At 38.1% G+C, this 72,089-nt stretch overlaps 1 pseudogene; it reads right to left on the bottom strand.

Moving 5' to 3' along the window:
• Positions 1-21,861: 21,861 nt before the first annotated feature.
• LOC133771041 (zinc finger protein 280A-like) lies at positions 21,862-57,380 on the bottom strand (annotated as a pseudogene).
• Between the last annotated feature and the right edge of the window lie 14,709 nt (positions 57,381-72,089).

The following is a 72,089-nucleotide window of genomic DNA, read 5'->3' as shown; positions in this document are numbered from 1 at the left end:
ACCTGTAGTACGCGGGATGTCTGTTTTCAGTATTTTTGGAGCTCCATCATGTTCTTCCTGATTGTAATAATTTCCTCCACATCCTCATCAACACTTGCTAGTATTTGTCTTTCTCATTGGAATAAGATGCTATCTAATTGTGGTTTTCATTTACAGCTCTTTCATAGCTAATGATACTGGACACTTTTTTCATTTAATTGTTGGCCATTTTAATTTCTTCTTTCTAGAAATATGTATTTTCCTTTGCCCAATTTAAGCTGGATTTTTATTATTATTGAGGTTTTTGAGTTCCTTATATATTCTGAATATTAATAATTCATCAGATTGGGCCATCTTCTACTGCTATCCCAGGCCATAGCAGAGAGCTGGATTGGAAGAGGAGCAGTCAGGACTCGAACCGGTGCTCATACGGGATGCTGGCATTTCAGGACAGGGCTTTAACCTGCTGCGCCACAGTGCTGGCCCCACATTTTTAAAAGGAGCTATAACTCTTTTCTCAAATTATTCCAAGATCACCAAATCCAGACCAAGATAGCTTTTATTTCTTTATTTGTTGTTTCAGAGTACCATAGTCACTCATGCTTGTCTTTGTCAAGTTTTTCAGTCCTAGACAAACGTGGACAGTTTGTCATCTTGCCAGAAAACAACACAGTGTAGATGCAAACACAATAAAATTTTCAAAAAATAGTAATTTAAACTAATTTCCTTCCAATACTTCCATGGCTCTCTACAACAAATACAACCATAACTACAGCAAAATATGAGTGTATTTTCTAATTTTTTTTTTCTGAAATACAATCATGCTGCCCACATTTCTATGCAAGTTGCTTCTTTTTTCTTGATAAAAGGGGAAAACATTTCCTTTACAGGCTACTCAAGAGAGCAAAACTGAATGTTGTGTTTCAACATGAGAAGGTACAACCAGCTGAAGCTGATAAATAATAATGAACTTTGAGTGATCCTGGGACACCAGACCCTTAATGGACTCCCTTGAAGACTCTTCACTGACTAGGGAAAAACATGAATTGTTTAACCAACTGTAGTGTTCTATCAACTCAGAGTTTGGTTTTCAGTCTGAAAACTACCAACTACATATTTCTTTTTTTAATAGAATTGTTAAAAATTTTACTTAAGTTATACAACTTTCATGTATTTCATAAATACAGATTTAGGAGCATAGTGATACTTCCCCTCCTACCCTCTCTCTTACCCAAGCTCCAACACTTCCTCCTCCTCCCTCTGTCATTCCCACTCTTATTTTTTATAAATTATATTTACAGTTTTATTAATGATTGTACAGTTAACCCTACACATAGTCAAAGAACTCAACAATTAGTATAAAAAAACACTGTTTTTTCAGCAGAGGAGACAAGGGCCATAAACAATCATTGAATCTCAAATGTCTATTTCATTACAATGCATTACATTTCAGGTACTCTGTTAGTTATTCAGATAAGGGAAAACATATGATATCTGTTTTTTCAGGACTGGCTTATTTCACTAAGTACAATGGTTTCCAGTGTGTCCATCTTGTTGCAAAACACAGGAATTCATTTTTTAAAAATAACAGTTGAGTAGTACTCCATAGTGTGTATATATACCATATTTTCTTTATCCAGTCAACAGTTGATGGACATCTGGGTTGATTCCATATCTTAGCTATTGTGAATTGTGCTGCAATGAACATGGGGGTACAGATAACTCTTTCATATGCTGATTTCTTTTTTTTCCTCCCAGAAACCATTTATTTAAAGTCTAAAAACTTCATGCATTTCGTAAATACAACTTTAGGAATACAGTAATCATATGCTGATTTTTTTTTTTTTTGGTTTGGATAAATTCCCAAGAGTGGGATGGTTGGGTGATATGGTAGGTCTGTATTAAGATTTCTGATTTCTCCATTCTGTTTTCTACCGTGGCTGCACCAGTTTATATTCATAACAAGAGCTGACCAGGGTACCTTCCCCACCCCTATCCTCACCAGTATTTGTCATTTGTTGATTTCTGTATGTGAGCCATTGTAATGGAGTGAGGTGAAACATCACTGTGGTTTTGATTTGCCTTTCCCTGATGGCTAGTCTCTGTTGGCCATTTGAATTTCCTGTCTTGAAAAATGCCTGTTAAACTCTCACCCATTTTTTACTTGGGTTGTTTGTTTTATTATTGTTCAACTCCTTGAGCTCTTTATAGATTCTTTTATCAGTTGTGTAGATCATAAATATTTTCTGCCATTCTATTGCTGCTTCTTCACTTCGTAAAGTGTTTCTTTTGCAGTGCACAAGCTTCTCAGCTTGATGTAATCCCGTTTTTCAATTTTGGATTTGATTGCCTGTGCTTATGGGGTCTTTTCCAAGAAGTCTTTGCTTATGCCAATGTGTTGCAGAGTTTCTCCAATGTTCTGTAGAAATTTGACGGTATCAGGTCACAGATTTAGGTCTTTGATCCATTATGAGTGGATTTTTGTGTAAGGTGTAAGGTATAGGTCTGTTTTATACTTCTGCACATGGAAATCAGGTTTCCCTAGCACCATTTGTTAAAGAGATTGTCCTTGCTCCAGGGATTGATTTTAGCTCATTTGTCAAAGATAAGTTGGTTGTAGATATGTGAATTGATTTCTAGAATTTCCTTCTGTTTTTGTGCCAGTACCAGGCTGTTTGATTATAACTGCCCTATAGTAAGTCTTTTTTTTTAACTTTTATTTAATGAATATAAATTTCCAAAGTACAGCTTATGGATTACAATGGCTCCCCCCACCATAATTTCCCTCCCACCCACAACCCTCCTCTTTCCCGCTCCCTCTCCCATCTCATTCACATCAAGATTCATTTTCAATTATCTTTATATACAGAAGATCAATTTAGTATATATTAAGTAAAGATTTCAACAGTTTGCACCCACACAGAAACACAAAGTGAAACATACTGTTTGAGTACTAGTTATAGCATTAAATCACAATGTATAGCACATTAAGAACAGAGATCCCACATGAGGAGCAAGTGCACAGTGACTCCTGTTGTTGACCCAACAAATTGACACTCTAGTTTATGGCACCAGTAACCACCCTAGGCTCCCGTCCTGAGTTGCCAAGGCTATGGAAGCCTTCCAAGTTCGCCGACTCTGATCATATTTAGACAAGGTCATAGTCGAAGTGGAAGTTCTCTCCTCCCTTCAGAGAAAGGCACTTCCATCTTTTTTTTTTTTTTTTTTTTTTTTTAAGGGAAAGGGTTTATTGGGGAACACCCAACAGACCAGAAAGCTGATTCCAGCCAAGACTGGGAGAAAAGTCACTCATCTTTTGTAGGTAGAGGGGTTTGTTTGTAGAGAAATTTTGAACAAATATACAGCATTAAGTGGGGAAGAGGACCATCAGTACACACAGGTTGGGAGTAGAGCCATTGATGGTAGAGTAGAGGTTATGATTACAAAGAAATGAGGCCCAAGTGCACTAGACAGGGTCTAGAACAAAGGACAGAGTCATTATTAGAGGAGCTAAGAAAGGTGCTGTCTAAGCTACAATTAAGTTTTCTGATAGAGAGGCAAATAGAACCTGACAGAAGGGGCTTGATAATAATCTGTTGGGCTTCAGGCTTTTTTTTTTTAACTTTTATTTAATGAATGTAAATTTCCAAAGTACAGCTTATGGATTTTGCTTTAGGCTTTGTAAATTAAGATGCCCAGACCTATCTATCTCTTCACATGGGGTACATCCTAAGGGAGGTGTGAACCTCCTGGGGGAAGGCACTCTGTTGACTTTCATCAGTTAGCTGGCCTGGGAGGAGAGCTGGCCAGGTAAAGGCAGGTGGCATCTCTAACAAGAAATTTACAGTTCTGCCTGCAATGTTGCTGACCCTACTTGACCATCCCCTCAGCTGCAGTGGTCACTTTGGAAGCTGGGCTGAGTGAAGGGCTTTTCAGCTTAGAGCCAATAAGATCTGTGGCTCTGACCTGGGCATCCTTCGACTCCAGGGCAGGTCCATATCCAGTGATTCAACTCTTGGCAGAGCTGCCAGGGCTCTTCACAAGCTGACTTCTGCTGAAGCCCAGGCTTACCACATTGAAAGCCACTGCAGTGGACTGGCCTGTTGGGTCTCCTTGAGGGCAGATCACTGTACAGAACAGCCATTAATAGGCCTGCCACCCATTGCTTCTGATGCCTAGCTTTCTTTCCCTCCTGGTTTGTGTTAAAGCAGACCAGAGGATGCAAGTCAAGGGAGTGCTCAAGTCCCATCTCTAATCTTCGGTAGCTTAAACTACAAGTCTATAGTCACAGGCATGTTCTGTAGTAGTTTTTCTAAGGTAGACAATGCCCATGAGGAAAATTATATTCTCACTTTCAAACTTTCTTTCCCTTTGGTCTGAAAGGGAGGTTTTTTTCTACTTACTGTTTACTTCACTGATGGTGAAGTAAATCTAGCTATATTATAATTTAAGCTCTTATTTTGGCTATGCTATTACAGAAAAATGTTAGCCATCTCTTTTATAAGGTCTAAAGATTAAATTGTGCATCTAACAGATTCCTTCATAATAGAATTAGTTTCCTACCTTGAAGAGAATAGCGAAATGAAAGAACAAGTTGGGCTTAGAATAGAGAAATGAGGGAGCAAGTCCTAGATCGCTTGCTGACAATAGCAATATCACATGAAAACTTAGCAAACAGTTTCAACCATTAGATAACAACTTAAGAAAACATTTACCAGAAGGTCCAATGCCTTCTATAAATTTTAAGAATCATGTATTTGGAAACACTTCTTAAATATCTAACATGGTGTAGTTTGTTTAGCCAGTAAACTTAAGCACAACCATCTAAAATGTTTTTAGTTTCTTTCTACCAACAAGTTTAAAACATATGATACAGAGATTCAGGTCACACGAATTAAAACATATCTTTGATTAATATTAGCAGCTTAAATTTATGGAAAATCTTATCTATAAGCCTATTAAAATAAAACTCTTAATAAAATTTCCCCATGTGGACATACAATATGTACACACGTATAACATAACGTAATAGACCAATATAGCAATTTTAATAATAGCTTTTAAAGTCTTTAAACTCTTTGTAAATTGACAGTTGATTTGAATTGCTTTTCGTTTTTAGTAACCTCAGTTACCCATACTTTTTCGGCCATTAACGTTCAATGTGACTATTGATAAGTAGTAACTTTGCCCTGCCATTTGCCAACGATATTTTGTAATATATGCTTTGAATTCCCTGTGATCTTTAACTGAGAGATTTTCTTCCTTTAACTTCTTTCGTATTGATGACCATGTTTCTGTGTTTCTGTGTGTAACACATATTTAAGCATCGTTTGCAGGGCTGGACGAGTGGCGACAATTCTTTCAATTTCTGTTTGCTATGAAAGGTCTTTATTTCACCTTCATTCACAAATGAAAGCTTTGTGTGATATAATATTATGGGCTGGCAGTTTTTCTCTTAGTACCTGGGCTATGTCTTGGCATTCCCTTCTAGCTTGTAGGGTTTCTGATGAGAAGTCTGCTGAGAGTCTAATTGGGGATCCTCTGAGAGTAATCTGACGTTTCTCTCTTGCACATTTTAGAATCTTTTCTTTATGTTTCACTGTGGTGAGTTTGATTACAACATGTCGTGGTGAGGATCTCTTTTGGTCATGTTTATTAGGGGTTCTCTGAGCTTCCTGTACTAGGATGTCTCTGTCCTTCTCCAGACCCGGGAAGTTTTCTGCTAGTATCTCACTAAAAAGGCCTTCTAATCCTTTCTCTCTCTCTCCATGCCTTCAGGAACTCCTAGAACCCGAATGTTGGGTTTTTTAATAGTATCCTGTAGATTCCCAACAATATTTTTTAGATTTCTAATTTCCTCTTCTTGTCTTTGGTTTGACTGTATACTTTCCTGTGCCCTGTCTTCTAAGTCCGATATTCTCTCTTCTGCTTCGCCCATTCTGTTTTTAAGGCTCTCTAATGTGTTTGTCATTTGATCTGTTGGACCTCTCAGTTGCAGAGATGCCCACTTGCTTGGGAGGACGCCCAAAGATCCAGCCTCCAGACCAGTTGATGCAAAAAGCATGAGGTTTTTATTGAACGTTTGCGCAAACGGGCCCCCACCTCAGGCAGTGAGGAGCCCTGAGCGGCAGTTTCACACAGGTTATATAGGCAACGAATTAGCATATTCCTAATGCGCATACATAGGATTGGTCAGCTCAGAGGGACCATTAGCATATGGGAGAATGCTGGCGAAGAATGCTGGTGGAGAGTGCTGGTGTAAAATGCAGAGGTGGCACGGGATTGGCTGGTTCGGAGGGACAATTAGCATACCGGAGAATGCTGAGGGAGAGTGCTGAGGGAGAGTGCTGAGGTGTTACAGGATTGGCCGGTCGCAGTGACATCATAAGTGCGCGCCTAGAGACTCTCCAAAGGGGAGGGACAGCTCTGCTCTGGGTGCACCCAGAGGTTTCCCGGAGGGGAGGGGCAGTTCTGCTCTGGGCGTGCCTAGAGATTCTCTGAAGGGGATTGACTTTTCTTTCCCAGAGAACGTCCTGCCCGCTAGACTCTGGGGAACATCTAACCTCTTAAGAAGCCCCTGATATTTGCCCAGGCCTAGTTTCTTGTCCCTCCCCCCATCAGGGTCCTTCAGATCTATTGAATTCTTCATTTCATTATGATTTCTCTTCACTATCACACTTTCCTGTTCTACTAGTTTCTGCATTTCATTTTGATTCCTCCTTAATATTTCATTTTCGTGTGAGAGATTTTCTATCTTGTCCATTAAGGATTTTTGTAGTTCAAGAATTTGTTTTTGAAAACTTCTAATTGTTCTTATCATAAATTTTTTGAAATCCATATCTTGCATTTCTTCCATCTCTTCATTTTCATAATCTTGGCTTGGGGTGTCTTTTTCATTTGGGGGTGTCATAATGTCTTCCTTGTTCTTGTTTCCTCAATTTTTGCATTTGTTGCTTGGCATTGTGGAGATATCTTTGGATTTTTCTGCCCTCGCTGTGGTGTTTTTTCTTATTATACTATGACTGTATTAAGTGGACTGTCTGCTTTTGATGGAGCCTTAGAGGCTTGAGATGGGTGTGTCCTGAGAGTTCTGTTTGGTTCCTCAGGGTTAAGGGTGTGCCAAAGGTGACACTCCCCGGTTAGGCGTGGCATGGTAAATCTCTTTCTTTCTTTCTTTCTTTCTGTCTTTCTGTCTTTCTGTCTTTCTGTCTTTCTTTCCCTCCCTCCCTCCCTTCCTTCCTTCCTTCCTTCCTTCCTTCCTTCCTTCCTGTCTCTCTCTTTCTTTCTTTGATTCAAAAGGGAAGTAATTCCTCACAGCTGAATGGAATTGGAGGTAGTTAGCAGGCGAATGATATACCCAGAGGAGCCAGAGGAGGGAAGCTCTTTCCCAAGGACCACACAGGGAATCTGTGCTGCCCTCAGTGTGGGCTCCAATTCTCCTGCAGTCTCCCACTGGGTTGCCAAGGTTATGGAATTGTAGCGTCTCTGGAGAGTACTCACGTGAATTCCATTAGTTCTCTCCCCCACCATCTCTTTTTTCACAGTCTCAGTTCATTAGCACCCACCACACATTCACTAGGTCCTAATCTGTTATTTCACCCCCACCAGAGTCAGGTTTTTCTGCTAGGCTAAGGGCTGGTGCAGACCTGAGGTCACCCTGCTTATGACGTATGACCAAAATGTTGCCTGGTCTTTGTCTTGCTCGCCTTTGAGAGGTGAGCAGAGAGAAACTTGTGTCTGTATCAGTCACTTTTTTTTCCCCCCACCAGGTTTCAAGCCTTGTTCCCTCTAGTCTCCTCTTTCTGCTTGCCCGCTGGTGTCTCGGGCTATTGAGGTTTGGCTCACCTCGCGTTCCAGCGCTGGTGTGTTGATTCTGCCGCTGGTTCCCGAATTGTGGGCCCCCAGGCTCTCCACGCAGGTCCACTGTGAATCACTAGTTCCTGAAGAGTTTCCTCTGCTGTTTTTTCTCCTACTCTTCCTTGAACCTGCAGTATCTCCACTTTTATTAAACTGTCTCTTCCCGGACTATCAGTGTGCTCCCTTCCTATTCCGCCATCTTGTCCCCCCATAGTAAGTCTTGAAATCAGATATCATGCCTCCGGCTTTGTGCTTGTTGAATCATATGGCTTTAGCTATTTGGGGTCTTGTGTTTCCATATGAATTTTAACATCATTTTTTCATCTGTGAACAATGTCATTGATATTTGGACTGGGATCACATTGACTCTGTACATTGCTTTTGGTAGTATGGTCATTTTGATGATGTTGATTATTCCAATCCATGAACATGGAAGAATTTTCCATTTTTTAATGTCTTCTTCTATTTCTTTCTTTAGAGTTTTTTAATTTTCATCATAGAGATCTTTGATATACTTAGTTAAATTATTCCGAGGTATTTATTTCTCTTTTGAGCTATTGTGAATGAACTGATCTTGAAAGTTCTCTCTCAGCCATGACTTTCTCTGTATAGAAAGGTTATTGATTTTTCTTTATTGATTTTATATTCTGCCACTTTACCAAACTCTTTTATGAGTTCCAATAGTGTCTCAGTGTAGTCTTTTAGAACTCCTATATATATATAAAATCATGTCATCTGCTAATAGGGACAGTTTGATTTCCTTTTCTGTCTCCCAGAGGGATCTGTGATTATTGGTTTGTATATTGGTATGTGACGTTGTGTATCTTTTGCATATTTTCAAGTCCTTTATTTCATATAAGTATGTCCTTATACCTGTGTTTAGCAATTATTGTATATCTTATTATATATATTATTCTACATGTTGCTTTATCAAGCAACATTTGAGAGTCTAATTTTAATACCACCTCCCTAGCATCTTATGATTGATAATTAAACTTCAAGACTAGAGAAGAAAATTCTTTTTTGTTGTTTTCATTTTTAGATTTAGCTAATTTTAGTGCTTTGTTCTGTTATGTAGAGTCAATATTATTTTTACTTTCTAACAATGCACTGGATTCTTTGTCAAAGGAATGATATTGGTAGCTAAACTGGCAAACAAAATCCCTTCCATTTACAGTGTGTCTAAGTACATTTCAACCAAAGAAACATTTTGAAAGCATGTGAAGCTGAAACCTTGTCTGTAAGCATTTCTACTGACAATCTCTTTTCTAGTTTAAGTAAGGGCAAGATATGTTTTTAACATTCTGTGTCCTAATACCTTTAAAAAAAGTTTTTTTCAGCCTCAACAGCACAAACACATTTTAGAAATTCCTGTCAGTAAAGCAAACATTTCAGCTCAAAACATATTTGAATTGTTCAATTCCCTTGCTGAACCGAATGTTTTGCTTCACTAATGGCTTTTAGATTTGCTTTGGTTCAACTATATTCCTTCTTAAGCATTACTGTGAAGATTTCATAAATTAAGAGCCCTAACTTCTTGGAATATCTGTGTAATTTAGATTTGGTTTGGCAGATATTTACAGAGTATTTTCTTTGTGCAGACTGCTATGACAGAAACTAATTCAATGATGGTATTACATAGTCCCTGTCTTTAAGGAACATGTTATCTAATGGGAGAAACAGAAAAAAGTAAGGCTATAAATCCAGTGTAATGTAGCAAGTGATAGTCATTCATTAATCAATTAATGTTTTCTTATTTTTAGAAATTCTCTCATGGGCATGCATAATGCTAAGCAAAAGTTGTCCCTTCCTATCAAGGGGAATTTGTTCCTGGACTCTCAAGGATATCACAATTCAATTTTCAAGTCCCTTGCATAAAATGGCATAGTATTTGCATGCAACCAATACACATTTTCTATACTTTTAGTTATCTCTAGATTGCTTAATACCTAATATAATGTAAATGTTATATACACAGCTGTATTGTTTAGGGAATTATGACAAAAATCTGTATATGTTCAGTACAGATACAGTTTTGTTTCCCCAGTATTTTTTTAAAAAATATTTATTTATTTTACTTGAAAGTCAGAGTTACAGAGAGAGAGAAGGAGAGGCAGAGAGAGAGAGAGAGTGGTCTTCCATCCGCTGGTTCACTCCCCAATTGGCCGCAATGGTCAGAACTACGCCAATTTGAAGCCAGGAGCCAGGAGCTTCTTCTGGGTCTTCCATGCGGGTGCAGGGGCACAAGGACTTGGGCCATCTTCCACTGCATTCTAAGGCCATAGCAGAGAGCTGTATCAGAGCAGCTGGGTCTGGAACTGGCACCCATATGGGACAATGGCACTGCAGGTGGAGGCTTTACCTGCTATGGTAGAATTCAACAGTGAAGTCACTGAATCCTGGGTTTTACTTTGTTGGGAGAGTCTTTACTAATGATTCGATCTTTGTGTTGATTATTGGTCTATTTAGGTTTTCTAGGTCTTTGTGCCTCAATTTTGGTAAATTGTTAGTGTTCAGAAATATATCCATTTCTTCTAGATTTTCTAATTTGTTGGTATATAACTATCTGCAGTAATTCCTGGTGATTCTTTATATTTCTGTGGCATCATTTGTAGAATTTCCTTTTTAACCTCTGATTTTATTATTATGGGGCTTCTTCCTTTTTTTTTGGTTAATTAGACCAATGGTTTATGAATTTTGTTTATTCCTTCAAAAAGCTAGCTTTTTATTTCACTGTTCTTTTGAATGTTTTTAAATTTCCATTTTGTTTATTTAATCTCTAATTTTTTTATTATTTTCTCCTCCTAATCTTGGGTTTAGTTGGCTCTTGTTTTTCTAGGTCCTTGGGATGCATTGTTAGATAATTTATTTGGTATCTTTAACATTTCTTGATGTAGGTGTTAATTGCAATAAACTTTCCGCTTAATACAACTTTTGCTGTATCCCATAAATTTTGATATGTTATACTGTTATCTTCATTTGTTACAAGAGATTTTATATTTCCCTTTTGATTTCTTCAGGAGCATGTTGTTCAGTCTCCATGTGTTTGTATATTTTCTAGAGTCTCTTTTCAATTTTTAAAATTAATATAGAGAGAATGAATTTCATGTGTTCTGTAGGTATAGCTCCAAGAAGGCCAGCACACTTCTCTTGCTCTCCTGATCCCCTCCATTTCCCTGCCTCCATCTGCTCTCATCATCAGTTTTTACAAAGACATAATTTTAATCTGCTCTATATTCAAAGGCTTAATTCACTATTAATAATATTCAACAAGTAAAAGTAGAAAAACCAATCTCATTCATTGGTGGTCAGAGAAGACACATTGTATGATTTCAATTTCTTTTTAAATTGTGGGGACATTTTATGTTCTAGCATGTGGTCTGTCCTAGAGAATGTTCCATGCACTAATGAAAAGCATATGTATTCTGTGGATGTGGGGTAAAATGTTCTGTAGATACCACTTAGATTGATTTGGTCAATAGTATAGATTAGCTCTGTTGTCTCTGTTGATTTTTTTGCCTCGTTAAACTGTTCATTGATGAAAGTGGGGAGTTGAAGTCTCCCATTATTATTGTATTGGAGCATATGTATCCTTTTTTTAAAAACTTTTATTTAATGAATATAAATTTCCAAAGTACAGCTTATGGATTACAATGGCTTCCCCCCTCCCCTAACTTCCCTCCCACCCGCAACCCTCCCCTTTCCCACTCCCTCTCCCCTTCCGTTCACATCAAGATTCATTTTCAATTCTCTTTATATACAGAAGGTCAGTTTAGTATTTATTAAGTAAAGATTTCAACAGTTTGCCCCCACATAGCAACACAAAGTGAAAAATACTGTTGAAGTACTAGTTATAGCATTAAATAAGAGTGTACAGCACATTAAAGACAGAGATCCTACATGATATTTTTAAAAAATTAATTAATTTTCTATGCCATTTCCAATTTAACACCAGGTTTTTTTTTATTTCTAATAATCTTTATATACAGAAGATCGATTCTGTATATACTTAGTAAAGATTTCATCAGTTTGCACCCACACAGAAACACAAAGTATAAAAATACTGTTTCAGTACTAGTTATAGCATCACTTCACATTGGACAACACATTAAGGACAGATCCCACATGGGATGTAAGTACACAGTGACTCCTGTTGCTGACTTAATAATTTGACACTCTTGTTTACGGCGTCAGTAATCTCCCTAGGCTCTAGTCTTGAGTTGCTAAGGCTATGGAAGCCTTTAGAGTTCGCCGACTTTGATCTTATTTAGACAAGGTCATAGTCAAAGTGGAAGTTCTCTCCTCCCTTCGGAGAAAGGTACCTCCATCTTTGATGGCCCCGTTCTTTCCACTGGGATCTCACTCGCTGAGATCTTTCATTTAGGTCTTCTTTTTTTTCTTTTCCATGGTGTCTTGGCTTTCCACGCCTACAATACTCTCATGAGCTCTTCAGCCAGATCCGAATGCCTTAAGGGCTGATTCTGAGGCCAGAGTGCTGTTTAGGACATCTGCCATTCTATGAGTCTGCTGTGTGTCCCGCTTCCCATGTTGGATCATTCTCTCCCTTTTTGATTCTATCAGTTAGTATTAGCAGACACTAGTCTTGTTTGTGTGATCCCTTTGACTCTTAGACCTATCAGAGTCATCAATTGTGAACTGAAATTGATCACTTGGACTAGTGAGATGGCATTGGTACATGCCACCTTAATGGGATTGTATTGGAATCCCCTGGCACATTTCTAACTCCACCATTTGGGGCAAGTCTGATTGAGCATGTCCCCAATTGTACATCTCCTCCCTCTCTTATTCCCACTCTTATATTTAACAGGGATCACTTTTCAGTTAAAATTTAAACACCTAAGTATAATTGTGTGTTAATTACAGAGTTCAACCACTAGTACTGGAACAACAACAACAGCAACAACAACAACAACAAAATACTAAAAAGGATAAAGTATTACATTGTACATCAAGAGTCAGGACAAGAGCTGATCAGGTCATTGTTTCTTATAGTGCCCATTTCACTTCAACAGGTTTCCCCTTTGGTGCTCAGTTGTCACCGATCAGGGAAAACGATATTTGTCTCTTTGGAACTGGCTTAATTCACTCAGCATGATGTTTTCCAGATTCCTCCATCTTGTTGCAAATGACTGGGTTTCATTGTTTCTTACTGCTGTATAGTATTCTATGGAGTACATGTCCCATAATTTCTTTATCCAGTCTACCTTTGATGGGCATTTGGGTTGGTTCCAGGTCTTAGCTATTGTGAATTGAGCTGCAATAAACATTAATGTGCAGATGGCTTTTTTATTTGCCAAATTAATTTCCTTTGGGTAAATTCCAAGGAGTGGGATGGCTGGGTTGTATGGTAGGGTTATGTTCAGGTTTCTGAGGAATCTCCAGACAGACTTCCATAGTGGCTTAACCAGTTTGCATTTCCACCAACAGTGGGTTAGTATCCATTTTCCCCACATCCTCTCCAGCATCTATTGTTGGTAGATTTCTGAATGTGAGCCATTCTCACTGGGGTGAGGTGAAACCTTATTGTGGTTTGGATTTGCATTTCCCTGATTGCTAGTGATCTTGAACATTTTTTCATGTGTCTGTTGGTCATTTGGATTTCCTCTTTCGAAAAATGTCTATTGAGGTCCTTGGCCCATCTCTTAAGTGGGTTGTTTGTTTTGTTGTTGTGGAGTTTCTTGATTTCTTTTTAGATCTGGTTATCAACTCTTTATCTGTAGCATAGTTTGCAAATATTTTTCCCATTCTGTCGGTTGCCTCTTCACTTTCCTGACTGTTTCTTTTGAAGTACAGAAACTTCTCAATTTGATGCAATCCCAGATGTTAATTTTGGTTTTGACTGCCTGTGCTTCTGGGATCTTTTCCAAGAAGTCTTTGCCTATACCTATATCTTGCAGGGTTTCTCCAATGCTCTCTAATAATTTGATGGTTTCAGGTTGTAGATTCAAGTCTTTAATCCATGTTGAGTGAATTTTTGTGTAAGGTGAAAGGTAGGGGTCTTGCTTCATGCTTCTGCATGTGGAAATCCAGTTTTCCCAGCACCATTTATTGAATAGACTATCCTTATTCCAGGGATTGGTTTTGGATCTTTGATCAAATATAAGTTGGCTGTAGATGTTTGGATTGATTTCTGGTGTTTCTATTCTGTTCCATTGGTCTATGCATCTGTTTCTTTACCAGTACCATGCTGTTTTGATAACAACTGCCGTGTATTATGTCCTGAAATCTGGTATTGTGATGCCTCCAGCTTTGTTTTTGTTGTACAAGATTGCTTTGGCTATTTGAGGTCTCCTGTGCCTCCATACGAATTTCAGCATCATTTTTTCCAGATCTGAGAAGAAGGTCTTCGGGATCTTGATGGGTATTGCATTGAATGTATAAATTGCTTTTGGGAGAATAGACATTTTGATGATATTGATTCTTCCAATCCATGAGCATGGAAGATTTCTTCATTTTTTGGTATCCTCTTCTATTGTTTTCTTTAAGGTTTTGTATTTTTCATTGTAGAGATCTTTAATGTCCTTGGTTAAGTTTATTCCAAGGTATTTGATTGTTTTTGTAGCTATTGTGAATGGGATTGATCTTAGAAGTTCTTCCTCAGCCATGGCATTGCCTGTGTATGCAAAGGCTGTTGATTTTTGTGCATTGATTTTATATCCTGCTACTTTGCCAAACTCTTCGATGAGTTCCAGCAGTCTCTTAGTAGAGTTCTTTGGGTCCCCTAAATAAAGAATCATATCATCTGCAAAGAGGGATAGTTTGAGTTCTTCCTTCTCCATTTGTATCCCTTTAATTTCTTTTTCTTGCCTAATAGCTCTGGCTAAGACTTCCAGAACTATATTGAATAGCAGTGTTGAGAGTGGGCATCCCTGTCTGGCACCAGATCTCAGTGGAAATGCTTCTAACTTTTCCCCATTCAATAGGATGCTGGCCGTGGGTTTTTCATAAATTGCCTTGATTGTGTTGAGGAATCTTCCTTCCATACCCAGTTTGCTTAGAGTTTTCATCATGAAAGGGTGTTGTATTTTATCAAACGCTTTCTTTGCATCTATTGAGACAATCATATGGTTTTTCTTCTGCAGTTTATTAATGTGGTGTATCACATTGATTGATTTGTGAACGTTGAACCATCTCTGCATACCAGGGATAAATTCCACTTTGTCCTGGTGGATGATATTTCTGATGTGTTGTTGCATTCTATTGGCCAGAATTTTATTGAGGATTAATGTGTCAATGTTCATCAGGGAAACTGGTCTGTAATTCTCTTTCTCTGCTGCATCTTTTTTAGGTTTAGGAATTAAGGTGATGCTAGCTTCATAGAAAGAACTTGGGAGGAGTCCCTCTCTTTCAATTGTTTTGAATAGTTTGAGAAGAATTGGAGTTAGTTCTTCTTTAAATGTGTGGTAGAATTCAGCAGTGACTCCATCTGGTCCTGTGCTTTTCTTTGTTGGGAGTACCTTTATTACTGATTCAATTTCTGTGTCAGTTACAGGTCTGTTTAGGTTACATATGTATCATGGTTCAATTTAAGTTGTGTGTGTTCAGGAATTTATCCAATTATGATATATTTCCATATTTGTTGGCATACAACTCTTTGTAGTAATTTCTGATTACTCTTTTAATTTCTGTGGTGTCTGTTGTTACATTTCCTTTTTCATCTCTGATTTTATTGATTTGGGTCTTTTCTCTCTATTTCTTAGTTGGACCAATGGGGTGTCAATTTTGCTTATTTTTTTCAAAAAACTAGCTCTTCATTTTGCTGATCTTTTGTAATGTTTTTTTTTAATTCAATTCTGTTAATTTCTTCTATAATTTTAATTATTTCTCTTCTCCTACTAGTTTGAGTTTGGTTTGATGTATTTTTTCTAGATCCTTGAGATGCATTGATAGCTAATTTATTTGGTGCCTTTCCAATTTCTTGATGTAGGCACCTATTGTTATAAACTTTCCTCTTAACACTGCTTTTGCTGTATCCCATAAGTTTTGATATGGTGTGGCATCTTCATTTGCTTCCAGAAAGTTTTTGAATTCTCCTTTTATTTCTTTTATGACCCACTGTTCATTCAGGAGCATGTTGTTCAATCTCCGTGTGTTTGCATATGCTCTAGGGATTCCTGAGTTGTTAATTTCCAGCTTCATTCCATTGTGGTCCGAGAAGATGCATGGTATGATTTTCATTCTTTTGAATTTGCTGAGACTTGCTTTATGGCCTAGAATGTGGTCAATACTAGTGTAGCTTCCATGCACTGCTGAGGAGAATGTGTATTCTTCAAGTGTAGGATGCAAAGTTCTGTAGATATCTGTTAGGTCCATTTGGGTTATAGTGTCATTTAAATCTACTGTTTCCTTGTTGATTTTCTGTCTGGTTGATCTGTCCATTGCTGAAAGTGGAGTATTGAAGTCCCCCAATACTATTGTATTGGAGTCTAGGTCTCCCTTTAAGTTTCTTAACATATCTTTTAAATAACCCAGTGCCCTGTATTTGGGTGCATATATGTTTATAATAGTTACATCTTCCTGTTGAATTGATCCCTTAATCATTAAATAGTGCCCCTCTTTGTATCTCTTAACAGTTTTTGTGTTAAAGTTTATTATGTATGATATTAAATGGCTATGCCGGATATTTTTTGGTTTCTGTTGGCACAGAATATATTTTTCCAAACTTTTACTTTCAGGCTGCATACATCTTTGTTGGAGAGATATGTTTCTTGTAAGCAGCAAATAGATGGGTTTTGTTCCTTAATCCATTCAGCCAATCTGTGTCTTAAACTGGAGAGTTGAGGCCATTTAAATTCAATGTGACTATTGATAAGTAGTGACTTTGCAATGCGATTTTTCCAAATATATTTTCTAATATATGCTTTGCACTTCCTGTGATCTTTAACTGAGAGATTTTCTTTCTTTAACTACTTTCGTATTGATGACCATGTTTCTGTGTTTCTGTGTATAACACATATTTAAGCATCTTTTGCAGGGCTTGACAAGTGGTGACAAATTCTTTCAATTTCTCTTTTCTATGAAAGGTCTTAATTTCACCTTCATTCACAAATGAGAGCTTTGCATGATATAATATTCTGGGCTGGCAGTTTTTTTCTCTTAGTACCTGGGCTATGTCTCACCATTCCCTCCTACCCTGTAGGGTTTCTGCTGAAAAGTCTGCTGTGAGTCTAATTGGAGATCCTCTGAGAGCAATCTGGCATTTCTCTCTGCACATTTCAGATTCTTTTCTTTATGTTTCACTGTGGTGAGTTTGATTACAATGTGTTATAGAGAGGATCTCTTCTGGTCATGTTTATTGGGGGTTTTATGTGTTTCCTGTACTTGGATGTCTCTTTCCTTCTCCAAACCCGGGAAATTTTCTGCTAGTATCTCACTAAAAAGGCCTTCTAATCCTTTCTCTCTCTCCGTGCCTTCAGGAACTCCTAGAACCCAAATGCTTGGTTTTTTAATAGTATCCTATAGATTCCCAACAATATTTTTTAGATTTCTAATTTCCTCTTCTTGTCTTTGGTTTGACTGTATACTTTCCTGTTCTCTGTCTTCTAAGTCTGATATTCTCTCTTCTGCCTCATTGATTCTGCTTTTAAGGCTCTCAACTGTGTTTTTTATTTGTTCAATTGAATTCTTCATTTCATTTTGATTTCTATTCAATATCTCAATTTTATATTTTATTAAATTCCTCACTTCTTTTTGATCCCTCCTTAAGATTTCGTTTTTATGCAAGAGATTTTCTTTCATGTCCTGCATGGATTTTAGTAGTTCATACATTTGTTTTGGTTATTTCTAAATATTCTTATCATAAATTTTTTGAGTTCCATTACTTGCATTTCTTCTATCTCGTCGTCTTCATAATCTTGTATTGATGTGTCATGTTCTTTTGGGAGCGTCATGTTGTCTTCCTTGTTTTTGTTTCCTCGGTTGTTGGGTTTGTTGTTTGGCATTTGTAATTGAACTGTCTGCTTTCAGTGACTCTCTGGGGCTTGTGGTGGGTGTGGCCTAGAGCTCTGTTCAGTTCTTCAGGGTTAAGGGTATGCCTAAGATGACACACCCAGGTTTGGCGTGGTAAATCTTCTCTCTCTCTCTCTCTCTCTCTTTTTTTTTTTTATTCAGAAGGGAAGTAATTCTGCTCGGCTGAGCTCTTCTCCTCGATGGCAATCAGTGCCTGAGCACTAGCTCCAGTGGGTACAATATTCGTCTGCTCTGTCCCAAGTACCACACAAAGGATCTGTGTAGTCCTCAGTGTAAACTCAAATTCCCCTGTTATGTCTCTCACTGGATAGCCAGGGCTGCCCAAGCTTGTGGCATCTCCTACCAAGACTACTCAAGTCTCAGCCACACAGAGAGTTCTCCCACACACCCTCAGTTTTTTTTTTTTTTTCACAGTCCCAGTTCATAAGTTCCACACTTTCACTATGTCTTAGTCTCCTGTTATTACTCCCCACCAGAGTTTGGTTTTTCTGTTTGGCTGATTGCCAGGCACAGCCCCGAGCTGCTACAGCTGTTACGTATGTCCAAAATGGTGCCTGCTTTATCAGCTCATAGCTTTTGTAAGGTGATTGGAGGAAGAGAATTGTGTCTGTACCATCCCTTTTATTTTTTTCTCTCCTCTAGTTAGGCTGGTGTACTTTCCCCCATGGCAATTCAAGCCTCGTTCCCTCTAGGCTCTTCCTGCTGCTTTTCTGCCAGTGTCTCGGGCTACTGTGGTTTCATCTCACCTCTCTTTCCAGTGCTGGTGTGGAGACTCTCAGCAGCTGGGTTCCCAAGCTGTGGGTGCCCGTGCCCTCCACCTTGTCCCTCTAATTACAGAAGAGTTTCCTCTGCTGTTTTTTCCCTGATTCTTTCCTGAGACTACACTATGTTCACTTTTATTAATCTGTCTTCTCCTGGACTATCAGTAAGCTCCCTCCTTATTCGGCCATCTTCCAGTCTGTATCTTTTAATTGGAGAGTTTAGTCTGTTTACATTCAATGTTATTAGCGTTATGTAATGACTTGGTCTTGCCATTTTTCTGTAAATATTCCTGTTGTTTGTTTTAGATCTCCTTTGTAGTATTATTGCTAGGAGGTTTTCTGCTTTCACATCTTTTCGTGCTGCTGATTATCTTTCTCTGCCACTCTGTGTAGTATATCCTTAATTATCATTTGTAAGGCAGATTGGGTGGTGACAAATTCTTCAATTTTTGTTCATTTTGGAAGATCTTTATTTTACCTCATTTATAAATGAGAACTCCAGTAGGTACAGTATTCTGTGCTGGCAGTTTTTCATTGTTATTTAAGTACTTGGAGCATATCTCTTCATTCTCACCTAGCCTGTAAGGTTTCTGATCAGAAATCTGTTGTCAATCTAATTGGAAATCCTTTAAAGGCTATTTGGCATTTCTCTTTTGCACAATTTAGGAACTTTTCTTTATGTTTTTCTTTTGAAAGTTTGAATATAATGTGTCATGGTGAAGGTCTCTGATCTTATCTATTTGAGGCTCTCTATGTCTCCTGTACTTGATGTCCATTTCTCATTCCAAATTAGGGACATTTTCTACTTTTATTTCACTGAATAGATTTTCTAAGCCATTCTGACTTCAGAACTTTGTAAATATACTTATTTAGGATAAAATTATAATTTCTAAGTTTTATTGTGCTCAGTGAAATACTAATACCATAGTCCACTACTCATTTAAAATATACATGAAGGGCCAGCACTGTGACATAGTGGGTAAAGCCGCTGCCTGCAGTGCCAGAATCCCATATGGGCACCGGTTTGAGGCCCAGCTACTCCACTTTCAATCCAGCCCTTTGCTATGGTCTGGGAAAGCAGTGGAAGATGGCTCAAGTCCTTGGGCCCCTGCACCCGTTTGGGAGAACTGAAAGAAGCTGGCTTTGGATTGGCGCAGCTCTGGCCTTTTTGGCCAATTGGGGAGTGAGCCAGAGGATGGAAGACCTCTTTCTCTGCCTCTGCATCTCCTTCTCTCTCTCTGTAACTCTGACTTTCAAATAAATAAATAAATCTTTAAAAAATAAAATAAAATGTATATGAACATGTTTTCTACCAGTTGAAATTTAAAAAAAATTCTCTTTGAATTTATGTTTTCATTCTACTTCCTCTATTGGACTTTATCGTAATAATATAGTTTTATTATAAAAATATTTTGCTGATCATATGTAATGTAATGACAACATACATTTAAGTTTAAATTAAAAAGTACTGGGAACTTTAAGTGTTAATATAGTTCTTCTGGAGTGGTGTCAGCAAAATTGATAGAGTAGGAAGCTTCAAGGTTTCTTTATATTGCCTCTCAACCCCCAGAAACATCAAAAATCAAGCAGAAACTGTCAGTACTAACTTTATGAGAATTATTGAAAATGGTTGATTTTTGCCTCCTCCCCCCCCCCCAAAAAAAAAACAATACAGGAAAACGCTGAGTCAAGTAAGGAGTGAACTTAAAGCAGGAACAGGAAGAGAGCTTGCCTTGTGCTTGCCTCCCTCAGTGATGGTATGACCGGAAGTCTTGAAGAAGGAAACTTACATGCCCAGTGTGGTATTTTGTTCTCTGTTCTGGAAGAGGCAAAGGTGATTTATTTGCAAATTGCTGTGTATGTCTGTGGGTTGCCTCAGGGCAGATGCAGGGTGTTTATCTTTGTTTCACCTAATTTAGAACATGGGCTGGAAAAGTGATGGGCACCACTCAGAATCCGCGCACGGTGAATTAACAACTGCAGGCAACTTAGGTAAAAGATTGCATGTGAAACATGCAATAGGTCACCTACTCCCCAGAAGCAGAATCTGGGGAATATTTCCTTAGAGATCTACACTGCTTATAGAGCATTGCGAATTTAGAGGAATCTAGAAAGCCATGCACATGCCCAGGAAATCATGCATATACATATTAGACTAGAGAAACCCTATGATTTCACATCAAACTGACTGCAAGCCTGACTGCTTTTTTTTTTTTTTTTTAGGATTTACTTATTTATTGGAAAGGTATAGTCACAGAATGAGAAGGTGAGAAAGAGAGAGCTTTCATCCACAGGTTCACGCCCCAAATGGTTGTAACAGCCAGAACAGTGAAATTGAGGCCAGGAGCCTGGAACTTATTTTCCGTCTCTGACATGGACACAGGGGCTCAAGACCTTGGGCCGTCTTCCACTGCTTTCCCAGGCCATAACCACCAAGCTGGATAGGAAGAAGAGCAGCCAGGACACAAACTGGTGCCACCACAGGTTGAGGCTTAACCTACACCACAGTGGCAGCCCCCTGTTTGAGTGTTGAAAGAGTGCTCTGGCACAGAGGCAATATGCAAAAACTGGCTGCTTGTTTTATTTTATTTCTTTCAGTTCCTGGTGTTCCAGTAAATTGGTGTGAAAGCATTAGGTGAACATAAGCTGAAGAGCAGAGACTTTAGTAAACACACATGTTAAGAAATAGTATCTTTGCATAATCAGTTTGGGACAGTCACCAATAGATAGTAGCAGCTTTCAACAATAACAGAAAGAAAGACAGATACAGGGAGATAGAGAAAAAGAATGAAAAAAAGGAAGAGAAAAAAAATCTGACTTCTTGTATTACCATATTACATTATTGAAATGTCTAGTTTTCTTTTTTTTAAAGATTTATTTATTTACTTGAAAGTCAGAGTTACACAGAGAGAGGAGAGGCAGAGAGAGAGAGAGAGAGAGAGAGAGAGAGACAGATTGAGGTCCTCCATCCACTGGTTCACTTTTTTTTATTGTTTTATTCCATTTATTGAAAGTTCATAAACAAATACAAGAAAAAGAAAAATCTATGGTGGTAGAGGTCTTAATAGTGGTTGCTTTGTGGGGATAAGGGGAGGGGCTTAACCGTGAAGGAGCAAGATCTTTGAGGTCTGAGAGATCCCTTCTTGATAGTAGGGACCTGACAAGAGCTGTCATTGTAAATCCCGACATCTGATGACATTACCTGTTGTAGCCTAGCCTGTGCTGTGTTGAGTTTCTACAAGTAGGCAGAACATAGTTCCAGCCAGAACTCATGCTACAAGGGACGCTGGGGTATCGAAGTATTCACAGCCATCCTCTTTTTACTTTTCACGGGTGACACCCAAGGGCGAGTGTTGCTCACAACAATGGAGGCCACGCCTCCTGTTCCTGGTCGGTCTGAAGTTTGAATAATAACCTTCGTTTCAGGAGACAACCCACCGAGGGGCTCTGGCTTTTTAAAAGTTTGGTGATTCTTGGTTTTGTGTTCTATTACTTTCTTCTTAGTAAAAAACTGTAGCGGGCACTTGGAACACGGAAAGCCCTTCTTGCTCTGGTGCTTGCTACAGTGATTCATGTACGGGATTGCGGTTTTAAAAAGCTTGAGACAAAACGGAGAGAGCAAATCCCTCATGTTTTCGTGGCACATTCTAAAATGTGTTTCCACATCCACAAAGGCTGACGATCGGTAACTGCAAACCTGGAACATGTAGGGCATTTCTCTGGGCTTATGGTTGTCCTTCATGTGTTGCAAGAGAACCTGATCTGTTTCAAACGACAATTCACAGATTTTGCAAATGGCAAAGGGTTCCTGGAAGGTGTGCATGCTGTCAATGTGACACTGCAGCAGGAAGGGGATAGAAAACTACCGGTGGCAGTGCCGGTAGGTGGTGTGGTTCTCCCAGCTGTCGCCCCTCTGCCTCTCAAGTTCCAAATGGTGCTTCATGTGATTCATAAACTTAATGTTTTTTAGAACTTTCAAGCAGCTGAGGCATTTAAAGCTTGTATGAGTCTTCTGTTTGGACTTTCCATCGCCTTTATGCTGTCCATAGTAGAAGTCACTAAGGAGCATGATCAGGTTGCCTTTCACGGGATCAAAGGTCTTGTTTTAACCTGCTATACTCAAACAGTCTGGTTTGGCCAGTACTGCAATGCTGTTGGCTCTGTCTGGATCCCTAAGACTGAAATGTCCCTTGTCATTAGCACAAACCTCGGGAAATGCTGTTCTGTCCTGAACCTGGCTGGGTGAGAGGCATTCGCTTTTTGAGGGTGTGCTTGCGTCCTGGGTGGGCGAGATGCTGGAAGAAGTCTCAGCTGCAGAACATGCACTTGGGATTCCATCACTGAGCTTAGACCTTTTGGGATTTCTGCCATTTATATCTGGTGTGGAAATTTGCTTTGATTCATGAGGACTCACATCTTGACCTCCTACAGGAAGGATGGCTCCCTCTGTCTTTAATGTGCTGTACACTCTTATTTAATGCTATAACTAGTACTCCAACAGTATTTTTTTTTTCACTATGTGTTGCTATATGGGGGCAAACTGTTGAAATCGTTACCTAATATATACTAAACTGATCTTCTGTATATAAAGAGAATTGAAAATGAATCATGATGTGATTGGAAGGGGAGAGGGAGCGGGAAAGGGGGGGGTTGCGGGTGGGAGGGAAGTTTTGGGAGGGGGAAGCCATTGTAACCCATAAGCTGTACTTTGGAAATTTATATTCATTAAATAAAATTTTAATTAAAAAAAAAAAGGTTGTAGAAACACAAGTGAGAAGAGGTGATTCATGTGAAAATTCAGATGCATTTGGCATTAAAATATATGGTAAACTAAAAAAAAAAAAAAAAAAGAAAGAAAGAAGAAAGAATGACCCATTCAAAGAAACTCTTCCTGAAGAAGCCTAGAAATCAGATCCACCAGTAAAGACTTTAAAATAATTGTCTTAAATATGTTTAAAAAGCTACAGAAAACTCTGACAAATAAATAAAAGAAACAAGAAAATGCATAAATAAAATGAACATATCAATAAAGAGTTAGAAATTATAAAATGTACCAACTGAAGATTTTAGTGCTAGAAGTAATACAATTAATTTACTAATGTTTGCAACAGCATATTTGAATGGACAAATGGAAAGAATCAGTGAACTTGACAGTAGTGCATTTGAAATCATTGAGGAAGGAATTCAGAAAGAAAAAAAGAGTAAAGTTAGAGAGAGTCTGAGGGATCTGTGGAACACATAGAATAGCCTAACATGCTTATCTTGGGATTCTCAGAGGGAGAATGGAGAAAAAGGGCCAGGAAGAACGTCTAAAGAATTCGTGGCTGACAGCTGTATAAATTTGATAAAATACTTGAATCCATATAGCTGACTAGCTGAATGAATTCCAACTAAGATAAAATAAAAAAAAACTCATGCTAAAACATTATAATCCAATTCTCAAAAGATCAAAAACAAAATGTATGTACGTACAATGGAATTTTATTCAGCTATGAAAGAGTCACAATTCTGTTATACACTAAACATGACTAAACCTTGAAAAACTACACTAAGTGAAATAAGGCAAACACACAAAAGGACAAACATTGTATGATTCCACTTATACAGAAATATATAGTCTAGGCAAGATTACAGACAGGAAGTAGATAGAGGACACCAAATCTGGGGTAATGAAAATGTGGACTTACTGGTTACTAAATATCTGTTTGAGTGTTGAAAAAGTTTTGGCAATACATAAAGGTGATGGTTGTACAATATGGTGAATGCAATTAATGCAGCTCAATTGTATACATGGCAAATTCAGGTTATATTTATTTTGCCATAATAAAATAAATTAAAAAAAAGACTTCTGGGTTGTTATTACAGTTATTATTAGCTTTGAATTGATCAGAACATAAATACATATTTACATATATTATACATTTTGATAATAATCATTATATATAAGAAATATACTTGTTTTAGAAGTATACCTCTTTATGAAATATATGGAAATTTATTTTTCCAAAAAGTGCATCAAAGGTGAAGCTTATTGATTTGGTCAGATGAGATGGAGTTAAGAATCAGTTTTATTCCTGCTTTCATTTTTATCTTTAGTTGTGCATTAAGAAAATTTGTTGATGTGACTAAAAAAATGGAATGGAAGGGCTTTTGTATCAGCAATGTCACATAATTTTTTGGTTGACACTGCTGTTTTAAGAAAGTGAATGAATGGTCATCTGGGCCATTTCTTCTCAATATAAAGTCAGTGTTTTGCACTGTTTCTGGGATACTTTCCTTACAAGAAAAATGTACCAAAGTAAAATTAGTTATGGTTGGTAATTACACCATCTATTTGTAAAGGTGCTTGTGAAAAGGAAGGTATGAAAAGAGAATCAACATAGTACTTTAAACTTAGTACCTGAAAGTCTTTTTATTCCTTACTGATCTTACTTTTTTTTTTCAGATTTATATTTTATTTTTTGGAAAGAACACAGGTCTTTTTTTTTTTTTTTTTTTCAGATTTCTAGTTTATTGGAAAGAACATTAGCCTGAAGCCTAGGAGATTTGCGATGTAGGCTAAACTCTACCACTGGGAATCAGAAAAGATAAAGATTTGGATCCATTATAATATGGCTAACTGCTTTGATGCCATCTATATTGATGGCTAACCCATTCATTGATGTTCTAATACAAGATTTCAAGAGAAAGAACATTTGGCCGGCACCGTGGCTCAACAGGCTAATCCTCCGCCTTGCGGCGCCGGCACACCGGGTTCTAGTCCCGGTTGGGGCGCCGGACTCTATCTCGGTTGCCCCTCTTCCAGGCCAGCTCTCTGCTATGGCCCAGGAAGGCAGTGGAGGATGGCCCAAGTGCTTGGGCCCTGCACCCGCATTGGAGACTGGGAGAAGCACCTGGCTCCTGGCTTCGGATCAGCGAGATGCACTGGCCGTGGCGGCCATTGGAGGGTGAACCAATGGCAAAAAGGAAGACCTTTCTCTCTGTTTCTCTCTCTCACTATCCACTCTGCCTGTCAAAAAAAAAAAAAAAAAAAAAAAAAAGAGAGAACATTTAACAACTAAAATAATGAAGACAGAAACCATAGTTAGAGGTTATTCCGGAAACCTTTTGTATAATTTATACTATACCTTCTATGTAATTTAGTGCTCTTTCTCATACTTTTTGTTTTGTTTTGTTTAATGAGTTGGTCCCCACAAGTCAATTATAGGAAGATACTTATTGAGTTATTTCATCCCAAATTAAAAGCTTCTCAATAATGAAAAGTACATCAAATAAGAAATTCTGAGGTCAATGTGGAAAAAAAGGCACTTATGAAAAATTATAAAATCTCTTATTTAAGCTCTTTTTAAACCTCACAGGGGAAAAATTTTTCTGCTTTCAGTAGGAAAAGAACAAAGATACCTCTTATTCTAAACAGCTTCTTTTGATCATCAGGAACCCATAAACTTATAAAGCAATTTGGACTGGTCAATGAGGATGCTTTGAAAATAAAAAAGTTAAATGAATATGCTCATGTAAATTCTTTCATAAAATTTGGCCAATATTTGGGCCATTTAGACTTTGTCTACATCAGACAAAGATCTGAAGAAAGACCCACATGATTCAAATATACTATGGAAATCTCATGCTTATTGTCTGTTTCCACTGTAGTTCTTAAAAGTTTATATTTCCTGGTAGTCAGGGAGATCATATAAAATTATAGATTAGGTCCTTTGATTTACCTCATATTGAAAACCTTTCATGGCTTCCCTTTGTACTGGGATAGTTAACGAACTTCCTGCAATTACCTAGATGGCTCTTGCCTCTCACATTGACCTCATCTCCCAGCTCCTGTCTTGATATTTGCTCTCTCACTGCTGCTCCTCTTTCTGTCTGTTTTCTGTTTCCCAACCCCTTCCTGTTTTCACTACTCTCTACCCTATTGTATGTCACAAAGGAGTTACTTTCGTAATATCCATTTTAAGAATTTTTCTTGTGTAGTAATTTCTTTACTTACTATTTTCTCCTTCTTGTGTGTTGCAACTTCATTAAAAAAAAAAAAAAACAAAACTAGCCCTGCAATTGGTATTCTAGAGCAGTATATAGTAAGTGCATAATAAATATTTGTTGACAACTAACTAAACAAATCTCCTGATATGTTTCTCTCTCAGGTTTTTCCTGCCAAATTAATCATGGGCATTTTTTCCTTTTGTATTGTGCAGTTTGTTTTAAGTCTTCAAAACTGATTAACTTGTGCACAGAAAAATTGACTTGATGGGAAATATGTGGCTCATTGATCAGCCAACTTGGAAAATATGAGCTGGCTAATAGATGGCAGCACAGAAACGTAAATATAAACACAAACTTTAAGGTCTGGATTTCCCTTCTTTGTATTTGAATTTGCCAATTGATCTGAAAATTCCAGTAAATCATCACATTATCATTTTTGCTGGAACATCTTTTTGTATGAAGCTCTGTCTCCAGTGGCTTGGAATTTCTAGTGGAGAAGGTGCCAGAACTGAAAACAATGGTCTGAACTGGTATTGGACAGGGAACAGTATCTCATTTCCTGTTTGGTCTTTTTCAGCAATTACTCTGAGTAAAGGTTGAGATTGCAGCTATGGGTTACATTTTCTTATATTGTTCTGTTTTGGGTACAATCTATAGAATTTTTCCATTATGAAGATCAGATTCTCAAGAAGCAAGTCACAGTGTATTGATAGATATTTATCATTTGTACCTATGACAAACATTTCCTAGACATTGGTTATAACCAAGCTGAACTAAATTTTACTCAATAAGAGTTATTAAACTCAAAGTATAAGAAAATTTGAATAAAATCAATTTTACAGATGTCAGTTTTTAAACAATTATTGTATAGATCACAAAACCACTGTACCATGTTTCAGCCAATTTATAAGTCTTATTACTTTTGAGTCATCTGCTGAGTAGCTTAGTAATATACTTTAACATTAGTGGGTACTTCTTGGCTCCCATCCCCAGCCACCTTTCTGTTAATTTCAGTTATAGATTTCAGATGAATGTTTCCTTTCTAAGGTGGTGAATATAAAGGCAAATGACATTAGTGGTCCCAGAATGATGTCCTTTCTTGCTTATTTTCTTTCAATTCTAACTAAATAGAAATAGTACTTTATTAAGTAAGTGTTGTTTATGCTCAGAACATAATAAATTAAATAGTTAAAATTTTCATTTGAATTTTAGGGCTAGGCCTTGGAAAAGTGATATACTAAAATGTTAAAACACTGATTTTTTTTTCTTAAAATGGATTAATCTCTCTGATTTCAAGGTATAGTCTCAAACCGTCCCATAGTGCAAGATGAATGAGTAGGTTTGAATAAATAAAAATAATGTAAGGCTTAATAATTAACTTAGCTTAAACACAGTATATTTGATAACATTCAATATTGTTAACATAAATTTTAATAAGTGTAGCTAGGATTTGGTATGCTTGCAATACAGAGACTTACTTTGTAAAAAGAAGTAACAGAAGAATAACAGGTGTCTGTTGATAAGATACAATTACTTTTAAAAGCTACCTTTAAGATTTTAGGGTTTTACATTTCCTGCTGCTGGTTACCTTAGGAATAATATGCTCTCTTATATCAGGAGTAAAGATGTAAAAAACACAAAATATTTTATTTTTATAATATAAGAATAATATTTGTCCTTTTTAAAAAAGATTTATTTTATTTATTTGAAAGACAGAGTTAGAGAGGTAGAGCCAGAGAGAAAGAGAGAGAGAGAGAGAGAGAGAGAGAGAGAGAGAGAGAGAGAGGTCTCCTATCTGTTGGTTACTCCCCAAATGTCCACCAACAGCCAGAGTTGAGCTGATCTGGAGCCAAGAGCCAGTAGCTTCTTTTGGATCTTCCACATGGGTACAGGGGCCCAAGCACTTGATCCATCTTCTGCTTTCCCAGTACATTGCAGAGAGCTTGATTGGAAGTGGAGCAGCTGGGACTTGAACGGGCACCCATATGGGATGCTTTTGCTGCAGGCTGGGGCTTTAACTCACTGTGCCATGGTGCTGGCCCCAGAATCTTTGTCCTTTAATCCCATATAGTTGACTATTAAAGTTAGTGGAAACTAACTTTAACTTTTCAGTAGCGAGCAGTAGTGACTAGTTTTGTTAAAAATTTTATCTTTATACAAGTGTCATGTATTTCATATATATGTAGATTCAGGAAGATGGCGATGCTTTCTACCCTGCCCTCCCTCCTGCACATGCTTCAAACCTTCTTTCTCCTCCTTCTCCCTTTCCCACTCTTAATTTTTCAGTTTACTTAATGATCATAAAGTTAACCTTATATTAAGTAAAAGAATTCAACAAATAGTATGAAGAAAAAAAATTGTTCCTCAGCAAGAGGAGATAGGGCTGTAACCAATCATCAAATCTCAAAATGTCTATTTCAATCCAATACATTACATTTTAGATACTCTATTAGTTAATCTGAAAAGAGAAAATATATTTTATCTGTCTTTTTGGGACTGGCTTATTTTGGTTTCCAGTTGTGTCCATCTTGTTGGAAAACATAGGACTTCATTTTTTTATAGCTGAATAGTACTCCCTTGTGTATATATATCATAATTTCTTTATCCAGTCAACAGTTGATGGACATCTGGGTTGATTCCATATCTTAGCTATTGTTAACTGTGCTTCAATGAACATTTTGGTACAGATAACTCTTTCAGGTGCTCATTTCTTTTGGTTTGGGTAAATTCCCAGGAGCAGGATGGCTGGGTAATACAGTAGGTCTATATTAAGATTTCTGAGGTATCTCCCTACTGTCTTCCACGGTGGCTGCACAAAATTACATTCTCACCAACAGTGGGTTAGGGTACCTTTTCCCCCACATCCTCACCAGCATTTGTTGTATATTGATTTCTGTATGAGAGCCATTCTAACTGGAGTAAGATGAAACCTCATTGTGCTTTTGATTTCCATTTCCCTGATAGCTAGTGATCATGAGCACTTTTTCAAGTGTCTGTTCGCCTTTTGAGTTTCCTGTTGTGAAAAATGCCTATTCAACACCTTTGCCCAATTTAATTGAATTGCTTGTTTTGTTGTTGTTCAATTCCTTGAGTTCTTTATAGATTCTGGATGTTAATCTTTTATCAGCTGTATAGTTTGTAAATATCTTCTTCTATTCTGTCAGTTGCCTCTGCACTTAGCTGAGTGTTTCTTTTGCAGTGCAGAAGCTTCTCAGCTTGATGTAAACTCATTTGTCAATTTTGACTTTGATTACTCATGCTTACAGGATCTTTTCCAACAAGTCTTTGCTTATGCCAATGTCTTGCAGTTTCCCCAATGTTCTCTAGAAATTTGATTTAAGTCTTTGATCCATTTTGAGGGGATTTTTGGGTAAGGTGTAAGGTATGGGTCTAGTTTCATACTTCTGCAGAGATCCAGTTTTCCTAGCATCCTTTGTTAAAGAGACTGTCCTTGCTCCAGGGATTGATTTTAGCTCATTTGTTAAAGATAAGTTGGTTGTAAATGCATGAATTGATTTCTGGAGTTTCTATTCTGTTTCATTGGTCTACCCATCTGTTTTTGTGCCAGTACCAGCTGTTTTGATTATAACTGCCCTGTAGTATATCTTGAAATCAGGTATTGTGATGCCTCTGGCTTTGTGTTTGTTGTATAATATGGCTTTAACCATATTATATGGATTTTGTGTTTCCATATGAATTTTAGCCACATTTTATCTAGATCTGCCAAAAATGTCACTGCTATTTTGATTGGGATCACATTGAATCTGCAAATTGCTTTTGGTAATATGGACATTTTGATGATGTTGATTCTTTTAATCCATGAACATGGAAGAGTTTTACATTTTTAATGTCTTCTTATATGTCCTTCTTTAGTGTTTTGTAATTTTCATCATAGAGATCTTTGACATGCTTGGTTAAATTTATTCTAAGGTATTTAATTCTTTTGTGAGGTATTGTGAATGGGACTAATCTTAAATGTTCTTTCTCAGCCAAGGTATTGTCTGTAAATACAAAGGCTATTGGCTTTTCTGTGTTGATTTTATATCCTGCCACTTTACCAAACTCTTTTATGAGTTCCAATAGTGTCTCAGTTGAGTCTTTAGGATCCCCTATATACAGAACCATGTCATCTGCAAATAGGGATAGTTTGATTTCCTCCTTGCCAATTTGTATCCCTTTGATAGCTTTTTCTTGCCTAATGCATCTGTCTAAATCTTCCAGGACTGTATTAAATAGCAATGGTGAGAGTGGGCATCCTTGTCTGGTTCCAGATCTTAGTGGGAACGTGTCCAGCTTTTCCCCATTCAATAGGACGATGACCATGGGTTTGTCATAAATTGCCTTGATTGTATTTACGAATCTTCCTTGTATATCCAATTTGCTTAAGGCTTTCATCATGAAAGGCTGGTCTATTTTACCAAATGGTTTCTCTACATCTGTTGAGATAAGCATAAGTTTTTTGTTCTTCGGTTTGTTAATGTGATGTATCACATTTCTTGATTTGCAAATGTTGAAACATCTCTGCATACTAGTGATAAATCCCACTTGGTCCAGGTGAAAGATCTTTCTTATGTGTTGCTAGATTTGATTAGCTAGCATTTTGTTGTGGATTTTTGCAACTATGTTCATCAGGGATATTGGTCTATAGTTCTCTTTCTCTATTGTATCTTTTTCAGGCTTAGGAATTAAGGTGATGCTGGCTTCATAGAAGGAGTTGGGGAGAATTCCCTCCATTCCAATTGTTTTGTATAGCCTGAGAATGATTGGAATTAGTTCTTAAATGTCTGGTAGAATTCAGCAGTGAAGCCATCCAGTCATGGGCTTTTCTTTATAGAGAGGGTCTTTATTACTGATTCAATCTCTCTTGGTTTTTGGACTGTTTAGATTTTCCATGTCTTCATGACTCAATTTTGGTAGGTTGTATATGTCCAGGGATCTATCCATTTCTTCTAGATTTCCCATTTTGTTGGCATATAGCTCTTTGTAGTAATTCCCAACAATTCTTTTTTATTTCTGTGGTGTCTGTTACATTTTCTTTTTCATTTCTTATTTTACTGATTTGTGGCTTCTCCCTCTTTTTTGTTGGTTGGGCCAATGGTGTATCATTATTGTTTATTTTTCTCAAAAATACTAGTTCTTCATTTGACAGATTATTTGTATCATTTTTCTTTTTGGTTTCAATTTTGTTTATTTCTTCTCTAATTTTAATTATTTCCTCCTACTAATTTGGAGTTTGGTTTGTTGTTGCTTTTCTAGGTCCTTGAGATACCTTTATAGCTCATTTATTTGGTACTTTTCCAATTTCTTCACATAGGCACCAATTGCAGAGAGAGAGAGAGAGAGAGAGAGAGAGAGAGAGGTCTTCCATCTGCTGGTTCATTCACTCCCCAGTTGGTCACAATGGCCAGAGCTGTGCTGATCTGAAGCCAAGAACCAGTAGCTTCTTCTGAATCTCCCACAAGGGTGCAGGGGCCCAAGGACTTGGGCCATCTTCTACTGCTTTCCCAGGCCATAGCAGAGATCTGGACAGGAAGTGGAGAAGCTGAGATTTGTATCGGTGCCAATATGGGGTGCCAGCACTGCAGGCAGCAGCTTTACCTGCTAGGCCACAGTGCCGGCTCCCCATAAGTTTTGATATAATGTATTATCTTCATCATTTTCCTGAAATTTTTTATTTCTCTTTTTATTTCTTCTATGACCCATTGTTCTTTCAGGAACATGTTGTTTGGTCTCCATGTGTTTGCATATGATCTAGAGATTCTTGCGTTATTGATTTCCAGCTTCATTCCATTGTGGTCAGAGAAGATGCAGGGTATGATTTTTTTGAATTTGCTGAGACTTGCTTTACGGCCTAGCTTGTGACCCATCCTAGAGAAAGTTCCATGCACTGATCAGAAGAATGAGATTCTGCAACTGTGGGATGAAAAATTCTGTAGATATCAGTTAGGTCCATTTGTTTCATAGTGTTGATTAGATCTGTTGCTTCTTTGTTGATTTTCTGTCTAGTTATTCTGTTAATTGATGAAAGTAGGGTGTTGAGGTTTCCCATTACTATTGTATTGAAGTATATGTCTCCCTTTAGATCCATTAACATTTGTTTTAAATAGTCAGATGCCTTGAAATTAGGTACATGTACATTTATTATAGTTCATCTTCCTGTTGATTTGATCCTTTGGGCATTACATTTTCCCTTATCCATCTTTTTTAATAGTTTTGTTTCAAAGTCTATTTTTCCTGATATTAGAATGGCAACATCTGCCATTTTTTGCTGTCCATTACATGGAATATCTTTTTCCATCCTTTCACTTTCAGTCTGTGTGCATCCTTGTTGGTGAGATGTGTTTCTTATGGACAGCAAATAGATGTGTGTTATTTTTTAACCCATTCTGCCAGTCTGTATCTGTAAAGACCTTTTCTGGTCATGTCTGTTAGAAGTTCTATGTGATTCTTGTACTTGGATGCCGTTTTCTTTCCCAAAATTGGGAATGTTTTCTGTAATTATTTCACTACCTAGGCCTTGTAGTCCATTCTCTCTTTCCTCACCTTCAAGAACTCCCATGGCCCATATGTCAGATCGTATGATAGTGTCCCATGAATCTCCAACATTGTTTTTAAATTTTCTAATTTCTTCTTCTTTTTATCTTGGTCCTACTGAAAGATTTCTAAGATTTGTCTTCTAGCTTGGGTATTCTTTCTTCTGCCTCAACAAGTCTGCTGTTAAGGCTTTCCACTGCATCCCCCCCCCCCCATAACTTCCCTCCTACCCGCCACCCTCCCCTCTCCCACTCCCTCTCCTATTCCATTCACATCAAGATTCATTTTCAATTATCTTTATATATAGAAGATCAACTTAGCATATATTAAGTAAAGATTTTAGGGTGATTACTTACGCCATAAACAAGAGTGTCAAATTGTTAAGTCAACAACAGGAGTCACTGTGTACTTACTCCTCATGTAGGATCTCTGTCCTTAATGTGTTGTACATTGTGAATTAATGCTATAACTAGTACTCAAACAATATTTTATACTTTGTGTTTCTGTGTGGGTGCAAACAGTTGAATTAATCATTTCTAATATTTCATTTTGATTTCTTTCTAAAATCTCAATTTCTTGGGAAGATTTTCATTCATGTCATGTGTGGTTTTCTTTTGTTTGTGGATTTGGTGCTGTTGGATTTTGAGTAATCCTATGATTAATTTTTAAAATTTCATCAATATCCTCATCTTCACATTCTAATATTGAAATGTTGTATTTCTTTGGGGGAGTCATGTTGTCTTCCTTAATCTTGTTTCTTGAATGTCTGCATTTATTTTTAGGCATTTTTGGAGTTAATTGTTGTTTTTTCCTCTGATGGCTTTTATCTCTGAGTTATGCCTCTGTGGCTTAGTGGAATGTCTACACTTTCAGTAAATATCAAAAAGTGTGTGGTGGGTGTGGCCAGGGATCTCTAGTCATTGCTCCAGGGTGGCGCAAGTATCCAGGGTAACACCCAAGTTGGGGGTGGTAGCTCTACTCTTGTTTACAGAAGAGGGAGAATGGTCACCTTTGGTCATGCTATCACTCCCCCCCCCCCCCCGCCTCTCCTGCCAGCTGAGCAATGCCCGGGTGTTAACTCGAGAGTGTTCAACAATCATCTGTGCTGCTATATGAGCCGTGTGCATGTGATCTGCACAGTTCTCACCCTGATCATGGTTCCCTCTGCAATGACCCACCTCTGGCAATCAAGGAGCTCTGAACATGTGGAGCAGCACCCAGTGATTGCCCAGAGACCCGGCTACACTCTGCACTTTCTCATGTAGCCACCAAATCTCCACAGTCTCAGCACACAAGGCTTCCACAGTTGCTAGGTGCAGAGGTTTTCCTCAGCCCTGCCAGCCTGCCCAGTCAACAGAGAGGCAGACATTTCCTGAGCTGCTTGAGCCTGCAGGGCTGGAGTGCTCCATAATCCTACGTGGGTGCCCAGCAATGTCCCAGCCAGGAGGGACTGCAGATTTTTACCTCCTCTTGAATTTCTGATCACATGTGTACACAAGTGCCACTGGCCGAATGTTTCTCTTGCCACCACTGCCGCCAGTACTGCTGAGATGACGTCCTGGCTCAGCCAGTTGCGATGCAAGTGCACAAAGCTTCCCCCGGCTCCTGCCCAAACCTAAAATGGCACCTGCCCTTTCTCAGCCCGGCAGTGAGTGCTGTTGTGGGGAAGTTGGGGCAAGATAAACATGCCCTCTCTACTTCCACTGGGTCTACGGGCAGCCGCTAGCTTCCTCTAGTCCCTAGGGCTTCGGTCCAGGCTCATTCCATGTTCTCCCTCTAGCTGTATCACCATGGGTTGTTGCAGTCCAATCTCACCTCCATCTTCAAGTTGCCGTCCGCTCCAGCTCTTAGCTGCTGCAGTCCTGTGTTGTGACCATATTCGTGCTGTATGTCTATACCCTACACACAAGTCCACAACATTTGTCTTCTATGCCTCTAACAGTTTTGCACATGATAAATGTTTGCTAGATAGATGAATGAAATACTATTTTATTGTACATTCCTTCTATGCATCAAGAAAATGTAGGCTCATTTTCATCCTAATCTTCCAACTTCTGCCCCTCAGTTTAGAAACTACTTCTTGAATGGGCTGGATTAAATTAGTGGTTTCTGGGTCTCACACAAATAGAATCCCCATACATGTATTTCTTTTTTTAATTTTTAATTTTTTTAAGATTTAATTTATTTGAAAGACAAAGTTACAGAGAGAGTTTGACATAGAGAGGTCTTCCATCTGCTGTTTCACTCCCCAGATGGCCATAACTCAGGAGCTTCTTCTGGGTCTCCCATGCAGATGCAGGGGCCCAAGGACCTGGGCCATCCTCTACTGTTATCCCATAGCAGAGAGCTGCATCAAAAGAGAAACAGCTGAGACTAGAACCAGTAGCCAAATGGGATGCTGGTGCTCAGGCCAAGGCTTTAACCTGCTGTGCCACATCTATGGCCCATACTTTTTCTTTTTTTAATATGTATTTTCATTTTATTTGAAAAGCAGAAAGAGAAAACAACAGTGAGAGAGTGAGATCGAGAGTGAGATAGAGAGAGAAAGAGATCTTTCATTTGCTGGTTAACTCCCCCAATACTCAGAATAGCCAGAGCTGAGCCTGGCCAGAGCCAGGAGATTAGCACTCAGTCCAGGTCTCCCATGTGGGTAGCAGGGATCTAAATACTCGAGCCATCATTTGCTCCCTCTCAGGATGCACATTAGCAGGAAGCAGATCAGAGTGGAGAAACTGAGACTTGAACCAGTCAATCTGATGTAGGTTGGAGGTATCCCAAACAATGTCTTACCTGCTGTGTCAAACATCTTTATTTCATACTATTTTCTTCTCATCCAAATTGTGCATTCATCTTTAAATTCTGTTTGCACATCCTTATGCATTTGGGTTGATAATATTTGTGATCTAGCAGCTTTAATTTTGCTCTATCTGTGCTCATGGTTCTCCCTGGGTAAAATTATGGAGTAGGCTAAGCATGTTCCTTGTGGTATGAAGCTTACCTCCATATGAACTATTTTCCTTTTTCTTCTGCATGGCCCTTCCCACAGTATCAAAACCTGTTTTTAGGAAAGGGTCTGTGGTTGTATAACAGAATACTTTTAAGATAATATATTAACATGCATAGGAATATTACAAATATATTTTTCAATTCTTGAGTGAAAGTCTTTGTCTTACCCATACAAGAATTTTGAGCTGTGTTGAGTAAGTGGTAAAATAACCTGTTTAGCATTGAACACCTCCTTCCAAAAGTTTTGCTCTGTTCTTTTGTATATTTTCTTTACAGTTTTCTAACTTATATTCTATGATCCTTCAAAATTAAGACAGAATTTATGAACAAATTTCTGTACAGCAGAGAATTTATAAAACAAAAAGAAAATAAACAAATACATCATTACAAAAACTAAAAAAAAACTCGATATAAATGCTGGATGATAATTTAAACTATTCTTTTCATCAGTTAATAACACCTTCACACTTAGTTTGAAAAATTAAGAGGTTCATATTATTTATTATTTTCAATGATTTTCTAAAATACTAAAATCTACTTTAAAAGCAATATTAGGATCACACATGGATGAATATGGTTTAGCAGAAGTGCAATGCTTGTACTGTAATGAACACTTGATAAGTAGTAGGTGCTATGATGATTGGTGCTAACCCTAGTTTTTGTATCTCAAACATGTTTTCCTTTAATCACTGTGCCTCACTTATTACGTTATTAAATTTTGAATACTTGTAGTAGTAAGGGCAGGATAAGCATGGACATTTGAAGGATGAAATCATATAATTTTCCCAACCAAGCATTTTGTAAGGATTGAGGGCAAGCAACAAAAGTGATTGATTTGAATTTCACAGTTTTTCTGTTTGTCTTATTTGTGTGAATGTGTGTGTGTGTGTGTGTGTGTTTGAACATAGTACTCTTCCTCAAGCAGAAGAAATTGTTTCAAAAATATAGTTAAGTCACTGGCATTATGGTGCAGTGAGCTAAGCTGCCCTGCAATGTGAACATCCTATATGAGGGAAATGATGGTTTGAGTCCCCACTGCTCCACTTCTGACCCAGATCGATGCTACCATTACTGGGAAAGTATCAAAACATGGCTCAAATGCTTGGACTCCTGCCACCACCTGGACCCTAAGCGTTAAGTTTCTGACTGGCCTGGACCAACCTCAGCTGATGGAAGTCCTTTCTCTCTTTCTTGCCCTGCTTTTTAAATAAATAAAAACAAACAAACAAATAAATAAGTGTTTTAAAATATAGTTAAGAGGAAAAGAAGTGAAATGAAATCTACAAATCCAAAATGATCCTCTGAGTAATTGAGAACTGACTAAATAAATACTTATATGCACACAGCATTAATGTTTATGCATTTAGTTTATAAGCTACTTGAAGGAAGTAATAGTTACAACTTCATGATGTTTAATCTATTGTAAACACACAATAAAATTTAGTAAATCTTTTTTGAAGGAATATAGTAAACTCTCCACTAATTTTTGTGTTGCACTTTACATAATACAGACTTACACTGGTTGACACTGCTATGATTCCTCATGGGGACTACATTTCCCCTATTCCTTTGTAATCAGGTGGGGTCATGTGACTGTTTCTCACTCTGGATTGTGAATAGAAAAGATTGTGCCACTTCAAAGTCAACATGAGAAAGGACAACAGGAGCCTTCTTCACCTCTATGACCATTCACATTAACTGTAATAGGGAAAGAAACTCTTACTGAGTTTAGATATTGAAACTCTGGGGTTTATTTGTTACAATGGTTATCAATTGCCTAACTAAAACAAACCCCATTTTCATTATTTTGTCTTAAATTTCCCACAGCATTTAGCAGGCTTGAGGTCCTTTCGACATCAAGTCTAACTCATGATGCCACTGGCTAATTTTGTTTTTCATTCATATTTCAGATTTCAACTTTTGACACTTTCCATATCTAAATTCTGATATCTCAACGTTACCAAACTCAGTGGCACTTTAAGATGCACTGGTACTTTAAGATGATCTACCTTTTGGCATGAGAGGCCAGGCTGAAACAAGATCATCACAATATTGTTGCATGATTCTTGTTAAGCATATCTTCAGATTATTGCTTAGAGTAAATATATATTTGATATTTTTATACTCAACTACTCTGTGGCCTATCATAACAGCCTGCTGTGTGAATTAGAAAAATTATTGTCTTCTGTTTTCTTTAGATACTTTCTGTGTTAAGAAAGCCATGATATATATAAAGCATGCCTAAATGAAAAACAGAACAAAACAAAGTGTTGCAAGCGGAAGTTTTTGTTTGGATGGTGAAAGGGACTAAAAATCAAAGAGTAAATTACTTCAAATTGGTATCTTTCAACTGTAATTTCACTAAGTTGTTGTTTGGAACATTTTTATGTCATATTTTTCAAACATTTTTTCTTTATAATGGTAAAATAACGGTCATTTGGTCTTTTTCAAAAAATATGAGTTGTTTTGTGCACAAACACAATTGCTGGACATGTTATGGGAAAGGCCCAGAATGATAAGTTTATTTTTCAACACTCTGCACCTTTGAAATGATTCAAATAAAAAGTGTCATCGAGACTTGCTCTAACAACTTTCATAGTATCTGGAAACTTTAAATTGAAAAGGCAAGTTGTGCTATGTGCATAATTAAAATATTTTAAATTTATCATGTGAAGAGTCTTATCTGTTTTCTACTCATCAACTATCAATTGTGAACAGAAACTATTTGACTATAACATTGATTCTGGGAATTGATTTATTATGATGATTATCATAATTATCATTATATTGTTGATCATCACCTTAATACTCAGAATAAATTATAACATATGAGAGAAGAGAAGGAACAAATGTTTTGGGTGAGGGAAAACCTAAGTTTGAGTTCCTGTCAAAAAAAGTATCATGATTTTTAGAAAGTTCTCTAAACCTTCTGAATCAAATATTTTACTTGTAAAATGATAGGTTAGAAATAATACATGTCAATAGTGCCTGGCATACTTTAAGTGCGCAGTTATAACCATGATCATCTCTTCCAGCTTTTAGTTATATAAGTATGTCTTGACATATGAGACATATTTAAATTCTGTAAATTTGGGGACTTTGTTTCTTATGTATTGGAGTCAGAAAGTTAGGAAGAATTTTATATTAGTCAGCTATTGTCACAATAATGCCATGCAACAAATCATCTGAAAATGTAGTGACAGCAACCCAAGAATTTATGGTTATGCTCTGAGGTCTTTAGAACAACAGGTAGTTTTAATCTAGGGCAGGATCATCTTTGAAGATCTAATTAAGATCCAAGGTCAGTTGGGCTAAGCTCAAGATTAGGCATAGGGTTCAAGTGTACTCAATATGTTTTGGCCCACTTGGAAGGAGCAGCACCTACCTTGGATGAACTATTCTTGTGATGTGTTACCAGGTGTGAACACCAGCCAGACAATGCAAATACATCTGCTAATACCTCATTCGGAGGCCAGTTGATAAGGTCAAGTCTTGAAGTATGAAAATGTGCTCACAATGCATCTGTAGACAAGCAAATATTAGTGGAACACTTAAAGAATCACTGTATTTTAGAAGAAAGGGGTGGATGAAAGAAGGAAAATAATTTAGTTCATAGGAAGGGAAGACTCAAACAGAGCATGTTGCTAGACTTTAGTCATAACACAAAGAAATTGAGTGAGATGAGAAAGAGGAGAGAAAAATGAGAAGAAGTTATGAGGACTGATATGCAACAACACTAAAGAGTCAGACAATCTGGAGAGAAATGCTTTTAAAGGTAGCAGTTACCCTTGAAATAGCGTGTGTGTTTAGTTGTCACTACAAATAGACAGGTCCTGTTATTAAAATGGACATTGAGTTCTCAATAGTCAGACTTATTCATGCACAAACTAGTAACTCTTGTACCATCTCTGGAAAAGATATGTCATTCACACAATAAAATATATAGTGTATTGAACGTCAAGAAAATGATTAATTTGCATATAATAAACAATTTCCACAAAATATTAAAGCCATTTTGGTAATATTTATGTACATGAAGCAAATATGCTTATATGTAATGACTGTTAATTAAAATAGATATATCAGAATACTCGTTCTTCAATAAATTATGATCTATAGGTTCATACTTTTTATTCAGAAAATGTTTTTCAAATATATTGGAATATTAATTAATTTCAACTTTTCACAGGCTTAAAGATTAATTCTCCCAAATAGGCTGGATTAGTATAAATTTGTAATTAAAAAATTCACAATTTTCATTTGAATGTTCAATCAGCAAATTGTATAGATGCTGCAAATGCAAAGACGAAGAAAAAAAACCAATAAAACCTGCCCTGAGAAAGCTCATAGAAAAAATATAATATATGATGTTTTTCTATAATATAATGGAAACTGTAATTGGAGAAAGTACAAATCAAACAAAGTCATTTCAGAACAAGGGAAGTAAAAGAATCATCAGTGAGGCGGGGTTTTGGTGAAGCTGGAGCATGAGTAGAAGTTAGCAGAAGTTTGTAAAGGATACTCAGACAGAAGGAGCCATATGGAAGGACATAGGCATATAAAAAATGACAGCAACTGTGGGAGGTGAGTAATATAGAATGGCTGGGAAATCTATTTCTCAGGGAAGTGATAGGTGGCATGGTTAGAAGAATGGTTTGGAGTCAGAGTTAACAGACATATCATTCAGATATCTGCCCTTCCTGTGTAAGGACTGATGCTCAAATGCCCAAGATGGCCAATAACTTTCAGTCTCAAAAATCAAACCCATCTACAGGAATCTTGGGATACCTACCTGATGTTGTAAGTCTGAAAAATTAGCAGAGAAATCCAGTATTTCAAGAGGGAATGAAAAGATACAAGTGATTTTCAGGAGCAAAAGCCAAGTGGATTTAGAGAAAAAAAAAACAAAAACAAAAACAAAAAAGAAGGCAACTGGCTTGGATTCATAATACTCCCCAGACTCATCCTGAGGGCCTGTGCAGCCAGCAGCACTCTTGGCTTTGAGTTCTGGAGCAGTTCTCTTTGGTGCAAGTTAGTTCATCTTTTGCTACCTAGGTTCAAACAAATCCCTTTCTAATTTCACACTGTAATATTTGACAAGTAAGTGACAGGAAAAGAGTTCCACTTTATAATTTTAATAATAATTACAGTGATGATGGTTCGTCCTTTTTTAGGGGTTACTGGTAACAAAATATAACAGGAGCACATTTTACACATATGAACTCATTGAACCTGCCAAACCATCTGATAAGGTAGGTATTACTATTAACCTCTTTTACAGATGAGTAGACTAAGTTGAAATTGGAAGTGGGTCAGTCTCAGCTAAGGTCAATATGCCAGTCAACAACAATGCCTATTACCAAGATTAACTTATTGGTTATGAAAACTGATGACAGCAGAGAAGTCAGCTGGGAAATTGCTATGGCATAGGTACGGCACAAGCTGGCATGAACTGAACAAGAGTGAGTGAATAGACTAGGCAGTGATAGTGAGGATGGTAGGAAGATGACTAACTTAAGAGGCATTTAAGAAATAGAGTCAACAAGGTTAGGATGTGGCAAGAGGCAAAGATATAGTCAAGGATTTTCTCCAGATTTCTGGCTAGAATAAGAGGTAGGTGATGGTGGTAGCTCTTGCTTGGAAACAGTGCACACTTTAGTTGGCGCTAAAGAGAAGATTCTGAACGCATTTTCCTTTGTTGTAATCTTTCCAGGCCTGAGACTGAGCCCATCAAGTCATCCAATTTCCTCTACTCTTCCTTAGTTCCTCACAGTATCATTTCTCTTAACATCATGCCCACAATCTGGAGAGAGGAGAGATTATAAATCTAGATTCCCTTCCCTCCCTTCCTTCTATCTCCCTTTCCTCCCTTCTTCCTTTCCTTTACCCTCCTTCCTTCCTTATATCTTGCCTTTCCTCCTTCCTCCCTCTCTCCCTCTCTGTCCTTCATTCATTACCATCATCTATGCTTTTTAAAAATCTCTGTTTTCCTCCAGATATCTAGATGCTTGTAATTCATAGAAGTCCACTCTTCCTACCTTCTGTCATTCTTTTTTGTAATTCCTTATTGAAGAAATGGACAGAGAATAGTGTTCTAACTGAATGGTTAAACAACTATTTCATTTAACAAAGTAAATAAGGGATAATATTGATATTTATTCACTCTGGATTATTTCAGTAACCTCCTAGCTGGTCTAAAGTCATTCCTTGTTAAAATCAAAGCTGTCTTTGAATACCAGGAAGTTTGGTGAAGATGATAGAGAACTAGACTCCTGGCTAGGTAGGCAGGGACCAGGGGTTCCCTTCCCGTTATCTGGAGATAAGAAAATTCAAGCAACCAGCTTATATTTGAGATGTTGACTTCCTATGCTAGTCCTTGTAATAAAGGTTTTTTTTTTGCTTTTGTTTGTTTGTTTGTTTGTTTGTTTTTGCTGTTGTAACTGATCTAGGTAATGGCAATTCTATTTGTTTTGGGGAAAGTTTCATATGTTTTCTGTTGAAACTTGATTGGAACTATCATCCAGTTAACCAATGAAAACTGTCCCTTTCCCAGGCCAGTCATGAGAACATACCTTTTTTTTTTTGGACAGGCAGAGTTAGACAGTGAGAGACAGAGAAACAGAGAGAAAGGTCTTCCTTTTTCCATTGGTTCACCCCCCAAATGGCCGCTAAAAGTGCGCCGGCGCGCTGCGCCGATCTGAAGCCAAGAGCCAGGTGCTTCCTCCTGGTCTCCCATGCAGGTGCAGGGCCCAAGGACTTAGGCCATCCTCCACTGCACTCCCGGGCCACAGCAGAGAGCTGGACTGGAAGGGAAGCAACTGGGACAGAATCCAGCGCCCCAACCTGGACTAGAACCCGGGGTGCCGGCGCTGACGCAGGTGGAGGATTAGCCAAGTGAGCCTCGGCGCTGGCTGAGAACATACCATTTTACAACCTATAAAACCCCAGACAATCAGCCTTCCAAATGGCTTCCTCCTTTAGGGACTCCTCTCAATGCTGCTGGGAGGTATTTTTTTTTTTTCCCCAATTTTTGCTTTCCTTAGGAATACCACTTAATGTTGCTGATTTTTTTCCTCCTTTACTTTCACTTTCTTTAAGAAACCACTTCTGCTTTTCTTTACATATTCTCCATCTCTGTGCTCCTTATTTTTCAAGAACCTGAGACATGAACTTGGTGGAGAAAACAATGAATTGAAAAAACTGCATACTCCTGCAACAACAGGTTGAACACTGACTACCCCTGCATGTATTTATTCCTGAAATGCTTTTTCCTGCCCTTTTGCCTCTGTTCATTTTTTTCTCTTTTGAAAAAATTCTATTTATTTGGAGATCAGAGAGAGAGAGAGAGAGAGCGAGCGAGTGAGCAAGCGAGCAAAGGACATGCACCCACACAGAGCAAGGTGTTCTAAAGGTTCACAATGGCCACAACTCATCGGGTTGAAGCTGGGAACGCTATCCAGGTCTTCTATATGGGTGAAAGGAACTCATGTACTTAAGCCATCATCTTCTGCCTCTCAGAGTGCACATTATTAAGAGGATGGAATCAGGAGCTAGAGCAGTAGCTGAGAATTGAGCCAGATACCCATATGGGGTTTAGGTGCCTTAGCTGCCAAACCAAATCCCCACCTTCCCTGATTTTCCCTGGCTCAGCCTCCCAATTCATCCTCAGCTCTTAGCCTGCCCATCTTGGTACATTTAGCCTATATTGTCTTTATTCCTTAAACTACTGTCTCATCTTTTGAACTGTATTTAATATTTGCTCTCTTATTCTTTTATAACTTATCTCATTTGGGTTTCTGTCTTCTGTCATTGCTCTCAGTGGCTGAAATACAAAAAAAAAAAGCTTCAGTAAAGTTATCTACTCATTTGCCATACTAATACCTTTTATTCCACATTTTTGGTGTATGATGATGATTTTCAGGCTCTAGACAGGGGCATTTTGGTTAATTTAAAGGTTTATCTATCAGGGGGGTTTCAAATAATTGCCCCAGTCCTGTGTGGCCTCCCTTCCCCCACTCCGTACTTCCCACAGACAATGACTGTTCCTTTGCCCCTGATATCCAACTAAGATTAGCAACCATCCTCACTTGCCCAGGACTGTTCTACTTGAAGCACCACATGTCTCACATCCATCAGCTTAGATGGTTTATGATCCTATATCCCCATATGACTTTGTCTTTCCTTCATTTTGCCCTTTTATGATAAAAAAATATCCAATTCAGGCAACTTTTTCCTCACTCTGGATAATTTCAACAGCTTTCTTCCTGATCTCCTGGCTTCCCTTATTAAAGTCTAAATCACCTTTTATAACACCAGATTAAGTTTTCTTTTTTTTTTTTTTACCCCTACCATAACTTCCCTCCCACCCACAACCCTCCCATCTCCCACTCCCTTTCCCCTTCCATTCACATCAAGATTCATTTTCAATTCTCTTTATATACAGAAGATCAGTTTAGTATATATTAAGTAAAGATTTTAACAGTTTGCACCCACACAGAAACACAAAGTGAAAAATACTGTTTGAGTACTAGTTATAGCATTAAATCACAATGTACAGCACATTAAGGACAGAGATCCTACATGAGGAGTAAGTGCACAGTGACTCCTGTTGTTGACTTAACAAATTGACACTCTTGTTTATGGCATCAGTAATCACCCTAGGCTCTTGTCATGAGTTGCCAAGGCTATGGAAGCTTTTTGAGTTCGCCAACTCTGATAATATTTAGACAAGGTCATAGTCAAAGTGGAAGTTCTCTCCTCCCTTCAGAGAAAGGTACCTCCTTCTTTGATGGCCTGCTCTTTCCACTGGGATCTCACTCGCAGAGATCTTTCATTTAGTTTTTTTTTTTTTTTTTTTCCCCAGAGTGTCTTGGCTTTCCATGCCTACAATACTCTCATGGGCTTTTCAGCCAGATCCGAATGCCTTAAGGGCTGATTCTGAGGCCAGAGTGCTGTTTAGGACATCTGCCATTCTATGAGTCTGCTGTGTGTCCTGCTTCCCATGTTGGATCATTCTCTCCCTTTTTTTTATTCTATCAGTTAGTATTAGCAGACACTAGTCTTGTTTATGTGATCCCTTTGACTCTTAGACCTATCATTATGATCAATTGTGAACAGAAATTGATCACTTGGACTAGTGAGATGGCATTGGTACATGCCACCTTGATGGGATTGAATTGGAATCCCCTGGTATGTTTCTAACTCTACCACTTGGGGCAAGTCCGATTGAGAATGTCCCAAATTGTACATCTCTTCCCTCTCTTTTTCCCACTCTTATATTTAACAGGGATCACTTTTCAGTTAAGTTTCAACACTTAAGAATAACTGTGTATTAATTACAGAATTCAACCAATAGTATTAAGTTTTCTATAAAGTTGTTTTGATACTGTCATGGCCTTGTTCAAACAATTCCAATGCCTCCCCTTTGCCCATCAAATGAAACTTACATGCTGTAGACTGGCATTTGATGCCTTTGGTAGTCTTTCATTAGATTTCCTTTCTTATTTTTCTTTAGGTGACTCATAAGTTGCTTCACTATCTTTTAGAACTTTGCATCCATTGTGAGTAACCGCACTGTGTTTTGTGTGTGCATTTGATATTTGTTTTTTTTAACTGAGTATTAGGATATTGAAGTGACTCAGTACAGATTTGTAGTTGATAAAAATCTATGAAATGTCACTGTTTTATGTACCTATTCACATTTATTTCCTTCCTGTTGCTTAAGTTGAGTTACAGAGTAGATCATAAGAACAAATTAATTTCAGGCAGGCTAGTTTAGAACAGTTGTTACGCAGCTCTAATATGAAAATAAACAATCTGGAAAAGAACAGAATTTTTTAGTAAGTTATGATTTTTATTTTTCTACTCAGTGTTACTGACAAAACTCTGTTTTAATTTTTAGAATTTTATTTATTTATGTTCATCTTATTTAAAAAGCAGAGAGCCACATAGAGGTAACTCATCTACTGGCCCACAATAGCCAAGACTGGACCAGGCCAAAGCTAGGAGGCAAAAACAATCATGTTTTTAGCATTGGTGGCAGGGACTGAAGTATTTTCGTCATCACGTACTGCCTTCCAGGATGTGCATTAGCAGGAAGCTGGATCAGAAGTGGAGTACTCGGGACTGGAACCATGCACTCTGACATGGAATATGGTGACTAGACCTGCTATGCCAAACACTCATCCCTAACCCTGCTTTATAAATCATTATATCATTATTTTTAAGATTATTCGATCACTAACTGCAACTTTATAATTCTATGTCATTCTTCCATTTGAAGTAAAAACAAACAAAAACACCTTGTGATCATCCATCATTTTATTTATTTGTCTTTATGGTCATTTTCTAAAATTTCAAAGAAGATATTCTCAGTGGGCCATGGAAACAAAACCCGTTCCATTTCTCTTCTGCATGACTGAAGATAGGTCCTTCAGTGGTCTTCTTCATGTGGAAGAATAGCCTAACATTTTGTGGTTCTTTTCATCATGTAACCTAGGATCCTACTTTATTTCCTGGGATTTTTGAGTTGTGTTTCCATATCTTTAGCTTTATTGATGGATGTGCTTTTGCCTATTGAGGGATTTACAGCTTCTGTATTTATAACCCTGCTAGTCTCGTATAAATCCTGAGGGGTTCTGCTTGCTTATCCACTGTCGCTCTCTTCTTTGTAAAATAATTCTAGTGCTGCCCATCAGAGCAGGCATGTGACTATTAGCAGTGTTTGGTACTTGCTAGTATACATACTGCAATCCATCATCTCTTGTCCTTTTGTTACTCAGAAACCAAAACCCCAGCACTCATCCCTGCTGTGGTTATTCCTTTATTCTAAGTGCATTTCTCATTAAGAACAAAATATGTAAATATTTTATGCTTTACTATGAATCAAATGTTAAAAAATATTCTTCAGTTGATACTGAGTTTCAAATGAAAGTGCTGTTAAGTTATGTATGCTTTCATTTGTTTAGACTGCTTTATTAGAGTAAAACTCTATCAACTATCCATTCTTTTCTACGTTCTCTAGTAATAACAATCTATAAATCATCAGGACGAAGAATAATATACCAAATTGGAATGAGGGCTTTGAAGTCTGTAATATTAAAATATAGCCACAAACACTTCAACACTTCTTCCATTAAGAGATGTGTTCTAGTGGCCGGCGCTCCGGCATAGCAGGTAAAGCAGTCACCTGCAGTACTGGCATCCCATATGGGCACAGGCTCAAGTCTCGGCTGCTCCACTTCTGATCCAGCTTTCTGCTATGACCTGGGAAAGCAGTACAAGATGGCCTAAGTCCTTGGGCCCCTGCACCCACGTGGGAGACCCAGTGGAAACTCCTGGCTCCTGGCTTTGGATCGGCGCAGCTCTGGCCATTGCGGCCAATTGAGGAGTGAACCAGCGGATGGTTGACCTCAATTTCTCTCTGCCTCTCTTTCTCTCTGTGTGTAATTCTGACTTTCAAATAAATAAATAAATCTTAAGAGAGAGAGAGAAAGAGAGAGAGAGAGAGAGAGAGAGAGAGAGAGAGATGTGTTCTAGGTCCTCTACTCTTGAATCCGCTTAGGCTTCTGCCTTTTGATCAAGAGAGAATGATAAAAGAGATACTCAGTGAGCGTGACTGTGAATCCTCGGTGTCCTAGTCTGTTTTGTGCTGGTATAACAGAATATCACAGACAGAATGATTTATGATGAACCTATGTTTGACTTGTGGTTCTTGAGACTTAGGGAGTCCATCACTGAGCGTTGAGCGACTGGTGGCAGCCCTCATTCTGTAGTCTGTCATGGCAGAAGGTAGAAGGGCAAAAAAGGACATGTGCATAAGAGAGGGAAGGAATTAAGCTCATTACTTTATCAGAAACCCACTCTCCTGACAACAAGCCCACTCCCACAATCACAGCATCAATCCAATTGTCAGGCTCTAATCACCTCTTAAAGGTCTGGCTTCTCAGTGTTGTTCTAGGAGATTAAGTTTCCAACACATGAACTTTAGGAACAATCTCAAACCATAGCCCTAGGTCATAAAAGACCATGCAACTTTTGTTTCAGTTTTTTGGAGCACTGACTCTTGGATTCCTGAGCCACTGTGCTCAATTATCCGAAGGAAGCCATGTTTGAGGAAGTGGAAGTTCCATGGAAAGGCCATTTGTGGGCATTCTGAGTGACAGTGCTAGTGAGCCCAGTCTGTCTCCATAATAGGTGTCCGATGTGTTAGTGAAGAGGCCTCTAGAGTATTGCAGCTCCAGTCACTTATCTGAGAGAGTGGACATGCTGAGGCAGAGACAACCCATATCTTCTCTGATCTATCAAGATTTCAGGCCTGCTAGTCTCATTTTATTCTTTTAAGTTTCAGATTTTTTAAAAAATTATTTATTTATTTGAAAGGCAGTTACAGAGAGAGGGGGAGGAGATAGATAGATGATTGACAGGTAGATAGATAGAGAGTAATCCATCTGCTGGTTCACTCCCCATATGGCACAAAGGCTGGAATTGGGCTGGTCCAAAGCCAGGAGCCAGAAGCTTCATCTAAGTCTCCCACATGTATGTAGAGGCTCAAGTACTTGAGCCATCTTCCACTACTTTCCAAGGCACATTAGCAGGGGAGCTGGTTTGGAAGTGGAGCAGCTGGAACAAAAATTGACACCCATATGGGATGCAGGTGGCAGTGATGGCATCTTTAGCTGCTACACCAAAACTCTTGTCCCTTGGGATACTTTTAATTACTATATTAACTTCTTAGATGTGATCAGCTTATCTAATTTCTAGTTTTCAATTGCTTCATCTATAAAAAAACAATAATGATGCCCTTGTTGCTGGCTTTTCTTAGGGGGCTGGAAGAGATAACGCAGTGTGTAGTGCCCAAAGAGTAAAGTCTTAATTAGTGGTAGCCATTATTACTAAAATAGACAATAATAAAAAAAATTCTGTTTTAGTGAGACTATTGTCATTTTTTTAGGTCCTGGCAGAATACACACAGCATAAATTTACTGTCTTGATTATTTTTAAGTGTACAGTTCAGTATTGTTAAGTATATTCATATTGTCATGCAACCAATCTCCAGAACTCTTCTCTTCTTGCAAAAGAAACTCAGTACCCAGTAAGCAACAATTCACCAGCACCCCATCCCTCCAGTATCTGGCAACCACACTTCTACTTTCTGTCTCTGTATATCTGCCTACTGTAGTCATCTCATATAAGTGCAGTCATACAATATTTATCTTTTGTGATTGGCTTATTTAATTTAGCATGGTGTCATCAAGATTCTTGTATGTTGAAGCATGTGTCAAAAACTGTCCTTCCTTTCTAAAACTGAATAGTATTTCATTGTGCATATACTACATTTTCTTTACTAAGTCATTCTTTGATGGACTCTTGTGTTTCCTATCTCTTTAACTATTATGAATAATGGTGCTATGAACATAGGTGTACATATATCTCTTAGAGACCTTACTTTCAAATTTTTTGGTTATATACAACAAAGTGGAATTGTTGGATTATATGATAATTGTATTTTTAATTGTGGAGGGAATCAATATATTTTTTCCATGTTGGCTCCATTTCATTTTCCCACACAATGCATAAAAGTCCCAGATTATCCATATCCTTGTCAACATTGGCTATTTTTTGTCATTTTTTTAAAAGAGTAACTAGCATAATGGATGTGACATGGTATTGCATGGTGATTTTAATTTGTGATCTTGAGCATTTTTCTAAGGATTAACAATGATGAGCATCTCTTACAGTACTTATTGATTTGTTTATTTTTTTGGATGAGTGCCTATTCAAGTCATTTGTCTACTTTTCAATCTGATTCTTTTGTTGTTATTGAGCTGCAGTTCTTTATATATTCTAGATATCAAGCCCTTATCAGATCAGTTACTTGCAAATCTTTCCTCCCTTTCCCTGTGTTGCCTTTTAACTCTGTTGGTTGTGGAATCACTGCTTTTTATTCAGTAATTTGATGTATCATTAATCCAATCAGAATTAAGTTTGGAAATGCATCATCATTAATGTACCCAGAAATATGATAGCAGAATTAAATTTGAATTAAGAGTGACTCCCCCTAAATCAGGATTCACTTTTTTACTAACAGGTGGGAGAATTTTGATGATGCAATCAGGTAAGCAAAGGAGTATTCTTTACTAACATAATTTATATTTTCAAGAGCAAAGAAATTTTTTTTTAGTTCCTGGGATTTTTTTTAGTGCCAACTTGTAGTGAAATCTACATTGTACATCAAATGCTATAGTGGCACCTGATTGTAACTTAAAGAAGCCATTGTACTGACTTCTATCCATCATTCTTTGCAACTGGCTGTTGGGAAACCATTATTCACTATTGTAGCCGATGAAGTATATGCAGTAACCTAACGTAGTAGTTAATGATCTTATTTTAGCTTTAGGTGGTGACATGTAACAGGAAGATCAGTTTTTCTTTTTTTTTAATATTTATTTTATTCATTTGAAAATCAGAGTTACATAGAGAGATAGAGAGAGGTCTTCCATCTGCTGGTTTACTCCCCAAATTGCCTCAACGGCCAGAGCTGAGTTGATCTGAAGCCAGGAGCCAGGAGCTTCCTCTAAGTCGCCCACATAGGTGCAGGGGTCCAAGGACTTGGGCCATATTCTACTGCCTTCCCAGGCCACAGCAGAGAGCTGGATTGGAAGTGGAGCAGCCAGGACTTGAACTGTGCCCTTGTGTGATACCAGCATTGCAGGTGGCGGCTTTACCTTCTACACCATGATACCAGCCCCTCTGCTGAACTTTGGAACATTGGATAGATGAGGATGGCTTGTAAGATGTTGGTTTAAATCATTTTGGGTACACAGCCTCATTATAAACTGGTTAACTTTAATTTATTGCAGATTTTGAATCTCTGAACCTATAAAATACTTGAATACATTAATTGTATATTTATCTCAAGAAACTACAGAAGGGAATTCAGAGCAGATATTGCATGTTGGAAAGAGAGGCAGTACCAATCAAGAAATCTGGGTTTTAGATATGCTTTTGTGAGTAATCATCTCTGTGACTATGGGTGGGTCACTCATACTTTCAAGCTGTCATTTTCCTAAACCCATTTAAGATTCTAACATTTAACTTCCCAATAAGCCTACACAAATTATATACAAAGATAGACAAAATACTTTTATATTTACACAGAAACCCTTCCATATTTTTTTAAACAATGTTTATTTATTTGAATGGCAGAGCTACGGAGGGTGGGGACAAAGAAACAGGGAGATCTTTTATCTGCTGGTTCACTCCCTCAAATGCTTGCAGCAGTTAAGGTTGGGCCATGCTGAAGCTAGGAGATGAGTATTCAACCTGAGCCTCTGATGAGGGTGGCGGGGACTCAAGTACTTGAGTCATCATCTGCTGCCTCCCAGAATATGCCTTAGCAGGAAGCAAGATAGGCAGCAGAGCCATGCACTCTACTATGAGATGTAAGGGCATCCCATGTGGCAATTTGACCCATTGTGCCTCAAAACCCACTTCTACTTATGTTACCTTGACTAATCTAATATCAGTTATTAATTTTATCAACTTACTCTGTTTTAAATATCATTTTACCAGCTTTGCTTATTTGCTTAATTATTTATAAATCACATTCAGAGGGCGTCTTATGATGCACCCATTATGGATATGGAATGGCCAGTAAAGTACGTGGAGCCTGTCCCTGACAGTAATAATTTCTTAGGAATATCAGCATATCTGGCAGGGAATTGAGTCAGAGATAAGTGTACAAAAGAAAGAAAAATTCATGTAAATAATGGAAGATGATGACTTCCACTCCAATTATTTTTATCATGCCAAGGGATGGTGGCAACTCTCTTTTTGTTATTAAAGTCTGGATTATTTCTAGAAGAAAATGGTCAGTAAGGGGAAAAGGTTGAGAATCACTGGCATGGATGATGTTGACTGGAATGGTTAAAATAATGTGAATGTATAGTCTGTATTAGAGAAGTCTTTGGGGAAAACTGATTACCCTCTGTTAATAATTAAGTGATGCCATTTAAATTTTGGAGGTAAAATTGAGAACATAAGGTGAATGTTTCATAAATTAAAGTTCCATGAAAATAGTTTCATTCTATCTGAGGAAAATATTTCTAACAATTTGAACAGTCTAATAACAGATTGAGTTGCCTAGTTAGACAGACAAGTTTCCAAAATGGGACTTGTCCAAGGAGCTAAATCAGTAGAAAAATTTAAATGACTTCCTGGGCAGGTAACCCAAAATAAGCAAAGTGGGTTGCTTGAGGCAAATGAGCTGTGTATATTTCACTGAGAGTTTGTCAGGTCTTGTGATTTTTCTAAAGAAGCAAGAAATCAAGACTTTTATGTCTGTTTCCTGATATATGTACATGTTGGCTTTCATTTTTTTTTTTTTTTTTGCAGCTCTATGGAGTAAACAAAATCCATCTGGCTTGAGTATAGAATGATTTATCTAGTTTGATCTCTGAACTTTGTTTCTGTAATCTACAAGCCATGTCATCTGTAGACTAATAATATAAGTGGGTGTTTAGGATGTGGAAACACTAAAAGATCACAGTCTTGTACCATCAAACTTAATGGATGAATAAAATTTACAATTAATTTTTGTTGAAATCATTGGATACACTTGGGGTTATCCTATACACTATTATATAGGACCAATAATAATCTCTTGTAACAAAACCTATGTAATACAAAGCTGTGAACACTGAACATTTCCCTAGTCAATGTGAAGATAGAATTGAGGGAGTAGAGTTCTAGCAGCTTCTGTAGTTCTATGTGGTGCTCCAAGAAAACAAGATTCAGGATTCAAGGATGACTTTATGGGATTAGTCTGACTCAAGAATTAGCTGCCTGTGCTTTCCTGACTTCTTCATTCTTATGGGGCTCTTTACTGTTTACAATTCTTTACTTTTTAAGTAAAATAGCAATTTCCTTTTCTCTTTGGAGGCCAAGATTCCAACAAAGGCTCCAGAATTATTCTTCTACTCTCTGTCTCTGCCACGTGAATTTCTTTTTTTCATTAAAGTCTTGCATCTGGTGGCTGTTGCTCTTCTATGTCCTATATCGGTCCAAGGGGATTAGACAGTGGAGAACCATCAGTATCAGTGCCATCTAAAGGTAAGATGAGGTTGATTTAGCTACTACTTCATTCTACCCACTTGTTGCCTTTGGCTACTCCCCTCACCCCCCACCTCATTGCAAGACATAAACAAGGCAGCTTTACCAGATTTTGTGTGTGTGTGTGTTGGGGGGGGAGTCTTGGAAGAAATAGGTGGTTACACCTCAGGGAAGTATGTAGCTTAATATTCAATATTATATCTCCCACTGTATAAAGTTTCCCAGTCTTCCAATGGAAATTTGCCACGCGTGCAAATCTAACATCCTGCTGGCTTCTTCCCTTCTCTTCTCCAGAGCTACTCTTCCTCCATATTCAATTTTTTTCATGTTTCCTGATAAAGCTCAACTCTTCACCACCCTTCCTTAAATTCCCTTAAGTTCTACCTTTGCTTATTTGAGACCACATTAATTACTCCATTGAACAAAAACCTTACACTACAGGTGCAGGTCTTTTTACACATAACACTGGCAGGACTTTTGTGATGCCTGTCTTTCCTTTCACAGGAACTGATCTTGGGTGTGACCTCCTTCGACACTAAGTTTCTAATTTAAGTTGGCCTAGAGTTTGGTGCAAATAATTATAACTTTAATGAGTTCCCAAGTCATGCTTTTGGTCTAGGAATACTACCTTGAGATCTTGGTTCAAGGAATAGGCTTTATTAAGCAAAGGAGAAAGTGACAAGGCCAAGAGTAGCTGAGAAGGCCTGGTCTTCTTTCTAACATTCTTCTACAGAGAAATTTAGCAGGGCTACTGCTTCCATGGAAATTGAGAACAAGTGCAGTACCCTCCACTGGGAGAAGAGAGCAATGTCACCCCTCTCTCTTTCTACCCTCTTATCCTGCTCTCTCTCCTCTCTACCAAACTGGATCATTGCCCAAACATGTTAAGAGGCTCTGTGGGGCATGTTTGATTATTTTTGTTTATCACATGACATGTGATGTCTACTCCATATCCAAAGCCTATTATTCCACTAAATCTACTAGTTGTAGACTAATCAATGTCTGTCTTGGAGTTGACTTCAGGAAAGAAAAAGAGTCTATCTTGTCCTACCTAACTCTTGAAAGTGATGAGTTATAAACTCACGTACTATTGTCATTGGCCATTTTCAGCCATGTGGTCTAAGAAAATCAGAAACCTTTTATGAAGGGGAGAAGAAGCTAGCCTATTTCTAGAGGAGCAAAAATGAGAAATAGGGAGAGAAAGGTCTAAGAGTCTTTGAATTCTTGCTTCCAGATGTATCTGAGTCCTGGATGGATTCTTCTTGGGGATTCATGAGATCATGAGAATGTCTTCTTTAAGTCTAACCCATTTCGTGATGGATTTTTGCTCTTTGTACGAAAAAGAACTGACAGAGACACGATGTTTCATTTAGAAGTTTTGATTTCCAGCAAAGTGATAACTTGAGGCACAAGAGGTCTCTGTAAGATGAGTCCAGCAGAAGCCCTCAGTAATTCTGCTCTATTGGGTTACTCTCCTGTATAGAAGCTGCATAATTTAGCAGGAAGTCCCTTGGAATCAGCTGAGTCTTGGTTTCCATCACAGCTCCATTATCTGCAGGCTATAGAAGTTGAAAACGTCATTTGAATTTTCTAAATGTCAGTTTCCTATCTTTATTAACGGAATGTATCATGTATCATGCAGACTTGTTTTAAAGATTAACATAAAAAATAAGAGAACCTAGTTCAACCAGATTTGAATGTGTTCACAGTTAAAGGCACATTTTATAGTTTTAAAAGACATCCTCAAAACATGATGTGTTTTCAAGAAGATAAATACAACAAACATAAACATGAACAAAAAATTAAGATTTTGTAAACTCAAGACTGCTGTAGTTGCTTGTGTATTAGTCATGGTTTTATAGAGAAGAAGCACCGTGATCATATATACTCATAGATACACGAATCTGTGTATCTATGCAAGTATATTAAGTATCTGCAGGGTAGGCTAGAAGGCTGGAGACCTTGCAGTTCAAGTCCAAATATGTTTAGTTGGCAGAATTCTCTCTTCCTTGAGGGAGGTCAGTCTTTTTCTATTAGGGCTTTTCACTGATTGGATGAAACTCTCTCACATTATTGAGGGTAATCTGCTTTATTTATTCAAAAATCCAATCTAAAAGTATCTACATGAAAGCAACCAATATAATATTTGAGCAAACATTTGGGTACCATGGCTTGTCTAAATTAACATTCATAACCATTGTAGTAAGAGTGATTTTAAATTTAATTTTGAATTTCCTAGTGACAAGAGAAAAAAGATAATATATTTTTATTTTATTTTATTTTACGATTAATTAATTTATTTGAAAGTCAGAGTTACAAGAGAGGCAGAGAGAGAGAGAGAGGTCTTCCATCCTATGGTTCACTCCCCAATTGGCCACAACAGCTGGAGCTGCGCCAGGTGCGCAGGTGCCAGGAGCTTCCTCCAGGTCTCCAATGGGAGTGCAGGGGCCCAAGGACTTGGGTCATCATCCACTGCTTTTCCAGGCCATAGCAGAGAGCTGGATCGGAAGAGGAGCAGCCGGGACTAGAACTGGCGCCCATATGGGATGCCGGCACTTCAGGCCAGGGCATTATCCTGCTGCACCACAGTGTTGGCCCCTTTTATATATTTTTATTAAGAAAGAAAATTTCCTTTGTAGAGACAATGTTTCCATATATATGAAATTTTAAAATGTGATATAATTGCTCTATGCAATATTTTGGAACTTGACCTACATTATAGGTGAGGGTTATAAAAATTATTGTTTTATAATAAATGGAGAAAATGTTTTCTTGTAAACACTCTGCAAAATCAATGAAGGATTTTCTTCCAGAATCAGTAACTGGTGAGGGGCTTTGGGGTATGTTTCTAAATTACACATGTCTTATGTGAATTGGAGCAAATTTAAAAATATGTAATTTCATTTACTTATTCAGGGCTTGATGAAGTTAGTACTCTTGGATATCTTTGAATGGGGAATCACGCCATCACCTGCATCCTATCTGGCATCCAAACCCTATCATTTCTGATTCTCATATTCTTCAAAAGTCGAGCATTCCCCTCCATCCTATTGCCATTGCCTTAGTTTAATTTCTCATATAAACTTGGCAACAACTTCCAAACTTATCATTGTTCCTACTTAGCCACTTCAAATGCCATCTTTACAGGAGCACCAGATGGTCCCTTTTCAGTAAACAATTATTATTCTACTTCCCTGTTTAACAGATACCCCTAATGTCCTGCTGTGTAAAATCCAAAGTTTCAGCACATTCTTCCACAGGTACCTTAATCTTTGAGCATATTACGTTATTTAGAAAATTTAGAAAGTGCATTTATTTCGGACATTTCTGCCCATGCACATGACTTCTAGCTTAACTGGAAATCTTGGTTGTTCTCTAAGGCTTAGCTGGAAGGCCACCTCCTTTGATTTACTTTAACCCAGACCAACTTAGACATTTGAGTTACACCTCCTTGGGCGTAAGAGTCTGAAATGAGGGTACCAAGTGGACAACACAGTTATAATTACCCTCGACAAGCCCATTGATTGAACATGAGTGCCATCTTAGTGATCAACATACTATAGCTCTCTGAGCTGTAGCTACACAGCAATGTTTTTTCCTCCAACGTTGGGGCAGTTTGTTATTTCATTAATTAAGCTCAAGTAAAGCAGTTGGCTTATGTTAAGCTTTTGTTTCATGATCTTTATTTTTTTAAAAGATTTTATTTATTTTATTTGAGAGAGTTACAGACAGTGAGAGGGAGAGAGAGAGAAAGGTCTTCTTTCCATTGGTTCACTCCCCAAATGGCTGCAACGGCCGGAGCTGCACCAATCTGAAGCCAGGAGCAAGGTGATTCTTCCCAGTCTCTCATGTGGGTGCAGGGGCCCAAGCACTTGGGCATCCTCCACTGCTTTTCCAGGCCACAGCAGAGAGCTGGATTGGAAGAGGAGCAACTGGGACTAGAACCAGCGCCCATATGGGATGCCGGCAACATAGGCAGAGGATTAACCTACTGTGCCACAGTGCTGGCCCCGTTTCATGATCTTATGTTTCATGGTTTTATACATCTTTAAGGTGTTGTGTGTCTTTAAAACTAGGCACATTCTCAGTGATCCACATGGAGAGGTGAACTGAGGCTCACCGTGAGAACCATCGGCCCTCTTCATCTGTCATGTGCGTGTTCTATATGTTCTTTGAAAGAAGTTGTGGAGAGTTACCTGCAGTGTTTAAATCATTGCTTTTTTCTTTTCTTTCCTTCAATAGGATGCCATACCTGTATAGCTTATTTCGAGCAAGTTAAACGATTACACCCTATAAGCTTTGGTAGAACACTCATGTTGTGATGCAAACCTTTGTTTTGCTTTTACTACTCACTTGCTATACTGGAGTAGAAATCTCAGTTGGGGTAGGGCTGCTTGAATCATCTCTGTGTACCCTTCTCACACATGTTAGGACTTCAGTGGCTTTTGTATGAATAGATGAGCTTAGTTATAGAAGCCAAAGAATAAGGCATTGAAATTCTCTTGAGCTTTAACTTTGAACTTTCTGTGTGATGAGAGGGAAGTTTAATTTCTGGTCAGTTGTGACCAGATTCCACATTCAGATAGATCTAGTCTATTTGACAGACTTGTAAAAAAACAGTATAGGAGAGTTAAAATACCACATAAATGCTAAATAATAAAGTGACAAGCACAGTATGTCAAGGGATGCAAAGTAATGCAGCTATGTCTGTAAAACATTTACTATATTTTGTGTCTAAAATGTTCAACAACAACAACCCACCACATGGCGGCATCTGTGCTTATTTCCTCCCTGGTCCTTGATATTTGGAATCCTTTCAATGTTCAATGCCCAAAAATGCAATAAATATTTTTACTTTGGTACATCTTTATTTTAACACTGGAGTTAGTATCAGCCAGGATTCTGGGGTTACTCACGTCATGTGACTCCCCTCCCACCATTGGATATGTTTACAAGTGAAAACTAGCAATATGAGCCTCAAAGGCAGCCTGGAAGGAGGTATTGCAAAATGTACATTGAGGGATAAGTGTAGAAGCCCAGAGAGGGATGCTATTTATAGGAAATGGTGGGTAGGGTAGGAGGTAGAGAGAGCAGGCATGTATGGGCTCTGATCTCTTTGAGCACCAGGTGGCACTACTGCTTTCTTGCCTGGCTGTTGCCTACTTATGTCAGGGACAATTCCAGAAACAGATTTTTGTAGGAAAGGGGAGGCAAAGGTTGTGGACCTATGTGTTCCAAGGGCAGAATGAGTAGATAAGACAGATAACAGAATATTTATTATTTATCATACCTTAGAAATGAGTCTAATCATGGGAAATTTGTTATTTTTACTATTTCTCAAGATATAAAGAGACAAAATTTGACATGGTTTAATTGAAATTTATTGTTAGAAAATCTGTTCAGCTTAGGGTATTACTAGATTATACATTTATTAGCAGGTTGACTTGTCAGGTTCCTAAAGGCAGAGGCATAGGTAGAAAACAAAGAAACAAACCCAAACACATGCAGTCACTGTAAGTTTCTGGACACATGTTTAACATCCATTGTAAGGTTCCTATATGTGTTTGCAGGATTGTGAAGATTCTTTCTTTTTGGCAGTAGTTGGTTTCTTAAGGAGACTCTGAGTTGGGAAACTGATTAAATTCCTCTTTTCTTGTCTGCAGTTAGTAAGTTTAAAAGTAAATGTGGGGAATCAGTATACTATTTTGCAGGATAGTAAACATATTCTAACCATATCCTTATAGTTTGCTTCCATATCTTACATTTTACATTTTTTTGACTTTCACTTTTTTCTTTTTTATTTATATAAAAAGAACAGATTTCATATATTTCATATGTACAATTTTAAGCCTGTAGTGATGTTTATTTGACCTCAAAAAATTTTCCAGATACTTTCTGAAATAAAGATGTACAAACAAATGTTTAATTTTATAGCTATAATTCCCATTAGGTATATGTGCCACCAAGAATCAGTATAATTTCTTTTACCCTCAAGAAGTTTACAACCAAATAGTGAACTTAGCAGAAAATATGCCCTAAATAAAGTATCTTTTAAAAATATATATAAGTTTTAAGATCAGAGATATCTAAGAGGAAACTCCAGGGAAAGGAATACTTGACTCCACCATTAACTTTGTATGGCCCTGAGCGAGATGGATGGCATTCTCCAAGCATCAGTTTTTCATTTATAAAAAGGTGATTCATGTTGGGATAGGCAAACACTTGCGAAAGGTAAAGGGATGAAAGGCATGAAATGTAACATTTAACCATTGTTATATAATGTGGGACTGAAATCTCACTCCCAGCAAAACCTGTAGGAAAGAGGTCAATGGAAATCACACACTAAAAGGAAATGATAGGTTCTGAATGAAACTCAGCATATCTTCCACTGGCAGATGCCACACTCTTGAGGCTAGTGGTGGTGGTTTTCACTTTTAAGCTTCTGTTTTCAGCAGCAGCTCAAGGTAAATATTTGGAATTGTATTCTTAGTGTAAGAAAGTAAATATTTTTGGAAAAAAAGATACAGATATAAGCCTGTCTCATGTTTTAAGGATGGAAATGAAAGAAGCTGAAGAAAGTAACATTGGAAATATTTCCCACAGAATACAAGCTACTTCCCAGTAAAATTTAGAATAATCAAGAACAAATACACCTGATATTTGCAATAAAGCTATTTTTCCTGATTTTCCTTATTTTTAGTTTATTAATTTTTTATTCATTTTAACATCTATCTACCACCAATCAATCTATCTATAATCATATATAATCTGTCTATACCAGGTATACCTGGATACATTACTTTGTAGAAAAAGGGATGAGATTATTTTGGGATGGAGGGAGAAGAAAGGAGGTAAAAGCTGCACAGAGAGGCGGGTAACTTGATTCTTATTTTTTGGCTCATGGGCTTCATACAAAATCATGGGCCAGCAATAGAAAATATAATAGCTTCTAGAGTCAAATTGGACTCAATGGAACCCAGCTGATTCTGTGACTTTGGGCAAGTCTGTTAACATTTCTGAGCCTTGAGTTCCTTGCATTAAGCAGACACAATAACATCAGCCTATTGAAAGAATAAAAAAAAAAAAAAAGAAAAAGAAAAACAGGCACAGACTTTCCAGGCCCATCCAATGCCCCAGATGTTGTCTTAGGGCAGGGACGACTCATTCAAAATCATATGCTTTTATCCTTTGACCTATTTGGGAGAGGAATAGAAATGGTGCTTTGCTCCATGGCGTTGCTCTGCTGGGGGTGGCAGATAACTTTAGATAAAGTACTTTAATCATCCTTAAACTGTTACACCAGGCCAGTCTCCTATTAGTCTTTCTCTTCTTTTGAAAATGTCACTCCTTCCAGGCTATCATTTACCTCTGAAGCCTGCTTTGATCAACAGCTACTTTCTATGAGATCTGTTCTTCTCTGTCTTCCTTATTCATTTTCAGAGAGCAAGGGCCACGTTTTACAAAACTCTCAAGGTGGCCAGCACAAAATCATTCATTTTTCCTTTTCTTTCTTGATACAGTTTGTCTGATGCTTCCATGTCAGCCAGGGCACTGAAAGACCGGCTTGATGCCCTATTGCACCTTTGCTTTTACTTCCTGAGCAGCCTGCTGTCAGTGGCTAGGAACACAAACCATGGCTTCTTAAACACATCTTCTGTGGAAAGAAAGCTGCCCAACACATTTCCCACGAAAGGGACACCACTTAGCTCCAACCCCAGATATGGAATAGATGAAACTCTTACACTTGCTGGAATTGAATTTAATCTCGATTTTGAACCACCCTCATTCATTCAGTTATGTCCATCTGACATCAGTCAAACTGGGACTCTTATTTTTAGGGTCTGTGTTTTAACTCAGACTCAGCGGGCCTTGGGAATTGCTTGGCATTGGACCGAATTCCTTTTACTGAAGTCTGCTGAACCCTATAGAGGTCTGGTTCTGAGTTGGTCTACCCAGGACACCACTGGTATGTTCCTTATCTCTACATGTAGAGCCTCTGAGGTCAAGATCCTGACACTTCCAGGCTCCCGGGACAGCGTCAGCTGCTCACTGTCAATTAGGGAGAGAGCTCTGCTTCCTGTGCTTCTTTGATTCCTTTCTTGACTGCCATTCAGCCTTCGCCAATCTGGTAAGGAATGTTAAATCCATTTATAAGGAAAAGTTCTGGAACCTAAACATTGTCGGATATGGAAGCACATTTTCTTTTATTTATTTATTTGTTTAGTTATTTATTTAAAAGGCAGAGAGAGAGAGAGAGAGAGGAGGAGGAGGAGAGAGAGAGAAATCAGTCTCCCATCTGCTGGTTCACTCCTACATGGCTGCAACAGCCAGGGCTGGGTCAGACCAAACCTGGATCCAGGAGCTCCATCCTTGCCTCCTGAGTAGATGGCAGGGGCCCAGGGGTTTGGGCCAGGATATCCTTCCTTTCCAGGTGCATTCACAGCCAGTTGGATCAGAAGCGGAGGAGTCTGGTATCACAAGGAAAGCTTACTTCCCTGTGCCACAACACTGGCCCTGCAGTGCATTTTCAAAGTAAACTCAACTAACATCATAATTAATTTATCTTCTAAAATACTGGACGGCCTCAGTTATGTGAGTTAAAGTATTGGGTTCTTTTAATCTGCTTACTAAAATTTATCTTAGAGTACTAATTTTTAATAGTTTTATTTGACAAATATCACTTTGGAAAGTGATTTAGAACTTTGAAGGCCATTTTACTCAAATTTTGGTCTATATCAGGACTCCTTGGATGGCTTGTTAAAAATACTCATTCTTGGGCCCCTTCCCAGCCTTACCGAATCATAATCTGTAGTAAGTGGGCTGAAAAATCAGTATTTCTAATAGGCTTACCTCATAATTTTATTCATGCCAAATTTAGCTAGCCATTATATTGACAATGTATAGAAGTTTATTTTGATCTGGGAAGGAAGAGTCAGAAATATCTTTCATAGGAGGTACTTTGGATTTGAATAGTTTATAAGGTCAGCTAAATATTGGAGATTTTTTTGGAAGTATGACTTTGATACTAGGAAAAAGAAAAATCAGAGGAATAAAAGACCAAAATACAAGTACCTGGACATATGCATACTCCTCCTTGATTTACTTGAAGGCAGTTCAAAAGGAGAGAGGATGAGTTGCTGAGAAAACTTACTTGGAATTCAAAACTAAAGCAATTCTGGGTGAAGTACCATATTCCCAAATGAAATAACTCTGATATTCTTTTTAATTCCTCCTGCACAAATACTCTAAGGTATTAAGCTTCTTTATAAAGCATTCTAGGTGCTAGTACACTTGTAGAACCAAAGCAGTGTTTCTAGTTTATTCTTCACATCACAGTAAAAATGTGTTAGATTGGTTGAATGCCTGGGTTCAAAATTTCAAACATTTGCACCTAAATTGCACCTGCAAAATATGTCTTTGCATATGCAAGTGAGTCATTTCACTTGCAAATTATTGTTTTGCATATGCAATTACTTACTTGCATCTGGATATACATTTAGTGGGACAATTAAGTGTTTACTTTAGAAAATTATTTTACTAATTTTATGTTCATTTATATAAGAGCTTGAATTTAAACTTCCAGAAATTTTTTAGGACAGAAGATCAACATATGCTGCATATGATCTAAATGGTGGAAAGGGGCCTTTTTAAATCTAATTATTTTTTATGTAACAAATATATCCTGAATGCCTATTATGGGTCAACTGTCAAGTGCTAGATACTGAAGTTAACAATGATAAGCCAACATATTTATCTATTTATTTATTTATTTATTTGAGAGACAGAGTTACAGATGGAGAGAGGGACACACACACACACACATGTCTTCCATCTATTGGTTCACTCTCCAAATGGCTACAAGGACCAGGAGCCAGAAAGTAAGAAGCCAGGAGCTTCTTCCAGATCTCCCATGTGAGGGCAGGGGCCCAAGCTCCTGGTCCATCTTCTACTGCCTTCCCAGGCCATTAACAGAGAGCTGGATCAGAAGAGGAGCAGCCAGAATGCGAACCAGCACCCAGATGGCATGCCAGCACCACAAGCGGAGGCTTAACTTACCACTTGACAGCACTGGCCCCAAACCAACAGTTCTGTCATCTAGAAATGATTATTAACACTGTCCAGCTGGTTTAGGGAAGGTAGTAGTTTATTAGTGTATTGTCTGATAATTTCAAAATAAAATTTTTATTATTTGGAATGATCTAAATCTTGTTATTTTCCACTATGCACAAAGTTGAAAACTGACAGTAGTCATTTGTTCTTAAGGGGAACACAAGTGGAGCTGCTGGGATTCAAACTGGTGCCCATATGGGATGCCGGCACTGCAGGTGGAGGCTATAGCTGCTACACCACAGCACCAGCCTCACTACTATAGTTTTAATGATCTGTGATTACTTTAAAATTTACTGTATATTGGTGAAGTGATCATTTTTCCAATCACTGTTTTTAGCCATTGCTTATATTCCCACTAAACCTGAGTCTTTTTACTTGTTAAACTTCTAATTTGGTGAAACATTAAACTTTTTATTGTAATGTAAATTTAATATATGTTATTTCAAAAAATAAAAAAAAAATGAAATAATGGTAAAGGAAGGAATGTTGGAAGGGACAGAGGGGGAAAGAGGGAGAAAGGGTGGGAAGAAATATCATAATATTCATAAAATTATATCTGTTAAAATAATTAAAGATTAGAAAATATAAAAAAATTGCATGGCAGCTAAGGCAGGGTAAAGTCAAAACTGCTATAAGCCTTCATTATTTAAAGAATAACTTTGTCAAATAAATGTCTGGAAACTAACATCATCTCTGCATATCTTACAGTGATGTTGACTATGGGTTTTCTTTAGATAAATGTGGGAAAAAGACAAAAACTATATGAAATCAGAGGTGAGTCAGAAAAGCAGTAGGATACCACGCTGTTTATATTACTTTTCATTCTACTTTCCACAAAACATGATAGCCATCAAGGGCTAATAAAAGTGAGAGAGGACGGGGGCCAGCACTATGGCACAGTAGGTTAATCCGCTGCCTGCGGTGCTGGCATCCCACACAGGTGCTGGTTCTAGTACTGGCTGCTCCTCTTCCAATCCAGCTCTCTGCTGTGGCTGGGAAAGATGACCCAAGTGCTTGAGCCCCTGCACCCACTTTGGAGACCCAGAAGCTCCTGGCTCCTGGCTTTGGATCAGCACAGCTCTGGCCTTTGTGGCCACTTGGGGAGCGAATCAGCCAATGGAAGACCTCTCTTTTTCTGCCTTTGCCTCTCTGTAACTCTGCCTTTCAAATATAAATAAATAAATCTTTTTTTTTAAAGAAAAAAGAGAGAGGATGATGGAAGGGGAAGGAATGAAAGAGATATCTAGGGGTTTTAAGTATTTTCACACTGATTTGTTTGTTCTAGTTAAGGCTCCAAGAAGAAACACATGTCAGGTATAAATTGAGAATATTCTAAGAAAAATTTGTTTGCATGCAAAATGAGTGCTTAATAGAAATACTATAAAAACTAGTATAGTAATGCTGAGTTACTTACCTTGGAGCTGGTACCACCTGCAAGCCTAGAGGAATAAGGGTAGAGTTGGTTCCTAAAACCCAGAAAGCTGATTTTTATAGAGGGATTTTTTTTTTTTTTTGACAGGCAGAGTGCACAGTGAGAGAGACAGAGAGAAAGGTCTTCTTTTACCGTTGGTTCACCCTCCAATGGCCGCTGCGGCTGGTGCACCGTGCTGATCCGAAGGCAGGAGCCACGTGCTTCTCCTGGTCTCCCATGCGGGTGCAGGGCCCAAGAGCTTGGGCCATCCTCCACTGCACTCCTGGGCCACAGCAGAGAGCTGGCCTGGAAGAGGGGCAACCTGGACAGAATCCAGCGCCCCAAGTGGGACTAGAACCTGGTGTGCCAGCACCGCAGGTGGAGGATTAGCCTATTGAGCCGCGGCGCTGGCCAGAGGGATTTCTTAAGAGGAGTGGTTCCTTCAGTGAAGAAATACAGCCAAACTGAGATAGGGGACAAATGTCTTACTGTCATTGTCTACCCACCTCTGCTTTCCTGTTGGCTTCCTTATTGTTGAATTTTTTTAAAATAAAAGATTAATATTTGAAAAGTAGAGTTAGAGAGAGAGAGACTGAGAGAGAGAGAGAGAGAGAGAGAGAGAGAGACATAAAGAGGGAGAATCTTCTGTCTGTTGGTTCACTCCTCAAAGGGCCCCAGTGGCTGTGCCTGGACCAGGAACTCCATCTGGGTCTCTCATGTGGGTGGTAGGGGCCCAAGTAGTTGCACTATCTGCTGCTGCTGTTTTCCCAGGTGCATTATCCGGGTGTGGATTGGAACTGGAGCATCAGGGACTTGAACTGGTGCCATATGGGATGCCAGCATCACCGGCAGCAACTTTATCTGGTGTGCCACAACTCTAGCCCCTCTCACTGCCAAATCTATCTGGAAGCCAAAGAGCAAAGAAACCAAAGAATGTCATCTGTCAATGGCAAGGAAGGCAGGAGTGAGTGCAAACAGATGACAAAAGACACATTGTCCCCAAAAGAAATTTAATACACTATTTATAAAGATACATATGATGTCACAAGACAGTTTAAGTTAAAATGTTATGAGCTGGCGCCTTGGCTCAACAGGCTAATCTTCCGCCTGTGGCGCCAGCACACCGGGTTCTAGTCCCGGTCGTGGCGCCGGATTCTGTTCCGGTTGCCCCTTTTCCAGGCCAGCTCTCTGCTATGGCCCAGGAGTGCAGTGGAGGATGGCCCAAGTTCTTGGGCCCTGCACCCCATGGGAGACCAGGAGAAGCACCTGGCTCCTGCCTTCGGATCAGCGCGGTGCGCCAGCCGCAGCACGCCGGCCATGGCAGCCATTGGAGGGTGAACCAACGGCAAAGGAAGACCTTTCTCTCTGTCTCTGTCTCTCACTGTCCACTCTGCCTGTCAAAAAAAAAATGTTATGAAATACAGAAAGAAAAAAATTAAAAAGCTGATTTCAATAAAACCAAAAGGCACAATTATACAGACAACTGAAAGAGAAGGAAATTTGTTTATCACTGATAGGTAAGTGGTTTAGGGTAGTGAGCTTCTATGAGGGCATTAACTGACAGACTTGGTTCTTTCTGCATTTTTGTTTTGTTCAGTATCACTGTGTTTAAATTTTGGTCTGTAGGAAGATCAAATTAGAGTGTGTAGGGCTAGCAGCTTCCTCCTAAGGAAGTGACTAATACATTACACACATCACTCTGTCATGATGTATTTGTTGTAGCTACGCATATTCTCTCAGGTTTTGTGATTTTTAGCTGTTTGCTTCACTTTGACCAATTGTTAATTCAAGCAGATGTGTGTCTATGGCAGATGAGTTCTTTGCCCTGAAAAAGCTGGTCCCTCTCTGGTCGGTATTGATCAGCTAGGATTTACAAGTACATTTTCTACTCTCACCATATCTGAACTTAGATGAAATACAACACCAGCAGGCCTGGAATTTGCTGCCCTGAGTTCCTGATCATAAGGCCAAATGCAATCTAGATGCACATTATTATTTGAAAAACTTACTTTTTAAAATTTATTTGAGATGGGGAGATAGCTTCCCTGTGCTGGCTTATTCCCCAAATTCCTAAAGTGGCGGGGGCTAGACTTGGGGATAAAGTCATAAGCCCAAGTCTCAGGTCTCCCAAGTGGATAGCAGTGACACAACTACTTGAGCCATCGTCTACTATCTCCCAGGCATGAATCAGCAAGAAGCTGGAATCATGAGTAGAGGCAGGACTTGAACACAGATGCTGTGATATGGTATGTGGGCACTAGACCAAATACCTACCCAAAAGATATATGGTTATTTCTCTATGGGGGAACTTGTAGCAAGGAGAAATAGAAGAGTTGAGGAAGCCCAACTTTCTTTCTTCTTCAATGTACCCTCTGTATCCCTCATAAGATTCTTCATAGCCCAGTGTTTCCTTGTATCTGGTCTGGATAGTTCTGTGCATTGAAGAAATGTAATTGCCAAGCAAACAGCTTTGTATTATTGAAACAGCATTTTACACATTGCACACCTCATTCCTCTTTATCCATTGGCTTGATCCCATGGACTTACACCTGCTCCAAAAGCTTCTGCGCTTTCATCCTTTTATCACTCTTTGTGTTCTAGGGAACACAAGAGAGGACACACCTATTCACATCTAGTTGCTCAGACCTATTCCCTGATAAAACTTGAAGTAGAGAGAGTTTTCTCTGGATAAAGAAAGTGAGAGAAATATTGAAGAATAATAAACTTTTGGCCAAAGGACAGACAACAAAACAAAGTCAGGCATGAGACTAATAGTATAAAGGAAATTAGATGTATAACATAACCCTCCACAAAACAGAAAATTTAACTTTTGCAGACACCAACATGAAAAAGAAACATGGCTCTTTTCTATGCTCATGATATCTACAGGAGAAAAACGCATCTGGATCTTTTAGGGAAATTAGCAATTTTTGAAATGAAGACTGCTGTTTTTTGATATGCCTTAAGTGTTTTCTCCCAAAATTCATATGTTGGAATCGCAGTCCTCAGTGTGGTGATAAGCAGAGGTGGAGAGAGCCCTAAGAGTCGTGGCTTAGTGGGAGGTATTATGTCACTGAGGGCACTGCCTTAAGAAGGATTAAGGTAGACTGGCCCTTCTCTGTGCCTTCTTGCCTTGCCATGCTATCTCTTCCCCTCACACACACACCTTCCATAATGTCCTCCGCTATGGTGCGATGCAACCAAGGAGAAGGCTCATCAGATCCAGTGCAATGCTATTGAGACTTCCAACTTGCAAACCCATGAGGTAAATAAAATTATTTATAATTTACCCAGCCCTAGGTATTTGTTGCAGTGATATAAAATAAACTAATAAAAATCATAAATTTATAATATTCTAAGTGCTATACCAGCTATGAATACTACCAGAATTAAATAATCCAGTGCCTGGCTAATGGTGACTTTGTAATGAAATATTTGATTTTCTCACTTAATACAAAGTCTGGATTAAGCATCCTAAGTTTTACTTGCTGGATTTTGATATTGGCAAGGACACAGGTTCTTTGCATCCTTTGCTTTTCCATCTTCATTGTACTGTTTTTTCTCAGTTGTTTTCTTTTGGTGGCAAGATTCTGTCCAAACCTAGGAAGTGGAGAAGAAAAATTAGAGCAGGGGACAGATTTTCATCACTTTTTGATGGGATAAGGCTGAAATCTTTCTTGGAATTTCCCTACATCAACTTTTGATTATATAACATGGGCCAGAATTGGATCATGAAGGCCATTTGAACTGCAGAAGAGGTTAGGGATGTGAATATATGACTCTTTTTTTGAGCCTGAGAACATGAAAAAGAGAAGGGAGTTGAAAAAGGCTGATGGACAGGCAACTGGCAATGTATTTTTAGGTTCCTGATAATGAGAAGTAGTGTTATATCAAAGGTAGCGTGTTATAATAGATACATATGTTTCCTTTATTGTAAGTTCTCTCCATGTATGCTGATGGCATTATTTCCCCATACAATGCCATAAAAATAACTCTTCATAGTAGGGATGGATAGGGTATAAATGGTTGCAATATAGGTACGTAGGCAACTGATCTGATTTGCATATTTTAAAATATGTGAGACAATTCTTGTTCTGAGGGTTCTGACAACATATCCTCAAGTCTTACTTATGTTAACCAGATTTTCATGTCTAATATAAGGGCACTGGGATCTAGTTTTATTCCATGAGAATTCCTGAGTATGACTCTGAGGTTGCAACTTGTGTATAGTTCTGGAATAGATAATCAAGTTGGAGGTAAAGGTGCCTGGATTTGGAGGAAACTAAGAAAGCTAATCAGAATATATGCATGCTGTCTCTGCTTGGATGTAATTGTGACAAGGAGCAAGAATTTTCCTCAGAAAATTGTTTCAAATGGGCTCAATGCCTGTGCAAATGGGCAATAAAGGCCTTCACGATATACTCCATATTATATGGCAGAAATAATTAAACCTGAAGAATTTTAGAGTAAGTGAAATCACATGCTTGCTTGGACAAAAGTAAAATATCCATAAAGTGCCCATAAAATGCTAAGCTTTCAGTAGTGCTATTTCATAGTGTATCCTGAAGATAAACTGTCAGTGAATGTGCACCAAAATAACTAAATGAGGTAACTCATTGAATGGGCTGTTATTTATATACCAATTAAAAGTAATATAATGACTTCCAAAAATAACTACTTTCATTTTAGAATAATTTCTCTGTTCTTCCTGTTGGCAATAATCAGCAACTAAGTTTGGTGATTCAGATCACTACTAGTATAACATAAAATAATAAAACTATACTCTATATTACAGAGCCTTTGCTTTTTCTTAGATTAAAATGAGCTAATATTTATTAAGTACTTTATATACTTAAATAGATTGTCAACAATGAAGTAGCCACTGTATTTAAATGTTAAGGGACTTCCTCTAAATTAAGTGACGGACCCAAGTGATACAATTGTACATTTTGGATCTAGGATTCCAGAGAGGGCTGACTTTGGCGAATTTAAAAGTGGACTACATCAAAAGGAAGGCAGAATCAGCCCAGAATTTCTCTATGACACAAGACCCATGATATCTGAGCTTAAGGTCATGTGTTGAGAGAGGTACAAAGTATCTGTCTACCAATTTATGAAGTGGTGTGTAATTCATAAGACAAAGCCTAGTAATGTCATGAAGTGAAGACTTCACAAGTGTTTTCACAGTCCAGCTCTATCTGCTGCATGGTAAATGAAAATCCCACTTGTATTCTAGCATTAGGTTACTGGTGGCATTGTTAGTTTTCCTTCACTGTGTTTTCATATGTGCCCTAGTGATAATTTGGATAAGACAATGTCAAGTGCTGCTAATCTGTTATAATTTTAAATAATAAGTCTTATTTTTATGGATTTAAAAGATACTTATTTTTAATTACTGTTCCCCATTCTTCCAAATTCTTAATTCTAACATCTAAGGCTTCTTCCAGAATGATTCTCTCGACTATATACATACACACTCCAGATGAACTCACATGAGCACACACACACATATACACACACTGTAAACACATACACATACTCAGACACCACACATACCGCACCATTGTGTGCATTCACATGCAACTGCTTCATTGTTCATACCTAGCAGCAGTCACAACTGAAATGGTACATTGCACTAACGAATGTGTCACCTTCTGAGGTTAAATGGCATAAGGGACGGAAGACCATGGAGAGCTACAATAGTAGTGTCTATGCAGACATAACATTTTCATTTTATTACAGATTTATTTATTTATTTGAAAGGCAGAGATACAGAAAAAGAAGGACACACACACACACACAAGTAGAAAGAGAGAGAGACAGAGAGAGAGAGACAGACAGAGAGAGAGAGAAAGAGAGAATCTTCCATCCACTGGTTCACTTCCCAAATAGCTGCAATTGCCAAGGCTAGGCCAGGCCAAAGCCAGGAGCCAGTAGCTTCTCTCAGTCTCCCATGTCAGGGCAGGGGTCCCAGTACTTGGGCCATCTTACATTGCCTTCCCAGACACGTTAGCAGGGAACTGGATTGGAAGTGGAACAACAGGGACTCAAACTGGTACTCATATGGGATACCAGGGCTGTAGGTATAGGCTTAACCTTCTAAGCCACAACCCTGGCCCTGACCTAAAGTTTTTCAAGTAATATATCTGTTCAGAGTATTGGAGACAAAGATCTGTCCAAATCCAATATCTGTTCTTGATTGGCTATACTATGAGTCATGTGGTCCTTGGAACAGTCTCCTTAAGTGGGTAGATCTACCCAGTTGTGAGTACTTTCCACCCCATAGCTTCTTAGAAGATACTAAGTATCTATCATTGCCTACACAAGGAAAGACTCTCATCCAGTTCCAGACAAATGAGACTAGTTTTTATTTAAAGTGGATGATAACTCTTAACACATGTAACCAAGGAGCATTTATGAAAATACTTCCTGAAAGATAGAGGGAAGGTGAGAACGAGGGAGGGAGGGTATGGTGGGAAGTATCATTAAATTCTTAAAACTGTTTTCATGAAATACATGACATTTGTTCCCTTTATATAAATAAAAACATTTTTAAAAAGAATCAAAGAATAGAACCCCAGAGTAGAAGGATTACAAAGAATTCAAGTTAAAAAGGCACAGACTATATCAGACTTGTGAGAAGGAAAATGAATCTGTCTGTCTGTGTATCTATCTATCTATCTATCTATGATGGAATAGAACATAGGAAATTTGAAAGACTTCCACAGGACTAGGTATTCTTTCTTTATTCCTATTCCTAATATTCTTTATAGTTTCTAGATCATTTATTTTCCTTCAGATTATGAACCATGTATCAGGTTTAAAGCTATTGTATTTTTTTTTTTTGCCTTATCTTGAAGGATTTACCTTTATGTTTCCCTGGACTTACTGAATGAGTTTCTACTTTGAGGATGAAAGTTGTACTTTCAATAATCTAGCAGAAAATAGTGATAATCTTGAAGCAAAATTACAGTGGCATAAATAACTGTATCTAATTCAAAATACCACACATGCTTTGTGTTTGGCATAGTTTTATTTGGAAAACTGTTTTCAGAAAATGAGAGTAAAATACTTTTTCCCAATAATTTTCCATTTTAAATTCTTATTTTTGGATTCTTCAGGACTAGGTGTTGAATGCTAACATAGTACAAGGTCAGTGCAGTGTTACAATAATAACAAATACATTGTTCTGCTTTGGTTTCCTGACAGAGATACAAAACATATCATCCCTTCTCATGAAAGAACACATGTATAGCCATAAAGACAGGTAGAAGTTCTGTAAGCTCTAGTTTAAAATGGCAAGTGCAGACACAGAGATGAAATGGAATTTAATTCTGTGT

This window comes from Lepus europaeus, chromosome 12, assembly GCF_033115175.1.
Source record: "Lepus europaeus isolate LE1 chromosome 12, mLepTim1.pri, whole genome shotgun sequence".
In the NCBI taxonomy this organism is placed as follows: Eukaryota; Metazoa; Chordata; class Mammalia; order Lagomorpha; family Leporidae; genus Lepus; species Lepus europaeus.
Note: the sequence above shows the minus strand (reverse complement) of the source record. Positions and strands in the feature narration are given on the sequence as shown.